This window comes from Anabrus simplex, chromosome 2 (genome assembly GCF_040414725.1).
Source record: "Anabrus simplex isolate iqAnaSimp1 chromosome 2, ASM4041472v1, whole genome shotgun sequence".
Taxonomy (NCBI): Eukaryota; Metazoa; Arthropoda; class Insecta; order Orthoptera; family Tettigoniidae; genus Anabrus; species Anabrus simplex.
This window is the reverse complement of record NC_090266.1, coordinates 776357132-776429220: the sequence shown is the minus strand read 5'-3', so window position 1 is coordinate 776429220 and position 72089 is coordinate 776357132.

The window sequence follows — 72089 nt, the reverse complement described above, 5'->3', positions numbered from 1 at the left end:
TTACCTCCCAAACAACCTCATTATTCTAGAAAATTGTAATGTACCGGTATGTTTTGTCTTCTGCACAAAGACTGGTGGGAACCTCATCAACTTTGTCATCAATTGTCATAGATGGCCTAGGCATCAATGAAATGTACAAGGAAGAAGAGGAGTGAGGTTGTTTCCCGTTGCTTTGCTCACCATGCCAGAAGGTGCTATTAATCCATCTACCATGTCCACTGAATTGCTCGCACCAACAGACGCGACGAAATATATTTTTATACCATTCATAACAAGTACTGGCTTTATAAGGAACAGCATTTCTAGCATCGCTCATACCTCACCAACATTCACATCGTCAAACCGGGTAATGCCGGGGCTGTACCTTAATTAAGGCCACGGCCGCTTCCTTCCAATTCCTAGGCCTTCCCTACCCCCATCGTCGCCATGAGACATATCTGTGTCGGTGCGACGTAAAGCAAATAACACCAAGAGTGAGACTTGAAACAAGTCAGTGATAGTAATGCATTTTTTCTAGCCCATAGCAGAAGACAGTCCACTCTAAACACAAAGTCCCGCCAGCAATGGCATAAAATTTTATTAAGATACGGATCGACAAGGAAAAATCACGCACTAAGGAATTGCCGTTTTGCTGTAAATCTCGGCATGCAGATAGTCAAATGATTAGCGTAGCGACGTGATTAGTTGAACGGTATTTCCACCATCAGCCGAGAGCTTACTGTCACCTGTGACGTACGTAAAGGCTCGCAAAAGTTACTCCTACGTATTGGAACGTTGCTTCCGGCCGTGAAAACCTGTCGACCACTAATAGATGGCTCTATGGTACAATCGAAAGGTTTCGGTGAGTTATCGGAATTGAATTTAAATTCTCGAGGGTCAATGGTCGTAACGAAGAATTACCCATCACCTAGGCCATTCTGACCAGACTATTCGGGTATGTAGGGACCAGTCGACGCGTTAGGGCATGCCAGGATGCCCTCGAATCGGATCGTCTGATCTTTCAAAGAGCAAGAGCAAAACCAACTGTTACGGTGTCCACCGTCTAGGCACTTGTAGCCTGTCTGAACCATTTCCGGGAGCTCGGATTAAGAAAATCTACAACCACGGCACCCATTACGTGTGTTGTCATTGACACCCTCCACCTGTCGTGTATGTTTGCAGTGGAGTCGAGAACGACAAACCTGGGCTGCTGTGGACTGGAACCGGGATGTCCTTACTGACAAATTCGCTTTGTACTCTAAGGACGTCCTGTTCGTGTCTGTGATGAGCCCTACAATACTACCTATGCTATGGCGTGACACACCACCCCCACTGCTTTTGCGGTGGTCTGATGTTTGGGGGAGTCATGTTACACGACAGTGGGTCATCCTTAATAATGATACGAGAGACATTGACTGCACAACGATATGTGCAGGACATCGTGCAGCCGCAAGTGTTGCTCTTGATGGCAGGGCTTCCGAGAAGTATCTTCAATCAGGATAATGCTTGGCTAACAAAGCAGTGGTATCACAGGTGTATCAGAGGTGTGCCACGCAAAATTCGCACATTTCCATGACCTATACAATCACCAGATTTATCATCCATCAAATATGTCCGGGCCTCCCTGATGTGCCATCTTCAGTAGTATAGGAGGTCACACGATCTAGATGACCAGTTTCAGCAAATATAGCCAGATATACCGCAGGATATCACACGAAACCTGTATACCCCCATGCTCGCTCGTACCATATCTTGTATCGTAACTGTATCAGCGTACCAGAGTCCCCCATGTCCGACTCGTTGGCTGAATGGTCAGCGTACTGGCCTTCGGTTCAGAGTCCCGGGTTCGATTCCCGGCCGGGTCGGGGAATTTAACCTACATTGGTTAATTCCAGTGACCCGGGGACTGGGTGTTTATGCTGTCCCCAACATCCCTGCAACCCACACACCACACATAACACTTTCCTCCACCACAATAACACGCAGTTACCTACACATGGCAGATGCCGCCCACCCTCATCGGAGGGTCTGCCTTACAAGGGCTGCATTCGGCTAGAAATAGCCACACGACATTATTATAGAGTCCCGCTTCAAGTGTTAAGTTTTGTAATAAGCTACGGTTTTGGTCTGATATTGTAATCACTTCAACGTTACAATCAGCCATATCAAGTTTCATACGGTCCCAACAACTGCTTATTGGTGCGTGATTTCTTTCTTTTACAATGAATCCATGTCATTTTGTGTAAATCACTTGCTAACATAAGTTCCAAATATTTAATTTGATAAAAGCTGCCTCTTCGGATGTTCAGTGGCAGAGTGTCGGTCTCTGGATCCCAAGACAGCGGTTTCAAACCCGGCAGAGGCAGTAGGCTTTTGGAAGGGCTGAAGGAAGTCCATTCGAAACTCCATATCGTACGATGTCGGTATGTAAAAGAACTCAGGAGACATATTTGGTATTAACAAAACACAATTAATAAAAGACACAGGCATAAGCGGACAGTTTACTCTGTCATCAAGTAGGCTTAGAGAAAAACAGAATGTCGAAATCGACTAGCATGCAGCTAATTGGCGTCAAATTAAAATGCCTGCAAATGGTAGCTGAGGTCTCTCAATGATGTCGATGATTACTATTTTATTATTATTAATTTTAAAATGAGAGCCCAGTGGATATTATTTCATAAATAAATAACAAAATCTTGATTTCGTTGGAAAGTTCTGACCTTTGTACGATATGTGCACTTAAGCGTTCCGAAACTAGTAATTTTAAGGCATGTTTTAATAATTTCTTGGGTGACATTTTACAAAGTTTGTTCGTAACGTTCGGATGTATTAGAAGACCCTATGTATTCTCAGAGAGTTTTAAATAAAATTGAGAAATGTGTCATTCCTCTGCACACAGTGGGAGCACAAACGCTGCAGATGTAAAAAAGATCATTTTTGAATCTAGATATAGAATATTTATGGTAATGAAACGGTTAAATCTTTGGCACGTTTGGTTTATTCAAGCAAGGAAGGTTGTGTTTTGTGTTTCATAGAATTTCAAACGTATTCATTTCTACTAGCTACTCGGATTCATGATATTATTTATTAAGATTTGCGTTGCAGTCAGTTTGAGAAATTACATTAAAACGGTCAAGACATGAGACAGAACAAGCAAAGAGAAATGTTAACGTGATCCGCCAAGAGAATACTAGGCGTTACGTGGTTTCGATCACCCGCAGAAAGTAGTACGGTGCATCACACTTTCCGACTTACGTTTCTTCCGGTTTTAGCAGAATTCCTTGTATAGATAATAATTTGTTGATTTGAACGCTGTCAGGAAGCATCTCGATGGTATCTTCAACATCATTCCAGTCCAGTCTTACGTGAATAGAATTTTAAAGTTTACAGAATAATGCCTCTTATACAAACAAGTGCCTTATCCAAACCTGGAAATTTGTGACATAGCCAGACATGCCTATGATCAGGCATCCTGAGCCGAAGTTTACTTACTCCTGTAGCCAACAGCATGACTGTGGCTACCCATTCACGTGCTGAATAAACCCAATGTTGCTTAACTTCGGAGATGGCACGGGAACCAGTGCCTCCTGTATAAGAATGAATCGATGCTTACGTTAGTGATCCCAAGCTAGCGGGTTCGAACCCGGCAGAGGTAGTCGGATTTTTGAAGGGCGGAAAAAAGTCCATTCGACACTTCATGTCGTACGATGTCGGCATGTAAAAGATCTCTGGTGATACATTTGGTATTTACCCGACAAAATTAATTCAATCTCAGCCATAGCCGCCCAAGAGAGCTCCGGTTTACTCTAGGTCCGCTAGATGGCAGAGTAAACCGGAACGTCGAAATTGACGAGCAGACAGCCAGATGGCGTCAAATCGAAATGTCTGCAAAACGGTAGCTGAGGCCGTACGATTATTATTATTATTATTATTATTATTATTATTATTATTATTATTTACGTTAGTGATTAATGTTTTCTTCTTAAACTTAAAAAAAATGTGTTTAATTTCTCGATTAGAAAATCGCCCATAACGTTTACATAACCTAATATATCGATGACATTTACGATTCTTCCACAACCTATTACGAACACTGTACCGTTTAAAGATCACCAAGATATGATGGAATTATTCGAGGTAACTCTTTTAGAAAGATAATAAGGTGTTTGCTAAGAAGAAAGCCGTACTTTCCAGTGCCGACTCGGTTAATGTAAAGCTTTTCAGTGTGTCGAAAACACTAAACACTATAACATACCTGTAAAAATATAATAGGAATAATATGATGTAATTTTCAGGCTAAAATGTAATTTACAACTTAGGGAGAAGCTGCCGCCCGTCATTCTCCGCGTGCTAATGTGTACGATCTTATCATCATAAAATACAAGTTTACTAAGAAGGAAATCAGTCTAGCAACTTAGACTAACAAATGGCCTATAAATCTACTCGAGAACTCCCTCCCACTTCAAACCATAATTTTATTCTTTCCGGCTCCTCGAGTTCATTTGAGCGAGCCTCCATTTTTCAAGCACTCGCTTCTACTATATTAGCGGGCAGTCAATGAAATCGATATTGTTTTTTTTGCAAGGAACGTAGAGAGGTCATTATTCTGAGTCCTTCGGATTTAATGACATCATTTGTTCTCTCCCGTTATCTCCTCTTCCTGGACCATCCTCTCGAAATTCGAATCTGAGTTGAAAAGCAGAACCGATTCCCCGCTCCATAAAGTAACATGACTATTGCGTAAAAGGTTAGGGTGTGCCAGATACACATCATGAAGCATTTGGACCAGATTATCACAACCGCGTATCCTCACCGCCCCATTGATAGGTGGATAAACTGATAGTTGTTTCATTGTTCCATTTGGCTGGAGAACGTAGACTATCCGTCTGTACCGATAAAGAACCAATGATGAAATATGGCAACTCAGATTTTGTTCAAAGGGACGATCGATAAATATTATATATAGAGAGCTGAAACTTGAAAAGCTGCTTTCCAATCTTCGTCTAGCTCTCAAAAATAACTTATGATTTTATGTTCCCCTTCTCAATTCCATTAAGAAGGAAAAAATCATTAAAATGGCAACGGGGGGGGGGGGAATGGGCGGAGCGGAGAAGATGGACGCTAAATCTTTAGGTGCTCGGGTAAAGTTTTTAAGAGTTTTGTTTGTTATGGAAAGAGTAAAATTCTATTTCCATGCAATCTGATTAGAAAGTTGCGTCTCGCATCTTTGCATTATTAGTGAAGAGGTTCTCGTCTAAGGAACATCGCTTCAAGTACAACAGTCGCGTAACTCCCCGGAAAATGACATCTTGACAAGTTGAATTTCCTGTGTCAATCACGACCTTTAAATTAGCGAAGAATGAGAAAAGGTTATATCGGAAGATATTTAAATTTATTTTAGTGGACTTAATATAGGTGAAGTTTTATCCTATTTGCTATAGAGGAAATATACAATAGAATAACGTCACATCCTGAAGCTAAGGAGTACCGAGTAAAATGTGTTTGATTGAGAAGAAGATTTCTTATGGTGCGCAGTATATAGACAGATGCACTGAATAATCGATCCAAAAATTGTGATTTTAATTATTATCAAAGTATAATTAACCTCTCATATCGATACAATCTATGTGAATACACACAACAAACATTATATCTATACGTTCAGTTGTTTCTGAAAAAAAGTGTACCTGTGAAGAACTTACACAATACCGTGCGCTCATTCCTATTTGAGCCACTGTACCTTCTGCATTAAAGCCTTGTTTCTATCTTTCAAATATATAATCAGTCACCTAAAAGCGGGTGATGGACTTAGGAGGTTATGTGCTCAAACCTATTGCAACCATTTAGCTCTTTTAGCAGGTCAGGGATTTTTCTCTCGACCTGGGGGCTGGTTCGAGGTCCACTCAGCCTGCGTGATTAGAATTAAGGAACTGTCTGACGGTGAGATGGCGGCCCTGGTTTCGAAAGCCCAGAATAACGGCCGAGAGGATGCGTCGTGCTGACCACACGGCCCCTCGTAATCTGCAGGCCTTCGGGCTGAGCAGCGGTCGCTGGGCAGGCCAAAGCCCTTTTAAGGGCGTTAAGTGCCGTGGGGTTTTGGTTTTAGTATAACTAGTACGCAGTTGAACTGATTCACACATTACAGTAATCTCCAACTAAAGGGTCGCTGTGGATTAGTCCAGGATCCACTCATCACCATCGTAAGAGAACTCTACTTCACAGGGATTCCTACGTCCTTCTAGCTTCGTAACTTCTGTCATAATCTATCCCTTTATTTACACTAATTTTCTTTGTTCTTTACAAGACCCGATGCATCTAACTGTTTCACCTACGGTAGTGACCGTGATAAATGTTAAACGCCAAAAAAAAAAAAAAAAAAAAAAGAATTCATCCAAGTTAACAAAATTCAAAATCGAAAAAGAAGTGACATGCATTGCAACTATAATTACATTGGAAATATTTCAGGTTATCAGTGAATGAATATGTGATTGCGTTGTAACTATTGTGTTACGTTACGTGCAGCTCTGTAAACCGTGTCTGAAATCCTGTGCGTGCTGCACAGTAGGCCTCGTTGCCATGTTGCACTGATCCGGACAAATTCCTGTGGGATTGTTGAAATAATACTTACATCCTTGCGGTTCTAACACTATAGAGGTTTTATAGCTATGACTACGATGTCCACTGTCACGTGAAGCAACTTTGACTTTAATTCGTACTGCTTGTGAGGGATTATTTTAAGTTATACTCTGAAAATTACAACTGCTGGGCTGAGTGGCTCAGACGGTTAAGGCCCTGGCCTTCTGACCCCAACTTAGCAAGTTCGATCCCGGCTCAGTCCGACGGTATTTGAAGATACACAAATACGTCAGCCTCGTGTCGGTAGATTTACTGGCACGTAAAAGAACTCCTGTGGGAGTAAAATTCCGGCACCTCGGCGTCTCCGAAAATCGTAAAAGTGGTTAGTGGGGCGTAGAGCAATGGTATTATTACTTATTATTGATATTAAAAGTGTCTCTTGACTGGAAATTTATAACTGCATATACCAAAATATATGCAATGAATCTCCCTTTGAACAGAATCATGAAAATGACACCAAAGTGATCAAAATGTTCAGTAGCTTGATTTAAGCCTGATTTTCGTACCATCCCTCCCCCCTCCCTCTTGATAATCTCGTTGTTTTCAAGTTATTGAAAAATATATTCAACATACGTAACTGCAACTATTGTTCTAATATACCGCATCAATGATCTCGCACCCATTAGTAAGAGCGTAAAAGAACGTTTAATAAATTTCATATTGTTTTCTGTACTCATGGTGAACGGAGAACAGGTCGATGTATCTCAACGCAGATTTGAACAACTGACTTTTTCACGAAATGAAAGGAAAGTACGAGACTGAAACCCAATAAAGTAATGATGATCTTCAGGAAGGGCGACGAACGTGCTCAACAAGACATAATTGAGAGCGAACGCACTCAACGGCTCCTTAGGCAGTACGAATTAATTAACACCCCTCTCCACTTGCTTTCAAAGTGACCAGTTACAAATCGTGCATTATAAGGAATATAAAGCACCGACGCTATGTTAAGTCAGAATGTACTTACATGAAACACTAAAATAGGCTATCACCGAGTTCGATAGCTGCAGTCGCGTATGTGCGGCCAGTATCCAGTATTCGGGAGATAGTGGGTTCGAATCCCACTGTCGGCACCCCTGAAGATGGTTTCCCGTGGTTTCCCATTTTCACACCAGGAAAATTCTGGGGCTGTACCTTAATAAAGCCACGGACACTTCCTTCCCACTCCTAGCCCTCTCCTGTAACATCGTCGCCATAAGACCTATCTGTGTCGGTGCGACGTAAAGCCACTAGCAAAAAAAGTCTATGTGTGGCTGGGAGGCGTGACCAGTCCTGCTATTTCTTATATAACTTCATTTTCCTTCTTGTTCTTTCCTCTTTCTTCTCCTGTATTTACTGTAAATGTATTTTTCTTAGTTAATGTAATTATTTATATAAATATGTATTATATAGGATTGAACAGCTTTTTTTATATATTTGTGTCCTTTATAAATATGTATATATCTTTCATTTTAGATTAGTATCTATTGTACATAGCCCTGATCATTGTAATTCGGCTTTATGCTGTTGCTGATCCTGGATAAATAAATACATATATTTTTGTTTACAAGTTGCTTTACGTCGCACCGACACAGATAGGTCTTATGGCGAAGATGGGACAGGAAAGGGCTAGGAGTGGGAAGGAAGCGGCCGTGGCCTTAACTGAGATACAGCCCCAGCATTTGCCTGGTGTGAAAATGGGATACCACAGAAAACCATCTTCATGGCTGCCGACAGTGAGGTTCGAACCCACGATCTCCCGAATACTGGACACTGTTCGCACTTAATCGACTGAAGCTATCGAGCTCGGTAAATAAACATCGGAAGAGGATTGTACGATACGAGGTATTGCTCGCGCACTGTCGATATGTTTGTATATAACACTCCTTACTGTATCTCCTAAGCTATTGTCTTTGGACACAGACGAGCCCTTTAATCTTGTCCAGAATCTCTGTTTCCAGGGTTTATAATATCCATTCTGATTCTTTTTATAACGTCCAGTTTCCCAACGCTGGCCGTAACAAAGTCTTGTAAAGTTTGAGTTTTGTTTCCCAGGAGGACATTTTAGATTTGGACTGCCAAAATCAGCTAGGCTATATTTGTTATCATCAGTCTAGATTTTATGTACAATATGTATTATCATATCATTCTTTTGGGTAACAGTAGATCCTTTACTTGGCGTCAGAACTTCGTGCGGATCCAGCCCAGTTTTACGACCAGATGCCTTTCCTGATGCCAGCCCTACGTATAGGGATTAATTCGCTATTTCGTGTTTCTTGGTGGTTTATGATTGTTGGCAGTGTGATGTGTTGTGTGTGAACAACGAAATGTGTATTATAACGAACAAAACACTCAGTCCTCAAGTTAGAAGAATGAAATCCGACCCGGCTAAAAATCAGGCCTGGCCAGGAATTGAACCCGTGTCCCTCTGAAATGACGGCTGAAAATCGGACCTTTCAGACAAGGAAACGGACTTAATAAATCTACAGAGCAGACGATCTAGATACAATAATGGAAGTTCACTCCAAGCCATGACTAATGCCTTTCAAGTTCTTGTAAAGGCGAGCTGAAAGATTGGTTTGGAAGTTAGAGAACCCAAAACAAAATAACTTATATCCTAAAGTTATCCAGTTGGAATGGGAACAGGTCATGAAAAATGAAAATGAAGGAGAGGAAAAACTAGAGATTTATTAAGGAAGAACTAAGATATAAAGATAAAGATATAAACTTAGATATTCATGTACATAGATAACTGCGCATGTATGATATATATTAATGTTTAAATATTATGTATCTCTACATGATACACATTAGTGACTAACATGAAATATCGTATCGTTAAAAAGCCTCTCCATTTTGCTGTACATAAAACAAAGGATATAGCTTAAATATCACAATTACCAATCCATATGTACTGTGTATGTTTTCTCTTTAGGATATGTCTTTGAACAAAGACTCTCTCTCTAGTCGACGCAACACAATTTGTCGAGTTCCTTTGTTATAACAAATATTTAAAATTGATGAAATATTACTTTGTGTTAATTATTGGATTTCCTTCCTGCCTACTAACGGTGTAGCCTAGGTATCGACTTCAGAACACGGCTTACAAACGTAATAATGTCACTGCTCTCTTTGTGAAATACAGTTGATACCTAAATATAATACGAAATCATTGATTGCGTTGAAATGAAAGGTAAAAGTCTAACAATATGGTTTATAATTTCAAATTTAAAATATTTAAATTGTATTGTCAGTGGATATTTCTACGACCCCACGTTCAGTCCTAGTTTCATTACATCCTGGAATTAAGAAAAAATATCGTATGTTCTGCATTCTCGCACCGGCGAAAACTAACTCGCTTACCCAATGAAATACTCAACTCTAGCTCCATTGTTTTTGGGTAAAATATCGTACTGATCTTCTGAATGGAAACGCGTTGATAGGTAAGAAAAACGAAGTCCATTCTTGCATCCCTACCACTCGAAAGATATGCAATTAATTGTGGTGTGTGTCTTGACAGGAGGAAGCCTATGAAATGTGACGCTGCGGATGGAATAATGAAAATTATATTGATAAAACGTACCACGAATGAAGGTGTATTGAATCAAATTGTGAGAAGAGTGAATTTTGAAAGTAGTTGTACTTGTTCCTGCTACTTCTCCATTAAAGGTGGATGGATCATTTCATCATAAATCTTTGTGTGCCTAAGAAATACGTCTTAGAACCTCTGGGGTATGGTATCTGTACTGGTGAGTGCATCTGAAATTAATTCGGTGTCAGGATTCGGAAGTGTCCGTGATTTACAGTATGTGTTCTGTGACCCCTACATTCACCTGGTTGCTTATATCAATGACATTGTCATTTAGTCATTGTCTTTCTGCTCCTTAACCAGCGGGTCTGATCCCGAGTCAGGTGGATGACATTTAAGGCTGTCTAAATCCGACACCTCCCTGATGTTTGCTTCCAGCATGTTAACTCTGCAAGACATAATTCCTTCAACCCTGCGTTTTGAAAATATATAGCAATTCAAGCGATATAAACTACTTTATTATTATTATTATTATTATTATTATTATTATTATTATTATTATTAGTATTATTATTATTCAATCTACCTAAATGTAAAATATGCAACAAAGAAGAAGTATTAAGTGATCATAGCCAGGAGACGTACGTTTTACCTGAAATGCGAATTATAGGGTCATGATATATTCAAGGTGTACAACTTTGCTTCCGCCGTTTGCCGATGGATGGCGACAAAGGTACGTAGCGGTCGAACGAAACAGATCGCAGACGTAAGGCAGTTATCTTGGACCTCGGTCAACATAACCCCATTCAAACTTAGTCGATGTGTGTCTGCATCATAAAGGTGTTCTCGGTTGAGCATGGCAGTGTACGAGCCAAATTTTCGGCATTTGCGGGAGGTGTTACTGTTTTGTTTCAATATGAAGAAAACAGCGACCGAGTCTCATCGAATGCTCTCACGTACGTATGGTGAGGACGCTGTTAGTGGAAGAACGTGTCGTGAGTGGTTTCAACGCTTCAAGAACGGTGATTTTAACGGCGAAGACCGGCATAGTGATGGGAGAGAGAAAGTTTTCGAAGATGTAGAATTGGAGACATTGCTGAGTGAAGATTCGCGTCAAACTCAAGAATTGGCACGATCAGTGGGAGTGACACAGCAAGCCATTTCAAAACGTCTCAAGACCATGGGCATGATTCAGAAAGAAGGAAATTGGGTCCCGTATGAGTTGAAACCAAGAGACGTTGAACGGGGACGAAAAATGGATTCATTACGATAACCCTAAACGCAAAAATTCTTGGGGATATCCCGGCCATGCTTCAACGTCGACGGCAAAACCGAATGTTCACGGCTCCAAGATCATGCTATGCATTTGGTGGGACCAGCTCGGCGTCGTGTACTATGAGGTGTTAAAACCCGGTGAAACAATCACAGGCGCTCGTTATCGAATGCAATTAATGCGTTTGAGCAGGGAATGAAAGACAAACGGCCGCAATACAACGAGAGGCACGATAAAGTTATTTTGCAACACGACAACGCTCGACCCCACGTTGCAAAAGAGGTCAAAACATACCTGGGAATGTTCAAATGGGACGTCCTACCCAACGCGCTGTATCCTCCAGACATTGCTCCCTCTGATCATCACCTGTTTCGATCAATGGCGTATGGCCTGGCTGAACGACACTTCCGATCTCATGAAGAAGTCACAAATTGGATCGATTCGTGGATCGCTTCAAAATATGGACAATTTTTTCGACACGGGTTTCAAATACTGCCCGAAAGATGGGAGAAAGTCGTGGCCAGCGATGGACACTACTTTGAATAATACATGTGTAAGTAATCTGTTTCATTGAAGCATCCAATGTTGGGGACAAAACGGCGGAAGCAAAGTTGTACACCTTGTAGTTTCTATAAATACATACATATCGAACAGGATTCAAGCCGCAGCCACTTTGATGAGAAGTCAGTGATGATATACTGTAATTTAAACATCTCGTCCGTCATAGTGAAGTGACCGGGCAAGTTAGGTGCGTGGTTTAGGTAGCGTAGCTGTGAAGTTGCATTCGGGATGTTGTGGGTTTGAATCTCACCGTTGGCAGTCCTAAATGTGATTTTCCATGTATTCCTACTTTCAAACCAGGAAAATGCTGGGGCTGAACCTTAAATAGACTATTATTCGAATCCTTGCGACGCTGAATAACCTTCAGTGTGCTAGCAACGACAATAACGACGGTAATAAATACGATGCTGAGTTCACCCCGCTGTAGAGCTTCAAACCAATATTAAATTCATTGCTGATGCCGAGATTCGAACTTGGATGAGCGAGGTGGAAAAAACTACCCTACAGTGCTAACTCCTAGACAAGGCCATTCCAAGTTGCCAGCCCTCGTTCTTGGCCCAGGGCCTACTCAAAATGTACAGAAAAGGCGTCATTGAGTCGTTTAATTCAGGTGACTTTCCTTCGATATGCCTAAACCAGTGTCGAATTGTTTGGGCTTCTCAGTAACTATCAGTGTTACAATCGGACAAGTCACATGGTTTTTAACATGGGAAATCTTCAAAATCTTTCTCCTGTAATTGTTTTACCAACAATGACAATGTCAGCTCATAAGAACAAATTCTCTCCCACATAACACCAATTAACACATTTTTGCAAGGAAACATTTAATGCAATTAAATGTTTTGTAATGTCAGCATATAAAACAAAAACATGGTAAGCAACCTAGCAGATGCGTCCTTACATCACCACAGCCACAGCAGCAGAGAGAAGTGAAGATCAGCCCTGGGCGTCAGGGCTCCCTGTGCTGGAATGGCTTGTCCTAGACCAGGGCCTCTCAGGGTGCATGCGCGTGGTGCATGCACTGTGCACGGTGCAAAAGACGACTTCGCTTGGTTGACCAGAGTGCAGACCCCCCACTCCTCTCTCCCTACACCTGTCTCTCCGTTCGGCCTGTCTCCGCGTTCCTCACCTTCACTGCAGTTTCTCCCCCACTGCGAAATGTTTACGTGTGGTGAGCGGAACGCACAGTTGTATGGGACAAGGTTACCAGTGTTATTAAAAAATTAAAAAAGTGAATTAGAAATACACATACATGTTTGAGAGGAATGTAAACAGAACCCGTAACCAAAATGAAAATGCTACAGTACTGGAACAAAACTCATTTGTGGATATAGAATGCTCTTCTTCAAGCTGTTTCAACTTCCTTAATTCTTTCTCTCTGACGTCTCCTATGATTTCACAATAATTTTCCGAATGTAGTCTGTTGTAGTGTCTTTCAATAGGTGATTTTCCTACGCACGTAATTATCGTCCCACAGATTAAGCATTTGGCGTTATCGTCACGACAAACAAACAAAAAAAATACGAAAGTTCCCAGTTCGATTGAAATGGACTTTCGGAAGTCTTTGCTTTCTTCGAAACAGGTTGTTCCATTATTATGTTGTTGTCGTGCGTTTGTCTATTTCACTGATAAACACGTCGTCTACCACCAAACTCTTCGTCGCTCTCAGCACACTACACCATCCGAGTCAAGCCGAGTTGAGGCGAAGCGTACCGATGCACAGTGCACAGAGCCTGTGCACCTCGCTCTGCACGCGTGAGAGTTTGGGCGTTTGAGAGGCCCTGTCCTAGACTGTGACGCTGACGTGGTGAGAGGCGGGTGGGCTAATCTGTACGCGAACCCGAGGAACGAATATTACATGTCAATGAGTGTTGCGTTATTGATACTATATGTACAGAATGACACAACCAAAACGTTCCCGTCAACTTGAAGACTATTAAAGATATCGAACACATGTATCCACTATCAGTAATATTACCAAGAGGCTGGGTAGTGATTCGTTCGTAAATAGCGGCCCACGGCTGACGAACGAAACACGTTTAAAGACATTTCATTTTCTCGAAAAGTCAAATATTCATACCATTGATTCTCAAAAGTTTATTACTTCAGAAGTAGGGGTAGAAAACATTATTAATCCATTAAAAATCAAACTCGATACCGTTATCTTAACAGATACTGACACCCTGGAAAAATACTGCAGGTTCGATTATGAGCCTCTTGGAAACATTAGGCCTACTAAAAGTGAAAGTGGAATTTAAATATTTTTAAGGATTTACAAGTTACTTGTGTTGAACATTTTAAAATTTCTTTTTTGTGATATTGTGTAACATCTCGCTGTCATATAAAAGATTTTCGGCTACGCAATGATAGGAAGACAGCTGTCGTAATCCTAATTAAGACACAACATTTGACTGATGTGAAAACTGGAAACCACAGAATATCATTTTCAGGACTGCCAATGGTGGGATTCGAAACGACCGTCTTCCAAAAGTAAGCTTATAGTTAAGCGACTCAAACCGCGCAACCAGCTCACTCGCTTGACATTTTAGCTGACTCACTGGTATCACACTGGAAGCTTTAGCGGAGAATATAATGTGGATTTATGGCCAAAGTTCTTTACACGTCAAGGAAATAATGATCCTACTTGGTAAAGGTTTATGTCGCTGACCAGTGTGCAGTGAAAGAACATGTTAAAAGTTGGAATTCAAGAGAAAAAATTGGGGCAAATATTCATTTATAGGACGAGAATTAAGGGATTGAATAATTCGTCGCTCTTCGGGCAAAAGGTGATATCTCACAATGCTCTTCCTATTCATTACAGTATTCTCCTTAAGACTGGTCACGCCTGCCAGCCACACATGGATATGCAGTACATCACAACAATTTTCGTCGAGTTCATTTTCGTATGTTAACGTGTAAGGAAAATGAACCTTAAGTACATTTTACTATAGGAGTGCGTAAATAAGTCATTCAAACATACATTCCTAGAGTTCGGTACGGTAAGGTTCATTTTCCTTTACAACGAAGCATAGGAAAATGAACGCAACGGATGTGGTTCTGGTGGACTAAATATCCATATGTGGCTGGGAGGCGTGACCAGTCTTAAGGAAAATAATGGATAGGAAAACTATTGTGAGATATGACCTTTGCCCGAACAGTGACGAATTTATCAAGGGAAACGTTCGATAAATTTCTAGGTAAACAGTTGGTAGATAATCTGCCACTTGGGCGACAGTCCTGAATGCATATTGGTTGATTGATTGAGTGAGTAAGTGATGTTCGTTAAAATCTGCCTGCTTTAGAAACGGTAAACACGTTGACATCTATTTCGAAAGAGTCATATGCATCGTCATTGTTGGTTGACCTACCCACTTACTCTTCACTTCAAAGAGAATCACTTGCTCGAGCGACTCTCCTTGTGGAAAGTGAATAAATTTAACAGTTGAATGGGCTTGCTGGTCATGTTTATGTATGCGATCTGCAAGTGGGAATGAAATGCATGCTCCCCACCGCATCTGTTGCATCGCGTGCGCTGTTCCCACACTGGATTGGAGAGCGAAATGCAGAAATTCCAGTTAGAGATACCGTACACTCCCCTGTCATCACCACGTGTCCAGACAGTTTGACTGCATTTGGTTCATTGCAGAAATGTATTCCCCAAACGCGTGGGTCAGAACGCAATTGAAATGTGGCCAGCTTCAGTGGCGTAGTCGGTTACTCATGATCTTTTAATTAACGAAATAAGGGTTTGATCTCGGCTGAGGTCGGTGGCATTTGAGGGATTTTCTATGCAATAACTCCTTGTCGTTAATTTTCGGAGCGTTAAAACATCCTGCAATTTAAGGACCGTTTAATAATAATATTGCCAACGGCCGTAGCCGTGTTGAAACACCGGATCGCATGAGATCTCCAAAGTTAAGCAATATTGTGCGTGGTCAATATTTGGATGGGTTGCCAGTCACTATTGGTGGGGGGGTAAGGGAATGGAGGAGCGGAAAGGAACTGGCCACCCCACCGTACGTAAACTCCGCCTCAGGCACACCTCTGCGGAGGTTCTGACCTGCCTTCGGGCAGAATACACCCGTACCTTACTTTAGCAATAATAATAATGCGATTTAGTCCGGCTCCTTGACTGAATTGTCATCGTAGTCACCTTCAGTTCGTGGGCTCAGGGTTCGACTCCCGACCGCGTCGGTAATGTTAACTTCGTTTAATTCCTGTAGCTCAGGGTCTGTTGTTCGTCTTTATCTTCTTTACCTGTTTAACCTCCAGGGTCGATTTTTCCCTCGGACTCAGCGAGGGATCCCACCTATACCCCCTCAAGTGCAGTGTCCTGGAGCTTCAGACTCTGGGTCGGGGGATACAACTGGGGAGGGTGGCCAGTACCCCGCCCAGGTGGCCTCACCTGCTGTGTTGAACAGGGGCCTTGCGGGGGGATGGGAGGATTGGAAGGGAGAGACAAGGAAGAGGGGAGGAAGCGGCCGTGGCCTTAAGTTAGGTACCATCCCGGCATTTGCCTGGAGGAGAAGTGGGAAACCACGGAAGACCACTTCCAGGATGGCTGAGGTAGAAATCAAACCTACCTCTACTCAGTTGACCTCCAGAGGCAGAGTGGACCCCGTTCCAGCCCTCGTACCGCTTTTGAAATTTCGTGGCGGAGCGGGGAATCGAACCCGGGTCTCTAGGAGTGGCACCTAATCACACTAACCACTACACCACAGAGACGGACTGTTCGTCTTAATACCCGTCTTAATTTACATACAACACATCATACTACAAACACCAGAGAAACGTGCAATTATGAACCTATCCTTTCACGTAGTGTTGGCGTCGGGAAAGGTATCACGTCGCAAAACTGGGCTAACTCCATACAAAGTGTCGACCCCAGGTAATTTAGCAAATGGCCAGGAAGGAGGAAAAGAAAACGAAGAAGGAGGAGGTTTTCATCCCTCTGGACCATTTTACGATATTCGGTGAAGCTGAGAATGTTAGTTTCATTTTTGGCTTAGATCTTTGACCTCTGGCGTGATAGCCGAACTGCATAGTCGCTGGTCTCTTACCAAGGCGGCCGTGGTCCAATTTCGACTATTGAATGTGCGATTTTTGAAATAAAAATTCACGTCCCCGTGATTCAGCTTCCACTTGAAACTGAAGTCCCAGGGGCTATAATACGATATACAAAGGTCACTAAGAAAGTTTGGCAATGTGAGTGAACGCTTTAGACTTTTTCAAAATAATTTCCACCACACTCAATACACTTCTCCATATGTCGAAACCAGTCACTAAACCAACTCTGCCACTTTTCTTCGGCTACATTTTCACACTCTTGATCCCTTGCTGCCAGAAGCTCCTCCACGGATGCAAAACGCCGCTCTTTAAGCTTCATCTTCACTTCTGGGAAGAGTGCGAAGTCACATGGAGCAAGATCAGGACAGTATGGAGGGTGATCAAGCACAGTCAACACTGATCTGGCAAGAAAATCCGTTGTTACATTAGCACGATGTGCTCGAGCATTGTTGTGATGCCAGAGCCAAGTGTTGAGCCGTGACCTTGGATAAAGATGCTTGAGAGCCTGGATGACCTGAGGCAGACAAGTCTCACTGTACCACTTCGCAGTAATTGTCCTTTGTGTTTCTAGTTCAACCCGAGTCAGAATGCCCCGTTTAGTGAAGAATACTGCAATCATCCTCTTATTCACTGACCTTGACTTTCGCACAGTCACAGGAGTACCTTCATCTTCAAACAGTCACACCTTGTTCTGGGATTTTGTTGGGACATCGTAATAATAAAGCCAAGTTTCGTCACCTGTAACGATGCTATTGAAGTTACGTGAAGTCCCATTTTCAAAAGGTTTTAGCATTTCTCGGCACCATTTCACTCGATGTGCCCTTTGTTCCTCTGAAAGTGAATGGGGCACCAAAGGGAGCAAACCTTTCTAACATGGAGATGGTCGTGTAGAATTGAATGAATAGCTGGTGCAGGGATGTGGAGGGTCTCTTCTACCTGCCGATATGTCAACCGTCTCTCTTGCTGCAACATGTTCCTCACAGCTTCAATGTTTTCCTCAGTCACTGATTCAGACGGTCGCCCAGAACGAGGATCGTCTTCAACCCCAAAATTTCCCCTCTGGAACTCTTTGTACCAGCGAAAAATTGTTGTCCGATTTGGACAGTCTTTCCCCAGCACAGGAGTTATTTCCTGTAGGCACTGGTCAACAGTTAATCCACGAGCAAAATTGTAGCGAATAATTGCGCGATGTTCACTTTTAGACCACACTGACATCTTAACTGGCTTTCAATCCCACTGCTTGGTAACAACTGGTGTGAAGGTCGAGCCTTGCTGTCCTCTAGACCAGTTTTCATCCCTCACCATAACAGCGGTGTCCAGCGAACCGTTTTTACATATTGCGAAACTTTCCTAGTGCCCTTTTTATATAGTCACGCGGACATACAAGTTTCTTTCAGGGCCGATGACCTTACATGTTAGGCCACTTAAAACAACAAGCAAGCAGTTTCCTTCACAATTGAAAATGTTTCCTTCATCGAAATACCGTTGTCGAAGTGTCTTATACTTTATCTACCACTGGGGCCAAATATTCCTGTGATGACAAGTATTTCCTTACCTGGTCGCGTAAAAGCACATTTCACGTTAGGTTTAGGGATCTAACGTCGAGTGACGACGATGGGTATTCTAAATGAAATTTCCCTACTGTTTATCAAACTCCTTTCAAGAAAAAAAAAATGCTCTATATTGCTATAATTCTAATCCCGAGGCACATATGCCGATAGTAGTCTCATATCTTCCAATTGTAAGAGAGACTACAGATGGCCCAATTATACACATTCTACAAACTGTATGTACATCTACAGGGATAATAATAATAATAATAATAATAATAATAATAATAATAATAATAATAATAATAATAATAATTATAATAATAATGTTGCCATTGATGCTTTCACGGCCCGTACTTATAGACATGATACTGTATATGCTTTTGGGCTTATACCGTGTCAAGAAAATAAGTTAAAATTCTTTACGTTTCGCAGAGAACTGTCCCTTCACTATTGTAATTTCGTCTCGGTGTTTTCCAAATTCGCACGTTCCTCGTCGCCAGATGTTTCACTCCAGGCTTGTGTCAATGTCGTACACCTATCAATGTCATATGTTACGTACATATGTTATGTGACCCTCTTAGACAGATTCTGATGGTTCGGTCAGCTTCCGCTTCGAACGCTAGCGCTGTGCCACGTCCGGGAGCCATCTGGTGACGAATGAACGTACCATTTCCACTTCTATTATAACGTCTGAATTTGAAAAAGTCATTGTTTAAGAAGCCTTTCTCGTTGACAGTCGAGATTCCTTCAGATGACGCAGAGCACAGTTCTCTGCGAAACGTAAAGAATTTCACCTTATTTTCATGCCACGGCATAAGCCCAAAAGCTTATACTGTATCATGTCAATAATAATAATAATAATAAACATAATGTCAGTAACATCAATCGTTATGCAGCCGTTCCCTGTTAAGAACTGTGTGAAAATGTAGCTCATAGGGTCGGTTGGTGCGTTCATTTCAGTGGATATGACATGCGACTTCTGGCTCGATGAGGAAAACAACGGGAAACCATCTCACTTCTTATTTCTCTAGTATTCCTCTTCAGTGATGCGTAGGAAATCTATAGCAGCTGATGGGGGACCTGTTGAGAATCAAACCAGCCTTCAGGCTGAATACCCAACATACCTAGTCATATGTCGTTAGTAGTAACAAACATGAAATTAACTAGAATCTTCGCAACTATAAAATATTGCAGATTTAATTTTTGGTCAACATTCGGGCACTCCGGCATCTCTTATCTGTAGTTGTTAAGAGGATGTTAATAATATATAGCATGTATGATTAACATGAACTATTGCAAGGGGGACAGGCTATTTGAGACTTTACTGCGAATACAGTACTGAAGACGTGAACAGTGAGAAAATATTAGGCCTACCCCATTGCTTGCAGTTCGTCTGTGCAGAGTACAACCGCTTGGTGCGCAAAGCTCGGGCTGTCCACCTTTTTTTTTTTTTTTTTTTTTTTTTTTTTCAGAATTAGGGATTTTCCAACAGGACGAACCGATAAAACGAGCAATTGTGGCCATGTAATCTGGCATGATAATTCATTATCAAAGGTAAATTCTATAAGCCATCAGTAACACAGCAACGTGAACATCCAAAACCTTTTTAGCCCATCACGATCACAACCACAACTTATCGACTTCGGCATTACGTGTGCGATGGATGATCGATTTGAAACAGTCTCTATCGGCTCACTGTCCTCACAGGAACATGATTCGTACCTTGTAACTCATGGTTACGACACACGCTATCACTTTAGTGATAATTATACTGTATATGTTCTGCGTCTAAATAATATTATTATTGGTTTTACTTGCCACTGACTATTTTAGGTCGAATTCAGGCCAATGCACGATGTTTTGTTATTCCTCAGTGATGCTACTCCACATACTGTTAAGGCAGGAGCTCGATTAAAAGTTGCTTACCTCAAATTATTTCGCCTGACGTGCCTTGCTCATAGTTAATATCGTGTCGCTCAAAGTGGTAGGAGCCAGTATACAGACGTGAATATTCTTGTCTTCAGCGTGAAGAAGGTGTTAAGTCACCGAATAGGATAAAATGAATGTTTGCTTTCTTGCTAGTTGCTTTACATCGCACCGACACAGATAGATATTATGGCGACGATGGGACAGGGAAGGGCTAGGAGTGGGAAGAAAGCGGCTGTGGCCTTAATTAAGGTACAGCCCCAGTATTTGCCGGGTGTGAAAATGGGAAACCACGGAAAACCATTTTCAGGGCTGCCGACAGTGGGGTTCGAACCTACTGTCTCCCGAATACTGGATACTGGCCGCACTTAAGCGATTGCAGCTATCGAGCTCGGTGTTTCAAAAATTTCGTGAACTTTCTCTTCATCTACTCAGTCAGTTTTAACTCGATGGAGTTCGTGGTTAGAGGTAGTGTCATACTGCGCGAAACATTTCACAGAAGTGAAAACAGTTTTGTATTCCTTGAAATTACCTGTTATTGTAACACAATTGGAGCTCGAAAATTCCTTTCAACGTTCACCTTCTCTGATAGGTGGAATTTTAGTAACATTGTCTTCAGAAGCTCACGGTGTTGCTAAAACTGCGTCCGCAAGCTGTTTTAGGTAATACTGAAAAATCACGATTGCAAAATACTAAGTCAAATTTCTAAAAACTTTTCTGGTGAAGAAAGGGATATTGAAGAGGAATACATCGAAGAGGGACTGAGGGGCATTATACATGCGCCTGTGACGTCATGCGACGTCGAAAGAACTTCTTTACAGTACAAATCAAACTTCACTGACAGACTCAGGAACGTGAAAAAATCTCAGGATGATCTTCCTTACGTACTGTAACAGTCATGGACAAGGTAAGAGTTCTACAAAGTAATCATAGTGTATTTGTATCTGCTTATTTTGCTGCTTACTGTTCCATTTTTCACGCATATTTGCTTGCTTATTTCATTGCTTGATTATTCTTATAGCCGCCTCTGTGGTGTAGTGCTTAGCGTGATTAGCTGCCACCCCCGGAGGTCCGGGTTCGATTCCCGGCTCTGCCACGAAATTTGAAAAGTGGTACGAGGGCTGGAACGGGGTCCACTCAGCCTCGGGAGGTCAACTGAGTAGAGGTGGGTTCAATTCCCACCTCAGCCATCCTCGAAGTGGTTTTCCGTGGTTTCCCACTTCACCTCCAGGCGAATGCCGGGATGGTACCTAACTTAAGGCCACGGCCGCTTCCTTCCCTCATCCTTGCCTATCCCTTCCAATCTTCCCATCCCCCTACAAGGCCCCTGTTCACCATAGCAGGTGAGGCCGCCTGGGCGAGGTACTGGTCATACTCCCCAGTTGTACCCCCGACCAAGCGTCTGAAGCTCCAGGACACTGCCCTTGTGGCGGTAGAGGTGGGATCCCTCGCTGAGTCCGAGGGAAAAGCCGAACCTGGAGGGTAAACAGATGATGATGATGATGATGATGATGATTATTCTTATAAACCCAGGGTTCAAGGATAACGCCGTATGATTTAAAATATTCAATATTTTTGCTGATAACAGGTAAAAGAAACACGAATAGGCCTATGCGACAACTTCTAAGGGGCAGTATTCTTATCCTGATATGTAATGTTATCCGTTGTCCCCCTTCAGCCTTTTTTGTTATGTTATGTTATGTTATGTTATGTTATGTTATGTTATGTTATGTTATGTTATGTTATGTTATGTTATGTTATGTTACTTCGGCCCCGCGGTGTAGGAGGCAACGCGTCCGCCTGTCACCCGGCGGCCCGGGTTCGATTCCCGGCCGGGTCAGAGGTTTTTAATTGTAATAGTTAATATCCCTGGCCTGAGGACCGAGTGTTTGTGTCGTCCTTAACGTTCCTTTCCTCACATTCAACACTCTACACTTCCGCAATTACACTTACACGCAGGTTCCTTTCATATGGTGAAAGTAGTGGCAAAAGATCTGAAGAAGTCGACGCCTCGAACAAATGTTAAAAAAAAGGTTATTTTATGTTATGTTATTACCGAATAAATGCAACTGTGGTTTAATTTTAAACATTCAGTGATACTGGTTACATGTTACGTTTTAAATCATACAGTGCTATCATAGTGTACTGACGAATTGGCGAATACCCTGTCAAAAGAGGGTGCGAGAACTCAGTGTACAACAGACAATGATCCAAACGTAGCGTATGCCTCGGTCACCTGGTTAGTGGTTCATTCGCGAAAGATAGCCAGCCCACAGTTGACTAATGAAGTATGTTTGAAAGCATTCCGTTTTCTCGAGAACTACTTATCGGATTTTGAAAATAATCACACCTCTGGTTTTAAAATGTCCTTTAACACAATGCTAGGTGTAGAATGTAGCATAGTTCAATTTGAAGAAGGAAACGAATTTAGTGTGATTATCTCAGCAGAAAAGTAAGCTGGCTAAGTTCTGTGTGTTCAATTACGCACCTCTTCGTAACATTACTAAAAGTGACAACAGATTTTCATTTTTAACGGTTTGAGTTATTTTAGGTGAACATCTTAGCTGATTTAGCCCTATATATTATCCTATGTACTTCACTTAATTCATGTAACATTCCTTCTCTTCACAAAATAGCTTCAATAGTGCGATCAAATTCCAGACTTCCGGTCAATATATAATGTCTATAGAAATGTATTAATGCAAGTATTCGTATATTTACGTTTATACACCGGGCGAGTTGGCCGTGCGTTTAGGGGCGCGCAGCTGTGAGCTTTTATTAGGGAGATAGTGAGTTCTAACCCCACTGTCCGCAACCCTGAAGATGGTTTTCCGTGGTTTCCGATTTTCACAACAGGCAAATGCTGGGGCTGTACCGTAATTAAGGCCAGGGTCGCTTCTTTTCCACTCCTAGCCCTTTCCTATCCCATCGTCGCCATAAGACACCTCTGTGTTGGTACGACGTAAATCAAATTCAAAAAAGTTTATATCGCATGTTTATAGTGTTTATAGAAATATGTATGAGAGATATAGATCAGTCATATAAGTATTAATTCTTTAACGTGTATATTCATATGTTTTGGAATAAAGCTAGGAAAGGATTGGCACATGAACTGTAATATTCCTTTCGTCTTTTGAAGACTCTGAAATAATGCCTGTCTCAACTACTACTCCAGAAATAGAAATAGCACCTCAAAATAGGCTATATTTTGTTCTCTGAAGATGTAAGAGCAAAGACAACAGTGATTCCACTCTGGTCTTCCCTAAACAAGGCTTTCTGGTGAGAGAGGCACTAATAGTGCAGCCTCCTTTGTAAGGCGACAGGACGCGGGAAGATTTGTTCTTGCAATTAACACGAAACATTCCTCTTCCGACCCCTGTCCCCTCTCTCCTATGTTGATGCTTTCGTTTCCACTCCGAAGCGCAAAGCGTTAAAAAGCAATGTAAATGGATTGAAGTTGTACGCCCCTTGTCTCCCTGTCTTGTCAGTACCATAAAGTAGCAGCTGCATTTGCTCTTTCCATTTCCATCTCACAAGCCAAGCCTTGCTTCATACATGATTCACCAGCGTCTCCTTGACAGCTATCACTTGTCATCATGGAAACGTGTCAAATTTTTAATATTTGTTGATTTTATTGCTTCATGTGCGAACCGGTCAACAGCCGCGCTTTCTTTGTGACTGTAGTGTCTGTCATGTATGTATGTATGTATGTATGTATGTATGTATGTATGTATGTATGTATGTATGTATGTATGTATGTATGTATGTATGTATGTATGTATGTATGTATGTATGTATGTATGTATGTATGTATGTATGTATGTATGTATGTATGTATGTATGTATGTATGTATGTATGTATGTATGTATGTATGTATGTATGTATGTATGTATGTATGTATGTATGTATGTATGTATGTATGTATGTATGTATGTATGTATGTATGTATGTATGTATGTATGTATGTATTATCTTGCTACTTCTTTTACGATGCACTAACATACAGATTTTCGACGGCAGTAGGCTGGTAAAGGGCTATAAATGGAAAGGAAGAAATGAAAATGAAAGGAAAATCCACAGCCTTTTTCCAGTCATTCGACCGGGTCAGGAATGGAATGAATGAAGCCCCCATCTAGCGGCGAGGATAGGAATTGTGCTGGCTACCGAAGCCTGTCGCACTCCTCTGGGGCAATGATTAATGACTGACAGATGAAATGAAATGGTATTGGAGAGTGTTGCTGGAATGATATATGACAGGGAAAACCGGAGTACCCGGAGAAAAACCTGTCCCACCTCCGCTTTGAAATGGAAAGGAAGCCTTAGTTAAAATACAGCCCCGACATCTGCCAGGTGTGAAAATGAGAAACCATGCGAAGGAAATTACTTTATGACTGCCGACGGTGGAGTTCGAACCCACCTTCTTTAGAATGCAAGCTTACATCTACAAGAGTTGTACTAGGTGAAGTTGTAATTGGGGCTGGGAAAGAAAATGGAGCGACCTTAACCTGTATGTTGTCCGATTCGTCGACTGAATAGTCAGCGTACTGGCCTTCGGTTCAGAGGGTCCCGGAATCGATTCGATTCGGGGAATTTAACCTTCATTGGTTAATTCCAATGGCCCGGGGGCTGGGTGTTTGTGCTGTCCCCAACATTCCTGCAACTCACACACCACACACAACACTATCCTCCACCACAATAACACGCATTTCCCTACACATGGCAGATGCCGCTCACCCTCATCGGAGGGTCTGCATTACAAGGGCTGCACTCGGCTAGAAATAGCCACACGAAATTAAAAAAACCTGCATGTTAAGCACACTCCCGATATTCAACAGCAGGTGAACTGGGAAACCATGGAAAATCACTTTTCGAGTGAGGAAAAGTGGGATATGACCAACTTTTTTTTACCTGAAGCTAAGTACTTTAAACTCCAGACACTTACACCAGTCTTAACCTTCTCAGACCTATTTGCTCCATAGTTTCAAATGAAATTTGCCTTCAGGAAAGTACACGAAACTAGCACCATCCTTTAAGAAGGTACCAGCCCCGTAGTGTAGGGGTAACGTGCTTGCCACTTATCCGGAGGCCCTTGGTTCGATTCCTCGGCAGCCCAGAGATTATTTAGGACCGAGGGCTGGGACGGACTTCACTCATCTTCATGAAAACGAAGGAGCTCCCTGATATGAGAGACAGCGAATGCTAAACAATCCTATTACTGAAGGAGTAATTGCGCAGACCACATGGCATGCCGATATCTCAGACCATTTGCTTGGACAGCAATAGTCCAGACAAACCAAGGCCCAAAATGAGCTGCATAATGCACTATGCTGTATTTTACCTTCTCTGACATTTATGACAAGTTTATGCCCACGTAAATGTTGGATTTAAAGGTGTCCTTGCCTATGCTTAATCACTTACGTTATTCGTTGTTCGAAGGGTAAAATCGTATCTATGATAGTTATTTGTTCCATAATATTACATAGCGTTAATTACGTTCATTTCACTGGTATGTTTTCATTCATCCCGCTTTAATCCATTAGTGAACAAACTAAGTTTTCAATTTTATTATACTTCCTAAAACCATCTGTTTACCTGGCAGTCAAATAACGCGTGAATGTTGTTTCAGTGCAGGACAGAGCGCTCTATCACGCTGCTGTGGAGCCAAGCTCTGCGTTAGGGAGACAAGTCTGCTGTCCTGAGAATGGTTTCATGTGGTTTCCCATTTCCACTTCCAGGCAAATGCCAGGACAGTACCTATTCATAGAATACAGCCGATTTCTGTCACCTGCTTACCAAATGCCATTCGCCTTCATTCATTTCTTTATTAGCACCTCACTGAGGTTGGCGTCGGAAACGGCATCCGGCCGTAAAATCATGCCTTAAATTTCACCCCCCCCCCCTTACCCTCGACCCCGTATCAAGAAGCGGGACTAAAGGGTGGACATACATACACATTGTTTTAGTGCAGGAAAATTTAGATATAAATCTAGATCTATAAGTGTGTAGTAGCTGTTCCCTTTATAGAAGACCTACTTTAGTAATTTGTGGAGTAATTTAGACAAAAATAGCTGAAGTACTCGTCATTGACGGGATAAATACTTAGCATGTGTATGATAAAAAAGTTGTCCACCCCTCATAATGTTCCCCAGATTCTGAGGCGCATTAGTGACCATGCCTCTCGCTGTCAGCGGCTTGTCGTGACGTACTCGCTTCCTTGTTTTCTGTGGCCATTTGCAGTTTCATATTGTTTCGTATTATTGTTGATCTTGATTTGATCACTTCCTTCCGTTATAAAAGAAAGCCAAGTATCGAGTTCAGATACTGTAGGCCTTCACATCCAGTTTTCTTTTGACTGTGATTTTAGGGCATCCAATGTAAAGGGAGTCCTTCATTACATTTCTTCACGACTTCTTCTCATTTCGATAGCCATCTTTACCCGTCGTTGACAGGACGATCACATAGGATGTGCAAACTTGTCTAACTCCTGAGCTACTTTCTTTTCATCCAGAGTAAATAAAATGATTTATAGCCTAGAATATAGTGCGTTATTCTCTGAATTTACATACCAATTTTAATTAAATTCTGTATATCCATTTTCTTGTGATGCGGCGTTGATTATGGACTTAGCAACAACATTCGAAATTCATGAATATATCTGGTATATCCGGTACGGTAAAAATGAATAAGACAAACGATAGGAAATTTAATTATATATAACTTCAGTTACGTAGGCCTCCTATTTATCGATAGGAACACTCATAACATAGAAATTTGAGAATTAAATTTTAGGCCTTTCCCTAAACTACCATTTCACTCAGCGTGAATAAAGCGAATACAATTATTTATAGCCTATATTGTACAGCTTCATTCCGCGATTTTACACATCGATTTTTATTAAATTATCTTTAGCCATTTTCTGGCGATGCACCTACAGACAGACAGACAGACAGACAGACAGACAGACAGAGATGACGGAAAATTAAAAAGTGCATTTCCTTGTTACTGTGGACACGACCGATGGAAAAGTATCATTCCTTTTCAATTCTGAGCGATTTACAGACAAAACTCTTATTATATACCGAGACTGTATATAAATGTGCTAACATTTAGTTCTTGTTCCCTAGGATACTGGCTTACAAAGAATGTTTCCGAAACGTCTGGCAGATATAAGTTCTTTGTCTTCTTCTCTTCCTATTCTTATTCCTCTTCCTTTCATTTATTAATTACTTGAAATCAGTTCTTCATATAGATTGGGCCCGGTGTTACGACCAGATGCCTTCCCTAATGCCAACCTTTCTGTATGTGGAGGGAAGTTCTGTGGTGGTTGGTAGTATGACGTGATGTATGTGCATGAGGATGTGCATTATGACGAATACGAACTCCCAGTCCCTGATCAAGATAGTACGTACACGCATAGCGTATAGAAGAGATTATATGCTCACTTCACCTCCTACTGTACAGTGGTTCTGCCGCAGAGCGGCACTAGCTACGTCTCCGGACAGTCTTGCTCTCTGCAATGTGAGATGCTACCACGAAGATGTTCGCGAGCAATTTTTGTACAAACACGCTACCTTTCTTATGAAGCAACCTAGGTAATTTCCTTACCAATATAATATATACATAAATACATTTACAAATGTTAAATTCAATGCTAGACACAGATAATAAAAATACAACGTACATACTAATATATCTGCAACGAGGGGAGGCCTGCCGACAGGCGCAAGGTACACAGTGTGAAACCGTTTTTATAAAACGATGACCTAGAGCTTTAATGAGCTTAAAATGCTCTTTTAAGTCTAAATTACCTTTCAATAAAGAACAAAGCGAAAATATTTTAGGGACATTTCCGAGATATTCACTTCACTGCTTCTGCTCCAGTCCCACTCCTACAACCATCGCACAATAACATGATTGTATACACACTCTATTATTGTAAATTCATTCTCAGTACCCACCCTCACCAGAAGCTAGTCGTTGAATATTATCCTTTTCCTCATCCTTATGGACCATGGCAGCTATCTCAATCGCGGAAGTTCCCTCTCTTTGCAGTTAATCACTAATTTATTAGCCTTAATAATTTACTTGTCATAAAAATGAATATCACTCACAAACTCTGTAGTGATATTTCTATCCTTCCGCGAATAGCATTTGTTCACTTCGAAAACATGTCGCTCTTTTTTGAGTGGTATAAATAAATATCGTGCCCCATTAATTTCCTTGTTACCCGGCGTACAACCCGTTCTGAGTTTCTGAGCAACTTCAGATAGGCTACTACCGGACTGAGCTAGGATCGAACCCATTAATTTGGACCGGATCTCCACCGCTTGAGTCACTCAGTCCGGTGAACGTCTCTTGTAAGTAGAACAGCAAAAACGATAGATACATTATTAACATATTATACTGTACTAGAACAATAAATACGCCTCTCTGGTCTATACTTGCATGTAATGAAGTCGCCCACTGTTCAATAGCGAATTTGAATTGAATTGTGTAAGGTGTTAGGCAGTTGTATCAATATAATATCTTAATAGCAGATATTCTGATAACTGTAGAAGTTAAAAATTCTCTTCGGCTCATTTGAACATTCCATTATTCGAATATTAGACTAAGAGAAGCCAGTTGTAATGAAGTGAGGTTCTGGTGCCTGCTAACCGAGTGGCCTAGTGGCGTTAGTCTCTCTTTCTCTATCTAACAGTGTGTTCTATAGACATACATTCAACATCAAAGAGTTTAAATGTAATTTCTCGTTCTTAGACATCTTTTCCAACTCCGGTAGGAAATCGCAGTTCATCTCTTCTCATTTCCTTGTATCGATTTTATCTACCATCGCAGCCTATTTACTTTGACTCTGAACGTCTGCTTCACGTATCACTGTTACAGGTGGTGAAGCTGACTGCCAACCGCTTGGTATAGATGCCTAGGCGCATGTCTACGCTGCCCAAAGTATAGTAAGGACTCAGAACAATCGCGTGCAATTTAATGGTTCGTAAATGCCAGAAGCACTTACAGATATTTACTGGAGCATTGAATTACCCTTTGCAGGACAGCATCCTGGGACTCATGCTTCACTTAAGATGACTAGAAGTACAACGCGCATTTCGCTATTACATGTAATGTGTTTTCGGTAGTTCCTTCTGAACCTGTCAACAATTTCAAATGCGTCTTAAATGTAGTTTCATTTCGGATATTGTTGAAAGTGGCACTTTCCCAGTTTATCATAAATTTATCAAGATGGGGTTTATGGTTCCTTCTTGTAGCAAGCAATGAGAAAAGATACGTCACAATACATTGGATAAAGATGCTTTCCGATGGAACTGTTTGTTGTCAAATGTAGATATTTTGACAAATATATTGTTTCAAGACGCAGACATTTCTACGAACCTCTTTTTTCTTTGTTTCTATACACTAAATAATTCAAAGAGAAAAAATTAATAAATTCTTGAATAACTCGATGCAATTCTCTCGTTATCTGTTCATGCACTTCAGATGGTGTCTCGCATTTAGACATTCAGTCAATTGCTGAAACTCTGTGCCATTAGTTTCACATTCTAATTGAGTTCGTGATTCGGTATTAATTTTACAGTCGTATTTCAAATTCATCTTTGATCTTGTCCGGTATTGGCTTCACTGTAATATTTCTACTTATTGTCACACCGCATTGGTATTATCAAGCACTTAAAATTACCCCCCACTCGCCCTCCTTTAAGATTTTTTAGCTGTACCACTCGAAGATACAAGTTTGAAATCTCGGTACAGATAGCAGCCATTTTATTCGTTGTTTTTTTGGTATGGTTTTACTTTACTCTAGGAACATACTAAACTAGTATCTTACTCAAGCCGCCTGTCCCTCTAAGAAGATGTGTTGTAGCCGGTAGCACGAACGGATACCGGATGCGACTATTCAGCAGGCTAGAGTCTCGTTCGTTATCGGAAATAACCAGACAAATCGCTCCACCAACTAAGAACGGCCATGCACCACCACCCACCGAATCAAGAAAGAGCTCTCAATCTGTCAATCCTTCCGGTGTCCGAGTCTGGTGAGGTTTCCCGTGTTGAGTCAAATTAAGCCGTCGGCTCCACTCCTGGTGTGCCCTTCCGTCAATTCCTTTAAATTTCAGCTTTGCAACCAAACGTCCCCCAGAACCCAAAAGCTTTGGTTTCCCGGGAGCTGCCCGGCGAGTCATCGGAGGAACTTCGGCGGATCGCCAGCTGGCATCTTTCATGGTTAAAACTAGGGCGGTATCTGATCGCCTTCGAACCTCTAACTTTCGTTCTTGATTAATGAAAACATACTTGGCAAATGCTTTCGCTTCGGTCCGTCTTGCGACGATCCAAGAATTTCACCTCTAACGTCGCAATAAGAATGCCCCCGCACTCAACCCACGTCCAAATTAGTGACACTCATTTCCACACACCCTATATTACACAGGCTGTCTGACGTGTTCTGCGCACGCGAGTACACGGGATTTAAAATGAACCAGGGACAACCTTAATAGTTAAGGAGGTTAAGATCAAATTAATATCAGTGTTAGATAGAGATGCCACGTAAAGAAGCATTCATATCTCTTCTCCCCTGAATATGTATATTTTTGGATATTGATATCTGTTCAGTTACGGCATATCTCCTTTCTTCAATGGTTTTAGAGATCTTTGACTAGCACTCTGTCATTTTCATAATCAGCCTCGGAATCAGCGTTCAGAATAAATGACAGATTTTTCGCTCCCATTCCAAATGGGTAAGCCTACCTTTGGTTGGTAGATGCGCAATATGCGGTCCATCCAACTCTTAGTCGTAACCTGAACGATTTCTTTTCCTCTGTGTGTCTGTAACTTTCGAAGACAGCGACACCTCTTCAAAGGTTGACTTGTCCCTATGGAATTCGACCCCTGTGATATTATTATTATTATTATTATTATTATTATTATTATTATTATTATCGTCGTAAACGATGTAGTATCAGTGACTGTATCAGCAAGTTTTCTTCACTGTATTATAATAATTCTGTGTTTGGTGTTGAGTGGGGATTTGTTCTTCTGCTTTGCTAGTGGTTTAACGTTGCTGTAAGACAGGCTTTCTTGAAAGAGACGGGATAGGGAAGGTGCGGTCACTGCATTTGTCTGGTGTGTAAATGGGGAACCGCGGAAAACCATAACATCGCCCCAATATACTGTAGGTAGGGTTCTGTGATGCTTGTTTGGAAAGGGAATATAGCAACCGTGGCTTTAATCAGTGTGAGAGTGTCATCATGGAAAATAGTCCAACTAAATGGCTAAATGGTTAGCGTGCTGGCCTTTGGTCCATAGTGTGCCACGTTTGATTCCCGGTCGGGTCGGGGATTAAGTCAGTTCCGATGACTCGGGGGCTGGGTTTTTGTGTGCCGCATTCATCATTAGAATTCATGAAAGGTAGGGCCCTATCCTCGTAGACGCGCAGGTCGCCAATACGGCGTCAACTCGAAAGACCTGCACCAAGTCTCTTCAGAGGCCGCACGACCTTAATTTATTTTCATTAGATATTAGCTGAGGGTTACGAATTCGAGCGTTTCGAATTGAGGATTGTCATCATAAATTATTATCAGCTAAATGCAGGGCGAATGATATCGGGTGTGAATCAATGGTTCCCTTTCCTGCAAGGCCTAGTGTCATTCGTAGTGATTGTGAAAGAGTATTTCTGCGGGTGTATTCTTTAACAGACAGTATAATTGCTGCTCAACAATCAAGAAAACCACCGGGCTGAGAGGCTCAGGTGCTAGAGCGCTGGGCCTCCACTGGTTCAATTCTGTGGTATACGGAGGTATTCAAATACACCAGCGGGAAGAACTCATGAGGTACAAAATCCCGGCAGTTCGGCGTCTCCGAAAACTGCAAAAGTAATTAATAGGATGAAAAGCTACTAACTTCTTCTTCTCCTTCTTCTTCTTCTGCCGCTCTTCTCACACCATTGTGGAGTCGAGAGTGCGAACTATGTCGCACATCTGGAGTTGGCCCTGTTTTGCTGCGAATGCCTTTCCTGTCGCCAACCCTTTGAGTTGGGATATATTCACTATTATGTGTTTCTGTGGTAGTTGGTATTGTAGTGTGGTGTTTGTATATGGAGAGGTAAGTACTGAGGCAAACCCAAACACCTTGTCTCCGGCTCAGGGGAATTAATCAGACTTTATTAAAATATCCGAACACGTCGCGAATCGATCCCGTGACTTTCTGAATCGGAGAGCATGACTCTGACCATTCAGCCAAGGAGCCAGACTATTTGAAACCAATAACATTATTATTAATTAAGGAAACACTCTTCTTTTTGAGACTTGTAAAAATATTTTATAGTACTCTCGGTCTTTCGTTTTTGTAATGTACAAGAAGAAAGTTAGCCATATTTGAGTCACTTTACATGTGAAGCAGATTTCAGTGATTTATGGTGATCTATACGCAAGTCGTATAGAATACATTGTTTGATAATTGTCGCTAATGCAGACTGGCGAAAACATGTAAGCGGTAAATAATATCTGCAGTATATTTGCGGTAATTTAATTTTATCTAAAGACATATTGCAAGGAATGTTTTTAAAACACATGCCCTCCATGGTACCTACTGCCTGCATGCAGGGATCTTGTGTTTCACCTTGCACTTGGTTAGGCAATGAGAGTTTGGAATACCCTGCTGAAAAAATGTCAGTGCATCAACAGTTGATCCCGTGATCCGATACTATGTAGGCATCACCTTGAATAGATCTTAACAACAGTTTGTGAGTAGGGATATTCTGATGTGTTATTTCATCAACATTCCAGGTTTCATTGCAATCGGTGCCTTCGAAACAACACGTTCTACTAAAAATAAAGCAATACGGTAGAATGACTATTACCATTAATAGATATGATATATGATACCTTTTGGTTTTTTGTGCGGGTGTGCGAAAAAAATAAAAAAGTAAACTATAGAAAAGAAGACTTCGCGACATGTAAAAAATTCCTACGGTACTTCTTTCAAAGGAAAGGAACCCAAAAGTCATCATGTCTATTAGAACGGGTCGTGAAAGCATCAATCTAAATACGATGTCAGATCAGAAAATAAGTTGCACTTCCCAGTTATGGCCATTTATTACACCACATATACAACAGCAACACGACTATAACGACATGCACTGTAACGTCACTTTTCCACATCGTTTCCAGGAGACTCCAAACATTTCTGCGAACGCACAACAAATTTGTCGATGCCGGATGCACAGAAATTTCCTCCAGTGTTCTGCGTCCACTCGGAGACAGCGGCCTTCACCTCCTCATCGGTCTGGAAACGTCGACCACCGAGCTCCGTTTTGAGCTTACCGAACAGATGAAAGTCACATGGCGCTAGGTCGGGACTGTAGGGTGGATGTTGCCAGACCTTCCACTTGGAACGCTGCAGCAGTTCTTTCGTTTGGCGGGCCTTGTCAGGTGTTGCGTTATCGTGCAATAAAATCACACTGGCGTTCTATTTCCTCCGGCGCTTCTCTTTAATCGTTTTACGCAACCGGTGCAACGTTTGACAATACGACGCCGCGTTGATCGTCGTTCCTTTCGGCATGAATTCCACGTGCAGCAAACCCTCCATGTCAATGAACACTGTCGCCATAACCTTACCGGCTGAAGGTTGAACCTTGGCCTACTTTCGTTGTGGTGATGAGGGGTGTACCCATTCCATTATGTTCGCTTCGTTTCGGGGGTGAAATTGTGGACCCACGTTTCGTCGCCTGTGACGATCCGCCGCAGAAACCCGTTGCCGTCTGCGGCATAGCGTTGCAAAAATGCCAGGGAGGATTGGAAACGTTGTCTCTTGTGCTCATCGGTGAGAAGACCGTGGGACGCATCTTTGAAACACCTTACGATATTCAAGGTCCTCGTGAACAATGGCGAACACACCGCCATACGACATGTTCAGCTGCGTCGCGATTTCTCTCAGTTTAATGCGCCGATTCTGTCCAATGATCCCATTCACACTGTTGACCTTTGCACGGGTCCTGGACGTTGCGGACCTGCCTTCGCGATGGTTGTCCGTGATATCCGTGCGTCCGGCTTCGAATTGCTGACACCACTTTGCGATACCATGCCGGAAAATGGCCCGCTCCCCATACACAGCACTAATTTCACTATGAATGTCCGTGCAATTCTTCCTTTTGGCCCATAGGAATCGGATTGTCGCACGCACCTCATACTTGGGGTGAACGTCCAGTTGACGCGCCGTTGCATTTGGCCGCTATTCACACAATACTAGACGAGACACCACAGCGACCTGCCTAACAGACGTGTGGGCAGTGTCTGTCCCTTTCTCCACTGTGCCCACGTTTGCGTCACACAGCGCGCTGCTGCGGCGCATTAGTGCAACTAACCTTATGATCCACCTACGTATTAACTTTCAATTTTAAATTGATCATCCTACCAAGTATCATTGAAGTAGGTCTGGTACAACACAAACAGTTCCCTTGTGATGGTAATGAGCCTTTCATGTCTCATCTACGTTCAATATAATATGTAATGATTTCAAAGCAAAGTGAAAGAAAAATGTAAAAATAAACAAACTTAATACAAAATAATATTATATTAAACAATTTTGCAAAATATAAATATGAGGGTGGGAATGAATATCTTGAACCTAATAAACAGGATCTAAACGACAGGAAAAGACAGTTTAGGGCAGGTTAATCTCATTTATTACAATGTTCTAATATTTTATTTGGATCATCAATTAGGTTAACTAGTTTGTAATAAATATGCATGTTGATGATAAGGTAATGTGATGATGATGATGATGATGAAGAAAAAGAGGAATTGGCTTAAGTTTCTGTACAACTTGAGAAATTACGGATATTACTGACTATTTTTTGAACAAAAAAAGATATTACGGATTCTATTTTGAATAAATTACGCAGATTTCTTAAATTTGCTGTTGTTAAAGCGATATTCTAATGAACGCAACGTACAAAGTCTGTACAAAAATGCTTTAATTATTAATGCAATTGCCCGGAAGTAATTTAGGGTACTCAGTTTATGCATATATATTATTTTGATAAAAGTAGAAATAAAATTATTAAGTATATTTTATGCCTTTGCTGGCGGGACCTAGTGTTTACACTGCACTAAGTCTTCTGGTATGGGCTAGAGTAATTTTGTTACTTTCATTGATCTGTCTCTGTCTTATCCTTGGCTTTGACAAAATGAAAGTGACTGAGGTATGAGCGATGCTAGTAATGTCATTCCTTACGCAGCCAGTCCCTGCTATGAATGGTGTGAAACTGTTGCTCATAGGGTCGGTTGGTGCATGCATTTCAGTGGGCTTGGCAGACTGATATGTAACAGCAACTTCTGGCCCGGTGAGAAAAGCAACGGGAAACGACCTCACTCCTCATTTCCCTAGTACGCCTCTTCTTCAAGTATATTTTAAAGAACACTATGAAATAATTCATAAATTGATAAAGATCGAATGTATTAGCCGTATGCCGAGCAGAGGATATAAGATTTTGATGGCCCATATTTTGAAATAATAATGGATTGGTTTGATGCAACAGTTTAAGAAGCCTGCTTGGAATGTCACACTTTATGGTTTCAAAATCTCGCTGGGACTTCAGATTGCGCCTCTCAATTTTTTAAATTTCTTGTTACATGATATGTGACTTCTGATTATGGAGCTCATTGAGAGTAAGTTTCCTTGGTGAAAAAATCACTTATTAGAAATCGTATGCACTTTTTAGTTCCCCTTACAAACTCATCGTTTATACGCCGAACCAGTCTCCCTTCTCTACAAGAATTGTCTTTAATGTCTGCACAGAAGGAAAAGGAACTTACATCGAATGAGAGACAAGGGCTTTGTATACTTCTGAAGTCTGGAGAATTGCTGCAGCTGGACGAAATAAATCACCCGCGAAATGAGGTTTCCTAAAACAAAATCTCCATTCATCACAAGGAGACCCTCACAGTATGCGAGGAGAGAACGTAATGGAAGCAGTTCCTACTTCAGCTCACTAGTGCTTTATCAGCCGCAAGTTATGTTCCCTCTTCATTCATCCCATACATCTCTGTATTGTTCTATTTCACACATATTTTAATTAAAAATATATTCCACAAAGAACTAAGTGAATATATTATTTCTCATCGAGTGGAATAGTGAGGATTGTCGGCAATATCCTAGAAATTGAACAATACCGAAAACATTATTATTATTATTATTATTATTATTATTATTATTATTATTATTATTATTATTATTATTATTATTATTATTATTTGCCTTTATTAATGGTGGCGAAGTTAGGACTTATGGCCCTCTCGTACTCTTAACCGGAATTCTAGCATTGTACATAGGAGAGAAATACTTAAGCTTATAAGTATTTCTCTCTTATGTTACAAACTACAAGTATCATGATACAAATAAAATAAGCAAAATAAGTAGTCTTAATCTTATCTTAGAAACTACCATTACAAACTAGATACATGAGGGAATGGACGTAATATAAGCACAATAAATATTCTTAATTTTAGAAACTACATAAGCACGGCAAATGTACATTCACACACACACACACATTCACACATTCACACCACAAGATTCATTCAATATGGCGACACACATCACGGAGATATTCACGGCACGACGACTTAAAGTGATTTAAAATTTTACGGCTCTAATGTTACAGGGGAGATAGTTCCATATTCAAGCTCATTTTGCAACTGCTGACCTGCTGAGAGGGATAGCAAGTGTGCTGCCGGAGCGTGTGTTATGCTGGTGGAAGGAGGAAAGGAAATTCAGTTCTGAAGATAAGTAGTATGAGAAATTCTCGTTTAATACCCGAAATATTAATACTGCCACGTGGAGGTTTGTATACTCTTCAAATTTTAGAAGGGAAAGTTGACAAAAATAAGGCCCTACATGAACATAATAGCGTACGGAAAAAATAAATCGAATACAAGAATTCATAGCACGTTGTAATCGGTTTAGTTGTTCTCTCGCGGCATCAATTAGTACTACGTCACAGTAGGAAAATATAGGGGGGATAAGGGTATTAATGAGCTTAATTGTCATGTTTCGTTACAGCATACATTGATGATATTTTAGTGGGTGAAGAGAGGCGTACACTTTTCTACAAACATTGATAATGTGCTCTCCCCGTTTGAGACTCTCATTTATATCACCTAGATTTCTTACCGAGTTTTCGTATGGAATAATTTTATGAGATAAAGGTAGTGTAGGAAAGTTTCTGCTTTTTAGCACACTGATTTGTTTCATCTGCCCAGCAATAACAACTCTAGATTTTGACGGATTAATTAAAATATAGTTGTCATGAGCGTATGTACAGATATTATTTAAGTCAGAATTCATATAACCTATTGCTTTATTAATGTCAGAAATTTTGGAGTGATAATAGATTTGTAGATCGTCAGCATACATGTGGTATTTACAGTATCTCAGCCGTGTCGATATATCATTAATATAGATAACAAAGAGTAATGATCAAAGTACTAAGCCCTGTGGCAGTTTTGAATATTTCGTACCGGGCGAGTTGGCCGTGCGCGTAGAGGCGCGCGGCTGTGAGCTTGCATCCGGGAGATAGTAGGTTCGAATCCCACTATCGGCAGCCCTGAAAATGGTTTTCCGTGGTTTCCCATTTTCTGAAGGATTCACCCGATCGAATGTCTTAGGCAACTGCTGGGGCTGTACCTTAATTAAGGCCACGGCCGCTTCCTTCCAACTCCTAGGCCTTTCCTATCCCATCGTCGCCATAAGACCTATCTGTGTCGGTGAGACGTAAAGCCCCTAGCAAAAAAAAATCGTTACCCATTCAGATGACCTATTCTGAAGAATTACGCATTGTTTTCGTTCAGTAAGATATGAGTGGAAGAATTCTAGAGCTGCCTGTCGAGTATTTCTATATATTTTACTGTGTCAAAGGCGTTGCTAAAATCAAGAAGTACAAGTGACGTCACCTGCCGTTCGTCCATCGCATGTCTCATGTCTGTAACCTTCAATAGGGCAGTGGCCGTATTGTGTCCCTTTTTGAAACCCGATTGTAAAGGGTCAAATAGTTTGTATTTATTTAAAAAGTCAGTTAATTGCACTTGTGCTGCTAATACTTGAGTAAAATTCAGTAGCTGTGCGCAACAACTCACCGCGGAGGATCTTGGTATCCAAAAGGGAAAGTTTCGTATCTGAACCGAAGTGAATTATGGCTTGAAGTATATTTTGAGGTTTGATTTTCTAAAGTTATCCTGTATTTATACCTTAAAATTGAGGGACTAGTGCCTAATTCTAACACATTTACAAATGCTCACAGTAACACAGTTGTAAACACAATATATACTATCAGGCAAGACTCACGTGTCTACCAAGATCTTCTTTCTTCTGTATGGTGATTAAACATGTAAATACTATATTAAATACTAATTCGAAATCTTTTAATGATGTGTTGTAACGGGATTTTAAAGGTTACATGGATGTGTAAAAATGAACATTTTCTTTCCGATGATTATATAGAAGCGTTTACGGAGAAGGTAACTGTTTTAAAGTTTTCATATACAGTACAACCCTCCGATATCCGGCCTGATTTCCGGAGATTTTTTAAAAATATGCATTCAACAAGTTAAAAATTTTGGGCCGGCGTACATTATTGACAATGAGTTGAACTGTAGCATCAGAAGGAATGCAAGCAGGAAGTGCACACTGGGACTGCGAGGGATGGGAAGGTCGTTGAATAACGCACTCTGCAATTTCGTGCACCTACCGCATTGCCTTAGTCTGCGTTAATCGTAAGCGTTACAATGCAGTTTTTTTTTTTTTTTTTTTTTTTTGCTAGTTGCTTTACGTCGCGCCGACACAGATAGGTCTTATGGCGGCGATGGGACAGGAAAGGCCTAGGAATGGGAACGAAGTGGCCGTGACCTTAATTAAGGTACAGCCCCAGCATTTGCCTGGTGCGAAAATGGGAATCCACGGGAAACCATCTTCAGGGCTGCCGACAGTGGGGTTCGAAGTATTTATTTTTGTTGTGGTAGTGATTTTCTGGCTAAAGTGAAGTTACACATTTTACGAGTAGTTAACTTAGTGTTACAATCGAAGTATGGACGAAAAAATGAAATAGACAGCTGCAAAAAAGGAAACTGTGTAAAAGAAACATGAACTTAAATTTTTATTTGTCGTGTTTTAGTTTTCATTTTATATTTTACTCATGTGTCATTCTGTATTTATATGCAGTGTTGTGTTTGTTATTAATACATAGTATGTAGTGTTATTATAGACCTAATTATTTTAAAATAAAGCTTTGTAGAGTCTTTCTGTGAATTTGACTGTATTTTAATGATACACTCTGATATCCGGATTTTGTGTTATCCGCACCACTGGGCGCAATTTTAATCAGGATATCAGAGATTTTACTGTATGCCATAATATGGAATAAATATCCTAGTTTTTTCAGAATTGGCTTAAAGTCACACCGACACAGATAGGTCTTATGGTGACGATGGGATAGAAAAGGCGTAGGAGTGAGAAGGAAGTGGCTGTGGCCTTAATTAAGGTACAGCCCCAGCAGTTGCCTAAGACATTCGATCGGGTGAATCCTTCAGAAACGTCGAAGTCCTACGATAATCCACTGACTACACTACGTAGACAATAGTCTGTACCCTCCGCCTTCTATACTGAGGAAAAAGAATACATACATGCAAAAGTATTGTGTTGATGACTAGAGAGTGACTCTTATCCACAATATATTACAGGGATAAAAAGCAAAATTAAACTCCATCCAAAAGCAGGAGGGAGTATTTACGTAATGCAAACATACATTCCTACAGTGCGGTACAGTAATGATCATTTTCCTTTTCACACGCACCTAGGAAAATGAACTCAACGAAATTTGTTCCGATGGACTGTACATCAAAATGTGGCTGGGAGACGTGACCAGTCTCAAGGGTCAAAAGGGATAGGAAGAGCATTGTCACATTCGTGGTTTTGACACAGGGGCAGCAATATCTCAGATCTGGTGCTCCGGGCCACACCGGGCGATGGTCACTGAGTGGAGGAGGGTCTACTCTACTTACCACAGCATGTTTGTATATTTTAACTGTATATTTGTTTGGTTCATTACTAACAACACGGGGTCAAAGTTGGAGGCAACCTCTGTATAGACCCATTGGAAATAAATAAATAAACAAATAAATAAATAAACAAATAAATGAATAAATAAATAAATAAATACAAATATCAAACAGCAACTTAAATTACTTCTTTCTAAACGTAACTAAAATTTTATAATTTTGCAGTGTATTTCAATCTGCTCAGAAAATATGTCTGTATAAACATATGGGAGAAGAACAAAAATAGAGGAATACTTAAAATATTTTTACTATTTAACAAAACACATTTTAAACCATATGAAAGTATAACGCTATTTGCAGGTCGGTGCAAATTTAACGGAAACACATCCGTCATCGTTAAAAGGCATGCTTTCACTAGCGCTATCCGTCTTTACTAATATAGCCTAAGCATGGTAGTGACGTAATAAATTACGTTCCCCACGCTCCAAAAGAGAAAATGGCGTCGTCAGACTTACCTTTCATTATGGGTTGCGGTATATACTCCCTTATCTAAATACCAATAACAGGCGTATCTTGCTAACACACAATTCAACACACACGTAAAATATATACGGCGTTGAATTTTAAATAACTGTTGAGGTTATTAGGTAAATGGCGTATTATTATTATTATTATTATTATTATTATTATTATTATTATTATTATTAAGCTAGTCCTTTTGCTCACTGTCCCTCTCATAATTAGGACATAAAAACTTTGCAGTTTGCCAAACACAAAAAATTTCAATAAAAATGATAACACTATAAACATATCTTACTTGTAAAAAATACACACTATTACACAAAGAATGACATGCTTCGTTCTACAAGAATATCCTCAGATTCTATCAAATCACTTAAACCATGCGTAAATATGTACATATTTCTTTACGTTGCGTAAACTTGTCAATGATAGCGAGTTAAGTGATAATATGAACAAGTACTACCAAATGATGATTTTATAAATACTCGACCAACACCGTATTAACATAATGAAAAATAAAATTCTGTACTTATCTGGATTGCCGAAGCTTAGTCCGCTGTCACCAAACACTATTTCGCGTTTGTGGTCAAGGAAAAGCTAGTGGAAGATTTTGGGCAAAGCATGTTGTTCCGCGGTGTGGGGAGGGGCTACTGGAACGTTGTGAATCCTTCCTATTGGATAGTGGAGAGCAAGTCAGCACTTTCCCCATGTTATAATCTAGCATACTGTGCCGCAGCACATCACCGCCAGCCAAGCGACCGGCCACACGCCGAGCCCTGCCAGCCTGCCTCCTAGGGTTACCCACAAGGAAAAGCAAATTTGTCTGGAACTCAGCGCGTACCTGCTCGTGTCTTGTCCCGGCGTGATCCGTTAAAACTAAACCTGACACGACTGGTACACCCTGAGTGCACCCTACCCTTGGTACTCTACGGAGTTTGACCAACTAGTGCTAGCTCCTGTTCTCCCGCCAAGCCCCTTACCGCCCCCCCCTCACTATTATTTATCTTCAATCCCTTCTATTTCTCCTCCGCTCTTCTCCCGGAATATGGATAACCTCTGCGGATTGAGTAGCTGGGACCAATATACCGACTTCAATCTCCCGTTTACCATCAAGTTCAATTTTACCCCTCCCCAACCTAATGACAATTATCTGGTCACCCCCCCCCCCCCCCCAGAAGACAACTCACCTGCCAGCTTGAAAATCTACCGCCAACAAATAGCCTCTGCCCTCTTCACTTCAACCGAGTTTATCTACCTCGTCGAGGAAGGTGAAGATTCCCACAGCATTTTCATTCTCCCAACAGCTCCGGAAACGAATATTATCCTCGCCAAACTTCTTGCTGAGAAAGGTATCCTGTCCGCCCCGCCAGCGCACTCGAACAGCTTCTTGATGGAGAGGAAGAGGACGACAGCGAAGAAGAGTCAGCAGAAGAAGAAAACTCGGTGACCGCCGAAGCCCAACAAGAACACCCCTTCGAGCATCCCTTCCACTACTCCTACAAGAACACCACTTTCCTTATTGCCCCCAAAAGCAGCTTCATCATCATCCCCCTCACAAACCCCGGACCAATCCCACTCATCAGAAATGTAGTCATAGAAGCAATAGAACCAATCATCAGCAAGCATATTGCAGTAACTGAAGAAACACATAATAATCACTTCCTTATCACTCCCTTCAGAGAAAAATATATCTCCATCATTCCAAGCAGACTACAACACCTTGACATATCCCCTCACATTCAAATTAACCCCCTTCAAAATTCATGCAGAAGAGCCATTCCCAACAGCAGCACCCAAGCGCCAATCACCGACACTAAGCCAATCCAAACCGACACTATCCTCAGCAGTACCCAAGAAGCCCAAACGGAACCCACCCCCCACCCCCACCAATGCCCTCACCACCGCCTACCCAAATTACTCACCCTCCGACGCCAGACCCAAGACCCAACCAAAACAAACCACTATCCAACCCTACCACCAGCTCTACACAGACACGAAGCAAACGCCGGAGACCTACACCGAAGCCATCTTCACGCCCCAAACCAGCCACCGCGCTTCAATCGCTACCCAGCCCCCAATCCTCTCTGGTCATCCAATGCTACAACTGTCTGAAGCTGAACAATACAGCTGCGTCTTGTACCGAACCTACCAGATGCAATAGGTGTGGCACACCATCACACAGATTGTAAGGAGCCTCGAGACCAGGCGATGTGTGCAAACTGCGGGGGCAACCATGCTGCCTCCTTCCCCGGGTGCCCATTCCTCAAGCGAACAATCAGGTCACACTACAGGCACGCCGGGCATCTTAACCATCCAAACCATCCCCCACCTATTCTAAACCACTTCACTCCTCCACCGCTCTTACCATCCGTCCATTAAACCAGCCACGACACTTCCACCCTCCTCCATCTTCTTACTTTTCTCTCCGCACACCTTTCAACCCAAGTCCCAACCATGCCAAGCAGACAACTGATCGTCCAATAAATCACCCAAGTCTCTATCCCGCCAAGCCTCACTGCCCTGACAATCTTCCCTTCCTCAATATACTGCATTCTTCTTCTCCTTAAACCAGCAAACTAACATCAATGAGATCCAACCATCCTAGCACTGGTTAATTAGAATACTATTAGTGAAGCGAAGAGGGGGGTTTCCATCTCTGATGTGGCGAACCTGTCTTCTCCACGACAGATTGCTTTCTCCCCCACTAGTGTACTGCGCGATGGAGATGTTTTCGATTTTTTGGGGACTTTGCAGATACCGACGAGTAGAGAGGCCTAGTGTTCGCCTCGGGACTCTCGAGCAATAGATATCAACAACAACAAAAAAGTACTGTACCGTGGAGAGGGGATGGGGAAGTAGGGGCCGCGTGATGTGAGCGTAGTGGAACTCTCCTTCATCTTCTGTGTACGGGGGTTGGGAGCGGGGCTAAAGGCTATTAACCTTTTTCATGTAATAATGTATTTATATATTATGGATAAATGCAAGCTAATGATTTATGAAGTGCGGAATTGAAATGTAGAGTATCTGTCAGACGTTACTTTTACGATAGACTATACTAAAAAGTCCGTTAAACGCTAATTTAAACAGTAAGTGTTGACAAGATGTTATGTAAGAAGAGCGAAGAGTGGGGAATTCTGTACATGTGTATGGTCATTTAGGTTGGTTTCGTTAGCCATTTTTGCGACGTAAATTTCGATTACTTCCTTGATATTCAAAGATTTACTTTTATTTTCGATGTGTAAAATTTTTAGGTCTGTGTTAATATCAGTGAAATGGTGCGAACTGTTGTATATGTGCTCTCCGATGGCTGAATGCCGATTATACCTTATTAGCCTTTTGTGTTCTTTGCATCTTGTGTGGAAATTACGTTTTGTCTTATATATGTGTCATTGCAGTTAGATCTTGGCACTTGAGTTCATACACTCCTGACTTGGAGAAGGGGTCTGTTTTGTTTCGGTTGCACTTGCTCACGTGTCTCTGCATTGTGTTGTTCGTTCTAAAGGCTACTTCTAGACCTTGTTTTTCGAAAATATTAGCTACTTTGTATGTGTTCTTGTTAACGTACTTGACAACCATGTATTTTTCCTGTTATGTATGGTGGTTCCCCGGGATTTCTTCTTATGTTGATTTTAAAGTTCATCAACTGTGCCGGGAGGGTGGTTGTTTCCTGTTCGCAATTTGTTTAATGATTTGTATTGTACCAGGAAAGCCTAGGTCCTGGCCCATATCAATCGAAGGAAACGTTATTCCAGCATAAAAAGATCCGACCGACGTACGAACATCTAAGTAAAGAATGTTCCAGTATGTGCCAGACTTCACGAGTGCAGTAGGCGGAGTCAAGTGACGTCACCTGTCGTTCGAAGCTCACCTCCCCTAGAGATATTTCTCGAAAAGAATTTTATTTTGCCAGCTTTTCAACGCCTTAACCAATTTCAACGGGACAAACGCTGAATCGTAGCGGACGTCATAAAAGTTAATCCCTGTGAATTTCGAATTAATTCATCCCAAGGTTGTTGAGTTATAATAATTTAAAGTCTAAAAGAAATTACACTCACGGTCACATGGCCAAGAGATACTTCCCCCTCCCAGCGCTGGTATATATGTCAAGGCTAACCAGCAGAGCGGTAGTACAAGGACGAGTACACAGATGTGTGTGTGTGAGCGAGACAGTCGTACAGTATGTCCGCGCAGTCACGGTGAAAGTACTTGCCGTCGCATTTCCGGAAAACGAAATTATATCGCCGACAAATTTATAAAAGACGTCGCACTGTCTTTAGTATCTCACGTCGCGACTACGGTCTAATTCTAAAGACATTTGAGAATGTAATACGAGTGAATTTATTGAAGTGCAAATACCAAATATTTAACGTTCACAGAACATATCATTACGTGTAGACTTAGCTTACTTCACATGATATTGAACTTCTACCATGAACAGAACCTAACGTGTAGAAATACCAGGCCTGTGTATTACTGTGAGGTCGAACTGCTGAATGAAAAGAGCCCATCGGGAAACTCTTTCATTCGTCATGTCAGATGACAGTATGAATGTCAGAGCTTTATGGTCTGTGTAAATCGTAATGGGATAGCCGTAGATGATTTTCTTCCAATACTGGAGAGAAAAAACAACAGCCAGAGCTTCAAGTTCAGTTATGGTATAGGACTTTTCGTGAGGTCGTAGTTTTCTACTTAGAAACGAGATGTAAAGTCTGTAATCGGGATCTTCAGGTCTCACTTGATACAGCACTGCGCCTATTCCTCCAGAGCTGGCATCACACTCTATGAAGAATGGAAGAGAAAAATCCGGATAAACTAGTTTAACAGAGTTTTTCAACATGTCCTTGGTGGCAAGGAAAGCTCGTTCACATTCCTCAGTCCACTTCCATCTATTATTCTTAAGTAGTAGTTGCTGAAGAGGAGCTACCGTTTCAGTGTAATCTGGACAGTGTTCAGAAAAGAACTGACAAAGTCCTAGGAATTGTCCCACGTTTCTAATGCGCTGAGGTCTAGGAAAGTCAATGATACTCTTAACCTTGGCAGGGTTAGGTTGAATTCCATCACCACTAATTACATGTCCTAGAATATGACCGTCCTCCATTACTTAAGGATATCATCAGTCATTCGAAAAAAAAGAATTAATTCTACACGTTAGGTTCTGTTCATGGTAGAAGTTCAATATCATGTGAAGTAAGCTAAGTCTACACGTAATGATATGTTCTGTGAACGTTAAATATTTGGTATTTGCACTTCAATAAATTCACTCGTATTACATTCTCAAATGTCTTTAGAATTAGACCGTAGTCGCGACGTGAGATACTAAAGACAGTGCGACGTCTTTTATAATTTTGTCGGCGATATAACTTCGTGTTCCGGAAATGCGACGGCAAGTACTTTCACCGTGACTGCGCGGACATACTGTACGACTGTCTCGCTCACACACACACATCTGTGTACTCGTCCTTGTACTACCGCTCTGCTGGTTAGCCTTGACATATACAGGGTGTTAGGTGTATACGTGCAGATATTAAGCTAGTCGGCTAAGAAAAATACATCTCATAATATATGCTATGTACTTTTTACCTTGTCCTATTAGTTTGCCCATAACTGAGCCAAATATTTCAGGACCTAATGTGTTTTGAACGGCCGTAGCAGGATACGCCGGTGATGTCATTCTGTCCACGCGTAGCGGAAGTACAGTAGCCGAGTATAGGGCTTGTTGAACATGTTTCTTATCGCAGGCCAACACATGTTGTTGTGCACTTCCCCTAAAGGCTTGGCAAGTAGAAGAGGATGACTCACGTGCCAGGTCACTTGCTGTACTCGAAAACCGGTGTAGGGTACTCTGTGTGAAAAATACACAGAATCCTTACAGTGACGTCGAAGATCCGTACAAACACATACGTGCGAATCAAGTGTTGTGTATTTGTGTGCGATTTTTAAGACGTCAATGGCATTACTCAGTGATCCAAGCTGACAAAATGAAAGGAAATGGTTAATAAGTAAATGAAATATGGGCGCAACATTTCTGTGCTGTTATTGCGACAGTCTACGATGAATTTCTGACAATAGACAATGCGGGTTGTCTATGCTTATTCATTAACTTTTTAGGTCATTGAAAGGACGGTGGACACTGAAAGAAAAGGCTATAAGTATTCAGTGAAATTGTTATTAATGAGACAAATTTCAAAAACCGTAGTTGCATCCATCCTGAACATTGCTCGAAGGAAAAAGACCTACTGTGGAATTGCCGCCGGGCATTTCTAATAGAAGGCTTATTCTTCTTTTTCCTAATCTGTTTACCCTCCAGGGTTGGTTTTTCATGGAACTCAGCAAGGGATCCCACCTCTACCGCCTCAAGGGTAGTGTCCTGGAGCGTGAGACATTGGATCGGGGATACAACTGGGGAGAATGACCAGTACCTCACCCAGGCGGCCTCACCTGCTATGCTGAACAGGGGCATTGCGGGGGTATGGGAAGATTGGAAAGGATAGACAAGGAAGAGGGAATGAAGCGGCCGTGGCCTTAAGTTAGGTACCATCCCGGCATTTGCCTGGAGAAGGGGGGAACTACGGGAAACAACTTTCAGGATGGCTGAGGTGGGAATCGGACCACCTCTACTCATTTGACCTCCCGGGGCTAAGTGGACCCCGTTCCAGCCCTCGTACCACTTTTCAAATTTCTTGTCAGAGCTGGAAATCGAACCCGAGCTTCGGGGGTGGCAGCTAATCACACTAACCACTGCACCACAGAGGCGGACGGAAGGCTTATTACTGAACAGTAAGTACCGTTGGTAAAATTATGACTGTAATGGACCCGTTTAATTAGAACTTCCGTAAAAATATTACTACTACTACTACTACTACTACTAATAATAATAATAGTAATAATAATAATAATAATAATAATAATAATAATAATAATAATAATATCTTTACGTTCCACTAACTAATTTTCACGGTTTTCGGAGACGCTGAAATGCCAGAATTTTTTTATCGCAGTATTTTTTAATGAAAATAAATCTACAGACACGAGACTGACGTATTTGAGCACCTTCAAATACCACCGGACTGAGCCAAGACCAAGCCTCCCAAGTTGGGTTCAGAAGGCCAGCACTTTACGCTGTGCTGCACCAATCATCTTGCCGGGCTGAGTGGCTCAGACGGTTGAGGCACTGGCCTTCTGAGTCCAGTCTTGACAAGGTGCTCAAACACGTCAGCCTTGTGTCAGTAGATTTACTGGTACGTGAAGAACTCCTATGGTACTAAATTCCTGCAAATCCGCGTCTCCGAAAACCGTGAAAAGTAGTTAGTGGGACGTAAAGCCAATGACATTATCATCATCATCTTACCTGCACAGTTCATAGGGGTATCTTACCTGGAGTTCCTCATAGGTACGTTATTAGAGCTTTCAGAGGACGCTCCGTTTCGACTACGCCGAAACATGTGGTTTTTACACGATGGTCCACCACCTGATATAAGCCGCTTAGTGCGTGATCATTTGGATCAGTCCTTTGGTCCATGGCGAATAGGACGACATGGACCCATCAAATGGCCCGCCAGATCTCCAATGGATATTACGGAAGACTGGATTCGGAGAAGTGATTTTCTTTTGTTAGTTGCTTTACGTCGCACCAACACAGAGAGGTCTTATGGCGACAATCGGACAAGAAAGGCCTATGAATGGTAAGAAAGTGGTCGTGGCCTTAATGAAGGTTCAACCCCCGCAATGCCTGGTGTGAACTTGGGAAACCACGGAATACCATCTTCAGGGCTGCCGACATTGGGGTTCGAAGCCCCAATCTCCCGGATGCGAGCTCACAGCTGTGCGCTCCTAACCGCATGGCCAACTCGCCGGGTACGGAGAAGTGAAGCCTGCAGAGTAGTCCAGGGAGATCACTTGAACAATTCCTACGTGTTTCACATTGGTATGTCAGATGTTACACCATTTCTGCAGCGTATTGAGTTGGGAGTTCAGTTCTCAATCGATGTAGTATTTTGAGTCTCGATAGTTCGATATTCTCATAAATCCGAGCAGAAAAATTGAAGTACCGGTAACAAAAATTATAAATCTAGAGTTTCAGTTCGCGATTGCCTTGTACGTGGCGCAAGCTGAACACACCACACGGAAGACGTGCTTGTTAAAACGCTAGATATTGACCTTGAACACAGCATGGCAGTTCTTCATTCTACACTGTACTGGTTTGGGTACATTGCGTGTGTGTGTCTGTTGATGTGCATGTTTGATGTTTATACACAAAACCTGTTTGTCACACTTTGTCCTCTAGTGCTAACCACAATACGAAGATACACCTGACTCATCGCAAAGAGACCTGGTTCTGGTCTTACGCATACTATCCTGTAGTAAACTACTGCGAGCGATGTAGGCACGGGTGAAGTACATTTCATCTTGTTTCCTCCTACACCACGCATATTTTACTATTTTCTTCCCTGCTTTTCAGCTCCTAATGACCTGATAATAATAATACCGGTAATGTTATTTGCTTTACGTCCCACTAACTACTCTTACTGTTTCTGGAGGCGCTGAGGTGCTGTAATTTAGTCTCGCAGGAGTTCTTTTTACGCGCCAGTAAATCTACCGACACGAGGCTGACTTATTTGAGCATCTTCGAATACCATCGGACTGAGCCAAGATCGAGTCTGCCAAGTTGGGGTCAGAAGGCCAGCGCCTCAACCGTCTGAGCCACTCTGCCCGGCAGCAAAAAATATTATTATTATTATTATTATTACCGGGCGAGTTGGCCGTGCGGTTAGAGACGCATGGCTGAGAGCTTGCATCCCGGAGATAATGGGTTCGAATCCCACTGTCGGCAGCCCAGAAGAAGGTTTTCCGTGGTTTTTCATGTTCACACCAGGCAAATGCTAGGGCTGTACCTTAATTAAGGCCACGGCCGCCTCCTTCCAACTCCTAGGCCTTTGCTATCCCATCGTCCTATAAGACCTATCTGCGTCGCACCGACACAGATAGGTTTTATGGCGACAGATATAACTAAGGACTAGGATCGGGAAGGAAGCAACCGTGGTCTTAATTAAGGTACAGCCCTAGCATTTGCCTGGTGTGAACATGAAAAACCACGAAAAATCATCTTTAAAGCTGCCGGCAGAGGGATTCGAAGCCAGTACATCCCGAATATTGGATACTGTTCGAACTTTAGCGACTGCTACTATCAAGCTCGGTGATGATTTAAGAGTGGATTTCTGCCGCTGGTTAATTGATCAAGCACTCAATCCAGAATTTCTGTCAAGTGTATTAGTGACACATGAGGCAATTTTTATAGAAGGAGTGTTTAATATTTAGTATACCAAGGCAACCTCTAGCACCGGCTCTCAATTAATATCTGGATGGATGCAGTGGGAAGTCTGTCTCTTTGACCAATCGTCTTTTTATTAGCGTTATTTTGCTTTACGTCCCACATACTATTGATACCGTTTTCTGAGACGCTGAGGTGACGAAATTTCATATCGCAGAAGTTCATTTACGTGCCAGTATTTCTACGACACGAGACTGACGTATGTGTGCCCCATCAAATATCATCAGACTGAGCCAAGATTGAACCTGCCAAGTTGGAGGTCGGAAGATAAGGACCTCAACGGTCTCAGACACTCAGACCGGTACCAATCACCTTACTTGCATAAATTTGATCGGTGTAGCTTTCCTTATGGTGACGATGGGACGGGAAAGGGCTAGTATCGGAAAGGAAGCGATCGTGGCATTCATGACGTTACAGCCCCAGCATTTGCCTGGTGTGAACATGGAAAACCACGGTAAACCACCTTTAGGGCTGCCGGCAGAGGGGTTGGAACCCACTATATCCCACTCATGAGCTGTGGAATATCCCCATTCAATAGGACAAGGCAGTTTCCAGAACCGGTTCTAATTAATATCAGGATGGGTGTAGTTGGAGGTCGGTTACATCTTTTTATTAATGTTATCTTGCTCCTGTACAGTAGATACAGTACGTTACTGGAGCTTTCAGAGGACGTGTCGCTTCGACTACGCCGAACCACGTGGATTTTACACGATGGTGCAGACATTTCCTCAACGGTAGACAGGACGATGTGGAACTATCAATTGGCCAGCCCTTATTCCAGTGGATTGTTATGCCTGGGGGGACATGAGAAACAAAGTATATCGAACTGAGGTAACCACTTCGGATGACCTCCGTGAACGTATGTTTAAGCACCAGAGGATATTCTGAACCACAGTGGTGTCTTGGCTCGAATGACAAGTTGCCTTACGTCACACCGACACAGATAGGTATTATAGCGATGACGGGGCAGGTAAGGGTTAGGAGTGGGAAGGAAGCAACCATGGCCTTAATTAAGGTACAGCCCCAGCATTTGCCTCGTGTGAAAATGGGAAACCACGGAAAACCATCTTCAGGGCTACCGACAGTGCGGTACGAACCCACTATCTCCCGAATACTGGATACTGGTAGCACTTAAGCGACTGCAGCTATCGAGCTCGGTGTACCAGTAAATCTACCGACACGAGGCTGACGTATTTGAGCACCTTCAAATACCACTGCACGGGGCCAGGTTCGAACATGCGAAGCTGGAGTCAAAAGGCTGGCACCCCAACCGTTTTAGCCACTCAACCAGGCAGGAAGCACGAAATGTAGGTACGTTTAATTTACTTAGTTGTATAATATGTCCATTTTTCGTTTGAAACAAAACGTTCGATGTGCTTCGATAATTCAATTCTGATTCTACTCATATGGATATCCTATGCCATGCATTTGTTCGTTGGCGCAAGGAACTGTCTTCCTTCTTCTACCTTTACGCAATGCACAACGGGGATCGTACCGCATTTCACGTCCCGGCGTGCGTATCCCAACCAATAATTATATCACACGCTCGTACAGGTCGCGCACCGACACAGATTTTCAGGTCATTTCCATACTCACTAGACCACAGAGCTGACGACCACAGATATCCCTATCCCCTAAAGGACGTAACAGCAAATGAATCAGTATTAACGCTGAGAATTCAATACATCTCCAGGGTCCGAAACCGATAACTAGTGTTGTCTGAAACCCCTAAGAAGGAAACTAAATACTAACAACATCAAACCAGTCTGGCGATAATGTAAGGTAACATGTTGTAGACTGGTAGCCTTCAGCTGTTACCGTAGGTCAGTTGCTCGTAAACATAAAACCAGTTTGGCAAGTATATTACATAACATCTCGTGGCATTGAATAGGGAGCGCTCAGGTGTCACAGTAGTCCATTTGCTCTTAAACATAAACAGAACAGAAACCAGTTTGGCAGGGATGGCGCGTGACTTGCCTGTTATCAAAGGAAAGCTATTCATTCACAAGAACAAGGCATACTACCTATTCTAAAAACATCCTACCCCTTTGCTCTCGAAAATAACTTCCGAGGATTACTAAAAGTTTGATATATAGTGGTTCGTCACATCGTTCTCTATTGCTACAATAAATATCTGCACGTATACACCTAACACCCTGTATACCAGCGCTGGGAGGGGTAGCATCTCTTGGCCATGTGACCGTGAGTGTAATGAAATGAAATGTCGTATGGCTTTTAGTGCCGGGATATCCCAGTACGGGTTCGGCTCGCCAGGTGCAGGTATTTCTATTTGACTCCCGTAGGCGACCTGCGCGTCGTAATGAGGATGAAATGATGATGAAGGCAACACATACACCCAGCCCCCGTGCCATTGGAATTAACCAATTAAGGTTAAAATCCCCGACCCTGCCGGGAATCGAACCCGGGACCCTCTGAACCGAAGGCCAGTACGCTGACCGGTCAGCCAACGAGTCGGACACCGTGAGTGTAATTTCTTTTAGATTTTAAATTAATATAACTCAACAACCATGGGATGAATTAATTCGAAATTCACAGGGATTAACTTTTATGACGTCCGCTACGATTCAGCGTTTGTCCCGTTGAAATTGGTTAAGGCATTGAAAAGCTGGCAAAAGAAAATTATTTTCGAGAAAATATCTCTAGGGGAGGTGAGCTTCGAACGACAGGTGACGTCACTTGACTCCGCCTAGTGCACTCGTGGAGTCTGGCACATACTGGAACATTCTTTACTTAGATGTTCGTACGTCGGTCGGATATTTTTATGCTGGAATAACGTTTCCTTCGATTGATATGGGCCAGGACCAAGGCTTTCCTCGTACAGTATCTCTGCAATGAAATCCGTTGTGCTCATTGGTATAGAAATAGCTCCTTGTATCATTGTATTCACTCCAGCTATTTTGTCTGTGTATAGGTGGTTCGACTCGTCAATAGTGTGTGACGTCTGAGTAGGCTTTCTGTATACTTTGTAATAGAGGTTTTCATTATTCCTACTGATTGTGATGTCGAAATAGTTTATTTTCTTGTTAGTTTCTGGTTCCATTGTGAACTTGATAGAACTAAGGATGTTCTTGTAGAAAGAAACATGTCATTATTTGTGCAATAGTGTGTATTTTTTACAGGTATATTTGTAGTCTTATAACTTTCATTGAAATTTTGGATGTTTGACAGACTGGAAAGTTTTTTTGTCCTATTTGACTAAGTCTACACTGGAAATTATGGTTTCCTTCATATCAAAAACAAAAAAAGGAAACTCTCAGAATTTGCTCGCATTTAATACCTTCTGGCTTAATCAGGTCTATCGACCATGTTCACTTTGCTGACTTTAGTAATAATAAGTGTTATTGGCTTTACGTCCCACTAACTACTTTTACGGTTTTAGGACACGCTGAGATGCTTGAATTTAGTCCCTTGGGAGTTGTTTTACGTGCCAGAAAATCTACCGACACAGGGCTGACGTATTTGAGCACAATCAAATACCACTGGATTGAGCCAGGATCGAACCTGGCAAGTTGAGGTCAGAAGGCCAGCGCCTCAAACGTCTGAGCTACTCAGCTGCACACTGCGAGCTTTAGTATCAATATGGCCGTGACGATATACAGTTCGTATTTATAGCAGGCCGATTGACGTCACATCCATGGTTTGCAGCTGGAAACGGAGAATTGCGGAGTGTGGCTGATTCTATAGTAGGGCCTACCTGTAGCAGACAATTTTGATATGTTGATTAAGGAATCACAATAATATTATTCTAAGCAAAAAAAGATGAAATTTTTTTAATACTGAAGTTGGAATTGTAAAAGTGAGCTGCTTCTTTCAAAGCCTTCATTTTCAGCACGTCTGTTTGCAGTAATTAGAAACTGTCAAATGAAAAGTAATAATGGGTTTTTGGCCATTTTTAACAGATGTTTTTGAAATAAAAATTGACTTTTACTAATTTGGATAATATCTTACCCTCCAGAATAACATTAAATCTATGTGATCACTGAGACCTGAAGTCCATGTTAGTGTTATAGATCATCTATGTCGATTGTTACCGGTAAAGAGAGAAACACACCTCTGTCTTAATTTTTTTCTTGTCATTTGTTTTACATCGCACTGAGACAGACAATTGTTTTGGCGGCGATGGGATATGGCAGGATATAGGATTGGAAAGGAACCAACCGTTGAATTAAGGTATAACCCCAGCATTGCTCTGGTATGTTGGTAAATATCCGAATATCCACTTCCGATCTAAGACCAGGAGAAATGAAACAAACATTGAAAAATATTGTTGCGTTATCAAACGACCGTCAGTACTGTCCTAGCTCCATTCGATATTTCCTAGAAGGAACTAGTGAGCCAACTGGGAGCTCCCAGCCTGAGGGCATCTATCGTTCTCTTCGTCTGGTTTCCACCTGCACCTTCTGAAACACGAAACGAGAATGTTCCGTCTCTAGCCGAGCCCAGAATATTCTAGTACTCCACTCCATCATCGAGATATAAATACAAGGCCGCTGTAAACAAGGAGTTGTCGTGTTGGAGTGTCGAGTGTGTGTTCCACCAGTTAGTGCCTGATTATCATCGTGTTGGAGTACGGAGTACCTTGGTGTCTGTGTGCGGAACAGTTAAGGTGTGTGTAATTCGAGCACTTTTACAGGTCTTTGTTGTGAGGAGTATTGTACTGTTGGGTTGGCACTCTTGAGCTGTTGCTGTATATAGTTTGTTATCGTTGTATATCTCAATGTAATCGACTGTGTGAATTACCGGCTCAGCTGATTGCAGTCTACCACTCCCGCGGGGATGTCCAGCCGCTTTATATCGCTTGTGTGACATCAAGGATTCCAACTTTGATTTTGAAATGTAGCAATGGAAAATAGCAGCTCAACTTTTGGCTATGGTTTTCTTACATCATGCGGAATCAACCACGAATAAGAGACTTGTGTTTGGACACGATAATTTTCGATACTTCCCTCATAATGGCCTAAGATATTCGAATTTTCAGTAGCAGCATTTGAAAGTATAGACTATTCCTATCACATGGCCGTTGTGACAGGTGTTACCCACATTATGTGTACCCCAATATTTGTATTGAATTACAATATTGTTGGGTATATTATGAATGCCCCTATTTGCACCGTGTGATATGAACCTGCGTGTAATTGGAATGGAGGAAGTGTATAGTGTTGAATGTGAGGAAAGGCACGTTAAGGACGACACAAACACCCAGTCCCCAGGCCAGGGATATTAAGCATTTACAATTAAACACCTCTGACCCAGCCGGGAATCGAACCCTGCACCGTTGCCTCCTAACCGCGGGGCCGGAAATGGAAATCATTAGTATTGAATGCAGTCGTCAAGTAGGAAGGTGCGAAATTTTTATTTTGAAGAACGCAAAAGCTTAAAAGCACTAAAATACAAACTGGTACGAAAGCAGTATGGCCTTGCTCTTGCGTTATAGATTTCATGAACTCAGAGGTTCACAAATACATCGCCATGGCCACAATTCACTTTACATAAACATCTTCTAATCGAGTAATTAAGAATGGATACACACATTTGTATACTTTTGGTCTGGAGAAGATATTAAACTACTGAAATCCCTGGTGGTTAGGGCGGTGTGGTTACTAAGACCTTCACAGCTATCTAATACCTTCCTGACACGCTATGCATGGTTATTCCCCATTAAACAACAACAGACTCTGTTAGCAGCAAATGAACAGCATTTAACTTTAAATCACGTTTTCAATCCGGTAACAGTTTCTTCTGTTTACATTTGATGAAGGAATGTCAACAGAATGCTAGTTATGTCGAGAAAAACGACACCCGCTTGTCTACATTTTCTCACAATGGGCTCTTGTATCGATCTAATTAGACTCCCAACAGCTGTTTCCTTGTCCGATTTTATCCAACTCGACCTAAGGCATTAAAGGAAAGAATGGGACTGTTAAATGAAAATTTGTGCGTAAAATTAAAAATAACAATGAAATATTGCCAGAGAAGCCTCCCAAACTTTCCTCGCCCATTCGATTAGATAATCAGTTATTTCAGAGAGTTATCGTTCACAATGCTGGATATGATGCGGAAAGGAATTACTGTAAGTTTAGTTTGAGTGTCAACATTTGGTTAATAATAAACGCCAATTAGATACCTAGAGTTTTATCATGATCGCGAATTGTACAGAAAAAAACGAGCTAGGATGCGGACAAGGCGATCACTGTCCATTGGCAGTCAACATGTCATTCTTTAAGTAGTGAGGGTTTGGTGTTGAGTTTGTTGATGATGATGATAATTATAATTATTATAATAATAAGAAGAAGAAGAAGAAAAGAAGAAGAATTCCTGACTATCGAGCGAGTTGGTCGTGTGGTTAGAGGCGTGCAGCTGTGAGCTTGCACTCAGAAGACAGTGGGTTCAAACCCCACTGTCGGCAGTCCTGAATATGATTTTCCGTGGTTTCCCATTTTCACACCAGGCAAATGCCTGGGCTGCACTTTGATCAGGGCAACGGCCGCTTTCTTTTCACTTCTAGCCCATTCTTGTCCCATCGCTGCCATAAGATCTGTGTGTCACGGTGCGACGTGAAGCCCATTGTAAAAATGAAAATTATCCTGACGCTCTTCACAATTTATTGGTCTGCGCGTGGTGCAATTTGACCCATTTTTATCGGTTGGCCTTCATGACGTCCTCCAGTCTAGTGTGAGGTATGTATTCACTATTGCGTGTTTCTGTGGTAGTTGGTAGTGTTATTTTTTATATTAGATGAAATGTGTATTAGGACGAACACGAACACCCAGTCCCCGAGGTAGAAGAATTAATCATGCGTAATTAAACTTCCTGGTCCGATCGTGAGTGGCACCTGGGGCCCTCTGAACCGAATTTTAGTACGCTGACCATTCTGACAAGGATCTGGACAAATAATAATAATAATAATAATAATAATAATAATAATAATAATAATCGTACGGATTCAGCTGTCATGTTGTTGATGACCGTACGTGTATAATACGAATAGAGATATTCAGTTTGTCGACAAAGTATTCAATTTATCCCAAAACAATTAACGTTTCAAATAGTAACAGCTGAAACGGAAAAGAAGTGCTTAGTCTCTCCCGAGGGATGCGGATTCGATTCTCCATAATGAATTTGAGAATTTGTAATACTTCTGGAGATGTCCAATCCGAACGAGTGTTACTTACTGTCAAGGTAACAAACAGTGGAAGCCCTCACCTTGTACTCCTTCATGGCGTGTACGAAGATGGCTACTTTTGGTATTAATAAGACACTACTCCGCTTGGTGCTATTCCTTGTAGTATTTTTTTAATCTGTTGACACAGGTCATAGATAATTGTAGCTTCCACTGAAGTCGTGGTCTTAATTATAGCTGTGTCAGTATGGAAACTGATGATGTTTGAGTAATGCTGCGTAATGGCACTCGAAGAACGACTAGTGTGTGCCCGGAATGTTCGAAATGTGCTGCTCGCAGGGTCAGATAAGCTGCACGTTCTTCGCGTTCTTATGATATGATATTTAGAAAACTTTCAATAGCACAATCCACGATTATTATTATTATTATTATTATTATTATTATTATTATTATTATTATTATTATTATTATGATTATTATTATCACAACATGCAGTATACGTACACACCGAGCTCGATAGCTGCAGTCGCTTAAGTGCGGCCAGTATCCAGTATTCGGGAGATAGTAGGTTCGAACCCCACTGTCGGCAGCCCTGAAAATGGTTGTCCGTGGTTTCCCATTTTCACACCAGGCAAATGCTGGGGCTGTACCTTAATTAAGGCCACGGCCGCTTCCTTCCCACTCCTAGCTCCTTCCTGTCCCATCGTCGCCATATGACCTATCTGTGTCGGTGCGACGTAAAGCAACTAACAAAAAAAGTATACGTACACTATGCATGCTATTGCTTCTGGTAAAAGGAAGCACTGGTAAATTGCTTGGACTTAATCGAATTTTCTCTATATCACGATGATATCCAATATGGTGGTTCACTTCCTTAACGCAGAGAGGAGAACATTAAATTAGGTGTAGATAAATATCGTATGCACATCTAAAGTTAAGCTTAGGAGTTTTACGTGACTATGATGATAAGTCGCGGAACCTACACTCGAACACGGAATCCAAATCAGTGTGTCGTAGCCGCGGGACCTTTCTTTACGTGATTTCTGGACCAGATGAACGTGTTATTTCCTTCAAAATTACCTCGTGGTACGGCCGGGCTCCGAAAAACGAGTAACGATCAAACTCGGCTATCACACCCCATGACAATTTGCGCTTCGAAATATATTTTACAGAGGGCTCATTTTTCTATGGGGAATTGAATAGTTGCAAGGATTAAAGCTATCGTCACATCCTAAACCACCCAAGATATATATAACATTCCCGAGATGTATTTCAATTTCAAATTCAGAGGATGCTAGAATATTACCTTTAACATGGGCCACCATCTGTTCGTTTCCAATGCTGTGTCAAAAATTTACTTCCCTCCACAGATTTTTGAAGAGGATATGTACGACCTAGTAGGTTTGGAGACAGCCTAGATTAAAGTTCAACGACTTAAATGTGATTTAACTCTTAAAATAACAAACAAGCTTATTATTAATGGTCGTAGCCACCACAGCGTTGTATGGTGCTATTTTAATGACTGGCTTGAATGAAGCTGGATCACAGCCAGATGTGTAGTTATATATCGGACCTAAACTTTGCTATGCTTTGCAGTTTCCGCACACAGCACTCAACAGATATTGCAACTGATACCGATAATCGATTCAAGAAACTGATTACGCTGTGTTTTACTAGTAATTACTCTCGAACAGCAGTCGCAGATACGATCTTGACATTCTGAATACCTTAATATAATTTCTTGAAGAAACATTTTTTCTCGTGAACAGAAGTTGTGAGTTATTTCGCGATTTCCTTTCCATTTATCAAAATCCTCGTTTCATGCGAATATAATATAATATAATATAATATAATATAATATAATATAATATAATATAATATAATATAATATAAGTGAATGTTATGCTCTGTTAATTTAAGCCCGTAGGTCTACCAAGAAGACAACTGCCTAGCCTAAAAGTAACGTTAACTGAGGAGACAAGGAACACATGATTACCTATGGTCAAGAACTACTGGGCAAATAAAAGTAATTAAGAGGCCTATTTACGCAACGCATATTTTAAACCTGTATTCCATTTTTCCCCAATTTTACATAAAATTTCTCCTTTTTTCACGTGAACATACTCCTATTTTTAAACGGTAGTATTTGACAGTAATAACTCCAGTTGACGGTATATATTAGTGTGAAATATGGTCCCACATTTGCTACCCCTGAGATGGCACAGTTCCATAAATTATACGCACAGATTTCAGTTGACCCACAACTGGTAAGTTAAGATTTCGTAAATCACAAGAACATTCTCAGGGTGAAATACATCGCCCGGCTGAGGGGCTCAGGTGGAAGAAGCACTAGCGTTCTGAGCCAAAATTAGTGGGTGATATTCCGGTGATATTTGAAGTTCTCCAATATCCCAGTCTCGTATCGGTAGATTCATTGGCATGTAAAGGAAATTACTGGTAACAAAATTCCGGCACGTCAACGTCTCCGAAAACCATAAAATTAGTTAGTGTGACGTAAAAGTAAAACAATTACTGCCTTACAGCGTTCAGTCCGTAAGCCTCTTTTAATTTACTAAACGCTGGCACAAAACCCAATTTATAACTAGTTCTGTGACTTCGTTTAGTTCTATGACTCTTACCTTTAAATCATTAGAAATTGAATCTAACCATCCACGTCTTGACCTCCCTCAACTTCTCTTACACTCCATGACCGAGTCCATTATTCTCCTAGGTAAATTATCCTCCTCCATTCGCCTCACGTTACCCCAGCACCGAAGCCGGTTTATGCGTACAGCTCCATCAATCGAGTTCATTCCTGAATTAGCCTTCACCTCCTCATTCCGAGTACCCTCCTGCCATTGTTCCCACATGGTTGTGCCAGCGTTCATTTTCGCTACTTTCATGTCTGTTACTTCTAACTTATGAATAAAATATTCTGAGTCCACCCAGATTTCACTCCCGTAAATCAAAATTGGCTTGAAAAACGATAGGTGTAAAGATAGTTTCGTCCGAGAACTGATTTCCTTCTTACAGAATCCTGTTGATCGCAATTGCGAACGCACTGTGTTAGCTTTGCTGCAACTTGTAACTCAATTATCTTAGGTTTATTCGCGACTGACATAATTTTAGTCTTGGAAAGGGTCATTTTCATATCATATCATTCTCATTGCACCTATTTTCAAGTTCCAAAATATTAGATGGCAGGCTTTCAGCACAGTCTGCCACTGACACCAAGCCGTCGTCATAGGCTAAACTGCTTACTACATTTCCGCCTAACTGCATTCCTCCCTCCCACTTGATACATTTCAGTAGATGATTCGTGTAAATTATGAACAACAGAGGTGAAATATACTTTGTCCAAGCGCTGAAAGTACCTTGAACCAAGAACTCACTCTATCATTAATTCTCACCGCAGCCTAATTGTCAACATAAATGCATTGATTGCTTGTAATAATCTGCTTTAATCCCACAGTCTCTCAGTACGATGAACACCTCTGCCATGTGCTCTCTCTAGATCTATGAAACACAAACCTACCCGTCTGTTCCTCTCGCAAAATTTTTTAGTTACCTTGCGCATACTGAAAATCAAATCCTGACAGCACCTCTGTGGTCTGAAGCCACACTGGTTTTCATCCAACTTGCTCTCAACCACTGACCGCACCATCCCTCCCAAAATACTTTGCCTGGTACATTGATCAATGAAATACCTCCATAGTTGTTGCAATCCTCCCTTTTCCCTTGTTTATACATAGGTGCAATTACTGTTCTTGTTTCGTCCTATCAGAAGGTGTCTTACAAACATTTCATCCTAAACATTATTCTGTAAAGCCAATTTTATCCCTGTTGTTCACCATTTCAGGTCTAATTTCATCTATTCCTGCTGCCTTATGAGAATGATGCTTATTTACCATGGTTTCCACTTCCTCAAACGAAATTTCAACAAAACCATTGTCCTCCTCCCCATAAGTTCTGTTGTTCACGATGTCACCTAGATGATTTCCTTTTACACTGAGAATTTCAAAATATTCTTTCTACCTGTCTAGTGATTCCTTGGTATCTATTATGAGTTCACCTGATTAGACCACCCCTGTCCTATTCATTTCCTTTTCCCTCCCTTTCTAAGATTATTTTATAAATTCACCTCCTGCCAGAGAGACGGCGTCACCACCTAAGTGGACCACCCCACCCCCTCAGGGTGGGGAATAAAAACATTTGTCAGTCAATTCACCTGCGATCCTTCGCCATCCAACGACCTTATACATTGTTACGTCAGTCGCGCCGGGTATTCCATACTAAAAAGGGTGCCGATCAGATTGACTGAAGAAAATCCGTGAGGCTTCACCTTGGTACAAACCCATCACCGACGACTTCCACATTTCTGGCAGACCGAATCTTCAATAAACGTCAGGACATTCGTTACCATGTTTCGATACCCATTTTATAGCCCGGTCACTATCACTACGACGACTAACACCACCACCACCACCACGAGCACCATCACCGAATTCAGCTAGCAAACGAAGTTGCCTACCACTCGGCTGTGATGTCCAACTACGCTGCCCCTAACTATCAAGCCAGGAATATTCCTGCGACACCAGCTCCAACTTTGGATAATATTCAAGACTGCATTTTCATTTTACATGGTTGGCTCCAAGATCCAGTCCAGAACAAGATCAAGTCACACAGCACCTTGAAGTGGCCTCGGAACCAGCACCTCTACCAGCCACGTCACGTGACCCGCTGTTACACATGGAAGTCAACACTACCACCACGACCACTTCTACCCAGCTCTACTTCTTCCGGCACCAGACGCCCTATTGGCCACTCTCGTTTTCTTTAACCAACTCCGTCAGGTACGAATTTCCTTTTTATTTTGCGACACCTATCCTGATTTCCAATCATCTGACGCCATATTTGCCACTCTGCTGCTTCAACGTGCACCGGGAGGATATCGCAGACGTCCGGAGAACTACAGCTGGAGTTATCATTCAGGTCAATGGAGACGCTGCTGCCAACCTGCTCACAACTAAAATAGGATATCATTATCTCGGTTGAAGCACACCCGTTCAACTCGGCCCACCCCACCCGCTGAAGCTTCCCCTCCTACTACACGCTATCGACTCCTCAATTGCGTAATGCTAGATTATTACTGAAGATGACATCTACGCCGAACTCATCGCAGAAGGCATCCCAGCAAGAAAGGCGTTCAGGATAAAGAACTCAACAGAACCCACCTACATGGTTCGGATTCTACTGCCGACACTTGAAAATGTGCACCGAGTTTTCGCCAGCGGAGTTTCCATCTACAGACACCATCCAAAGAGGAATCATCCCGATCCCCCACCACTATAGCCAACAGCACTCTACTTCCAGTTGCCTCAGCACCCGACAACCTCCCCTATGTCACACCTGTAAAGGCAATCGTCCAGCATTTTCACGGAGGTGCAAACGCTGCCCTGCATCTCTCAAGAACTACCTGAGCTCATAGCCCCTACTCGAATTATCAACATGCCCACACCACCCAAACGTTTCCTTTTAGCAACACCTAAATTTGAAGATCTCCTTTGCGTCTTAACCATCGCCCTACTGAATATTCACTCCTACCACATATCGTTAGTCCTCAATCATGTACAGTACAGGCTGCGGCAAACCAAACCTTCCACCTCCATTTTCAACCACTCACTTGGGCCTGAACTCATATTTAAGTTTCGTACCTCTTGAAACACTCGTCCAAAGTCACTCATTCTCTTATTCCAGAAAATTAGTTCCATCCTTCATTAATTTCTATACTCTTCAATATAACCATTCAAATTATGATACTAGATGGTTTGTCAGTATGCTAGAAAAACAAACATATTTTACGTATTTTAAATTAAATTTTCTATTTTTATACGTGTACTTCTAGGCGTAAGAAGTAATAGAAAATTCCATATATATAGATAATTTTTTAAAACTGTAGACTGTATGCACCTTATACTTTTGTTAAAATTGTTGTTGTATATATGTTCGAAAAACAATAAAATTATTTTCAACCTTGTATATCACGATGAAATAAATATAATATTGCAAAATTGTAAAACCTTTAGCCAAGAAGCTCTCTTGGCCAGGGAGAGGGTGCAACCATCCAGGTTGTCCGCCCCACCTCTTCAGGGTGGGAAATGAAAACTTTTGTATATATGCCACCTGCGTATACCCCAGAGACAGAGGGTAGGGCGTGACACATCCCACTCTGGTGAGTGTAATGTCAGGCCTAAGACGAAACGTTGGTTTGTGGAGCAAACACCTAAAGAGCCTTACATGTAATAATCCCATACTAGCACACGCCTCCCATTCCTATTAGCTTCCATATCATCCCCAAATTTACCCATCACCATCCTTCAGGTCTACTTCAAACTCTCGCACTGAAATCGCCTATTAGCACTTCCCTATCTTTGCTGTTGACCCTGACTATGGTGTTACTCAGTGCTTCATAACACTTGTCAAGTTCCTCCTCATCTGCACCCTCACATGGTCAATAGACTGAGACAATTCCCGACCTAATTCCTCCAACTGCCAAATCTACCCACATCATTCGCTCACTTACTTGCCCAACAGCCCAACAGGTACTATGTAGCGTACAACAGTATTCCTGATGAACAGTCCAGTCCCACACAGCCCCTTGCCTGTTTTCACCCGTCCAGAACACTTTGTAATCTCCTATATCTTCCTCGTTATATCCCCTTACCCGATTATTGTTAACTCCTAACACATCCAGGCACATCCCTTTTTTTGACTCAGCCAGTTCTACTTTCCTTCTTCCATAAGCTCCATTAATGTTTATAACTCCAATCGAATTCCATTCCTTTCGCCAAGTTGTTTCGAAGGAGTTCCTCGCTTGTCAAATGGATGTGGGACTCCATTACTCCCATAGGTCTGAGGCTTGCTTAAAATGTTCTGATCTCGGTATATTTTGTGCAGTTAGATGCTACCCTACAGACGCACAGCACCAGTTAGGATCTCTCCTCTAACGGGTTAGGGACCACGGTGAATTGCATATGTAAGTAGTCCTAGCTGTCTGAGCACAAGGAGGACCGTGACTCAGAATACGCCCGAAATGTACACTTCCATTCCACAGAAATTGGTATCCCGACTCTCAGGACCACTTACTAGGCCACTAAGCCGGTGTCCATGGTTCACGAACTAGGAAGTGAGTGACTACTGTAACCTACATCATGAACCATTATTATTATTATTATTATTATTATTATTATTATTTGTTATCTATTTTTACTACTTAAAATGCATTACCTTCTGTCGTTGGTTCTTACTATTTATACCAGGCGGCTCGCGAACGCCGTACTTTCTACTTATAAATGTCCCGCACGCAGTAATGATGTATGGGATATCTACTAACTGATTTTCACAGGGCACTGTCCGACACGTTGCCTGAATGATCAGCGTACTGGCCTCCGGTCCAGAGGGTCCGGGGTTTGATTCCCGGCCGGGTCGGGGATTTTAACCTTCATTGGTTACTTCCAGTGGCCCGGGGGCTGGGTGTTTGTTCTGTCCTCAACATCCCTGCAACTCACACACAACACATAACACTATCCTCCACCACAACAACATGCAGTTACCTACACATGGCAGATGACGCCCACACTCTTTGGAAGGTCTGCCTTACATGGGCTGCACTCGGCTAGAAATAGACACACGAAATTATATACAGGGTCACTACTACCAGCAGGGATGTTACGTCAGAATATGAAGGATAACAACCGGACGGTCGCTCGCAGTATGTTCCTCAGCGCTACCCGTCTAATGCAACTCCTTGCATTAGTAAATCTATTTTTCGACCGCATAGTACCAGGCTGGTGTGTTGTACAGCAGCACTACGTTTCCTGTCTGCATATCGGCAATGGCTAGTGTGTTCAGCGACGACGAATACACAGACATTTTAATCTGTGGAGAATCTGGTCGGAATGCAGCCAAAGCTCGCAGGCGCTATACATAGAACATTCCAAACAGACGTCTGCTTTCTACACACGTATTTTGCCGAACACAATTCGTTTTTCTTACATACAAACAAATCTTTTATAGAGTGGAATACCTACACGTGTATAAATTAATGAGTTTTTAAGCTTCCTTTCCTGCATCTTTGGCGTCTTTACAAATACATCCTCTTGTGGAAGTAAAAGGACTGCTATAGTGTCACAACATCCGAAATACAGCACGCTGTAGCGCTCCTCCGAAATCAAGTGATTAGGCATCCCATGCATCACTAGTGCATGAGGGACATTTGTAAGTAGAAAGTACGGCGTTCGCGGGCCGCCTGGTATTGTCTACGCTCCTGCCTTTGGACCTCTGCACAATGCTGTACTGTCTGTCTGTTAAAAAGTGCAAAAGTTAAAATGCTTTTCCGCCAATGCATTTGGGATGTTTGAAACAAAAATTAATGTGCCTGTGGTTCGTATTTCACGTAAAACTGGAGGTTCCATGACTATGATCGTCACGTAAAACTGCAAGGTTAGTTTGGCTTTTAAATTTAACTTTTCAGAATTTATGGTCTGCAATTTGGACAAAATCTGAGTGATTGTGTTTCACTTTTAGTGCGACCTTATTTATTTTTGTACGGTATGACAAATAAGCAGACTGACCCGAAAAGATAATCTTAATTACTTAATATTTTCGTTTTGTGGCTCTCACAAAGTCTCTCTCTGTTCCCCACGTCAAAATATATCGCCTAGAAGTACATGTTGAGAATTACTCTCTGGTGCTCCCTTAAACCTACAAATAGCCTAAAATCGATATCTGGCTACCAATATAAGAGATAGCTGTGGCTCTGCACAATGACCAATGAAATACGTGAACATCTTTCCATGGGCGCATCATATAAACACAGCTTTACTGGTGTACCAAGGGATGGTGTAGTATTTGAATATAGTTCATTCATCGAGTTATTTATTTTTATTTACAGCAACACTGAAATCACGTTACGAACACTATCCATTCACCGACTTGCGAATATTCAGAGAGTTTAAAGTTTTGATGTTATGAAAATTCTACTAAATACATTGTGCGAGAGTCTGAGGTAAGGTCATCTAGCTCTGAAATCAAATTAACTCCGATGTGGCCGGCTACGTGGAGTAGTTGATTAAGCACTCACCATTTACACTTAAGATTGCAGAGTCGAATTCCAGAGCAGTTGCATTAGATTTACTGGCACGTGAAGGAAGTACTATTCAGGGCAAAATCAGGCTCTGTGACGTCTCTTAAACTTAATAGCGATTGATGGACGCCGAACTAGTAGTAGTAGTAGTAGTAGTAGTAGTAGGTTTGTAAAGGAATCGTCCTCTAAGTTTCGTAGGTGGGAGAGTGCTCGTTTGTCAAGAGTCTAGCAGCAAACATTGTAGTTTACTACTAATGGTATCTAGCTTCAGTTTGCGCCCTGTAACTTTGAAAGAGGCTTGCTGTAAGTTTGCCTGGCCAAATGGAATTAGAAAAAATCATGTAGGAATGATAACAGTTCCTATGCCTCTACGATTTGTGTGTCTGTCTACTAATTGGGCGTAGTAGCCGAGTTATATAATCAATGATTCCTTACAAAAGCGGCGATGGTTAGAAACTCAGTCGATATATGTGGTGATTCCGAACTGAAAAAAATACGTCCATGTGATTCAGATTCCTCATAAAAATGAATTTCTCGGGTCTCTGTTCGCAATATCACCAGTCATGTAAAACTACAAACTTAACTGCTTGATCTTGACGCTAATTAAACAAATACTGGGATATTGGCTTATCAAATGTCCGAAGCTCCGAGCTTTCGTGACTTTTAACATTAACACTTTTATTTGAATCACAACCACATGGAGACGAGCTTTCCATACCTTAATGGTTTCTCACGCCATAGTGCCTTTAAGGCATAATAATGTTACGGGTATCACATCCCGCTAAATACTTTTAAGTTTTCCGGAGACACAGAGGGGTCGCAATTTTGTACCGCAGGAGTTATTTTACTGTACTTGCCAGTAAATCTATCAGAACGAGTCTGACATATATGAACACCATCAAATACCACCGGACAAAGTCAGGATCGAAACTGCCAAGTTGGGCTCAGAATGGCAGAACTCTACCGTCCGAGCTACAAAGTTCGGCCCTTTCAAGACAAAACTGGTGCACAATAACATTGACGTAACTATGAGCAAGTATATGGCTACCTGCACAGGACAGCTAGAATTATAAACACTAGAAATAGTGATCAGGCTAACTAGATGACATGGCTATTTTTGACTGTTTCATGTTAAGGGATATTGTATCGTGATCATCAGACTGGTGTACTTACTACATGCGTGACTTAATATGGTGTATACTATGCAGCTTTTCTGTCCATCTCCGTGGCTGAATGGTCAGTGTCGCGACCTCCTGCTGAGAGGGACCAGCCTACAGTTCCCGCCCAGGCCGGGGATTATAATTCATTTTGCGCGGGGACTAGTTATTTTTGCTCTTCCTAATTTCCACCTTCAATTTCTCACAACATAACCAGCATATAAACACTCAAGGGTGAATATACCCCTCCACGTAGGGTTGGTGTCTGGAAGAACATCCGGCCGTAAAACGTGGTTTAATCCGCATTACTTCCGACAACTGATAACTGGAAAACGGCCGGAAAAGAAAAATAAGATGCATTATTCGTAATTATTTCTAGGCTAGATTGTGCACTTGATAGGAGTCTTTCCTCGGAGCCATTTCAACGATGGAATTCGAACCCATATGTCCCTTGCGTCCATGAATACTTATAACGATGACTAGAGCTTTAGTGTGCTAAGCAACGCTGATCACTAGAAGTTCTTTTGATTACCGCGAAGCAAAACGAGTGTGCTTGTGGTGCTCATATTACACGTGGAAGATTCGCCAAATCAATATTATCGAAGCTGGTGGGCAAAGCTGGTACCGTACGTATATGAGTTTCAAGTTTCATTCCATAACAGGGTTCACCCTTCAGACTATGAGATATCCCTACAGGCCGTGTGGTTATCAAACTTGCAACTTTGTTCAACGTTACGGAATTCAGTTTTAAGTTGTTAATTAAAATACAAGTTTTGAGAACTTCATAAGAGAGAAGAGCATTCTATTCTCATCTCCAATTAGGGAATGCCACGCTGCCGCATTCCACTGTAGCCATTTTCAGACCATGAATTGCCTTACGTGCACAAAATTGCTGCAAATATTGATCTTCTCATAGCCACTATGCAAACAACCCGCCAACGAATATTCATTGCTGCTCTCAAGGATAACTCACACTGTACATGTATTTAACTCAGACGTTAATTGTATAGCTGCTTCACTACAGATTAGTATTCAGCTCAGTCTATGAAGAACAGAGAAACTATTTTTTGCTTAAAACATTAAATCACTTCAGGTAGCCACGGTACGTGAACTTTGGTTACCCTCCTATAATATATCTAAAATAATGTTGGAAATAACTATTAGTACTGTTATTGCTTCAGTTATGATTTAAGATCATCATCCTTACCCTGGCGTCATAGCTAAATTGTTAACGTTCTCGCCTTTGGTGTAGGGGATCTCGAGATCAATTCCCGGCCGGAACGAGGATTTTAACCTTAGTTGGTTAATTCGTCTACCTCGGGGGTTGGGTGTGTGCATCATATTCATCCTTAGAAATCATCTTAAGTAGGGCTCCATCCTTACAGATATGCAGGTCGCCTATAGGCAATCTACTAGGAAAAGACCTGCAGCAGGCCTCTCCGGAGTCTTTCGCAATGAAATTATATGTGTTAAATTTCCTGACATAACGGGTGATTATAAGACAGGCTTCAGAGTCGTACATGTGCGGACATAAAAGAAAAGCTTTTAATGCTTTTATTACTTTTACGACCCACTATGTACTATTACGGTTTTCGGAGATAGAATAGTTTCTTCAGCTTATCCAAGTTGTTTCCGGGAGTCTTCGGAGCCAATGAGCTATTTGGGGTTTTGGCGTAGACTATAAGGTCTGACCCTTCCCGATGCTCCGTGTTTTTTCTTTTTTTTTTAAATTTCAAGTGAAAGGGTTGTTGGAAAGGAGTTATATTGTTCATCTTTTACATTTCACAACCGATTCTATGGATGAGATATCTCATTTACGTTGTACGTACGAAAAATAACTGAGAATCCATACGGGTTAAATGTGCCTCCAACAACATACATTGCCTGACAAAAAATTGAAGCACCCAGAAGGAAAGAGTAAACGAAATGGAATTTCACATGTTGAGGGAGTATGTGATGTTATTTCAGAGATTACAAAATCCAGTCAAATTTACAAATAACTTGCCAGTACGAGCCCACTTATCAGTATGACGTTACGTCCGCCCTGGCCTGGATGTATGCACTAATTCGGTTGGGAAGGGTGTCGTAAAGCCCTTGTATCCTCTCCTGAGACAACGTGACCCACAAATTTTGCAACTGGTCCTTGATATCCAGGATACTGGCACTAGTACGGAGCTTATGTCCGAGCTGGACTCATACACGTTCCATCGCGGCAGATCTTCCTGGCTACGGGAGTTCCTCAAGGTCGCGCAGACAGTTCATGGAGACACGTGCCGTGTGTGGACAAGCACAGTCGTGTTAAAAACTGACACCACGATACTGTCTCATGAGGAGTAGTATATAAGGACTCAGGATGTTCGTGACGTACCGTTGTTCCGTCAGAGTTCCCTCAATCGCTACCAGCGGTAACCTGAAGACATACCCGATGGCTCCTCACACCATGACGCCAGGAGTAACACCACTGTGCCTCTCCAAAACATTAGAAGAATGGGACCTCTACCCAGGTCGCCGCCATACTCGCAGACGGTGATCATCCTGGGTAGTGTAGAAACACGATCCATCGCTGAACACAATGTAACGCCATTCAGCAGCAGTCCATGCTTCCCGGTCACGGCACCACTCCAAACACAGCCGTTTGTGTTGTGGTGTTAAGGGTAAGTCCATAGTCCGGCTGCTGCTAGTTTCCGACCTGTGGTGCGGGATGACATATAATGTAGCAGGGGGCCCATTTCATGTTCACGGATAGCAGGCATGGATGTGAAGGGGTTATGATGTGCTTGCTGCACAATACGGTGGCCCTCCCTGGTGGTGGTCAGATGTGATCGACCGGAACCTTGACGACGAGTATGCCTGCCCTCACGTTCCCATGCAGTCCACACTGTCACATCCGAAAGCCCCACAAATCTGGATTTTGTACGATTCGAACAGCCGACCAAATAAAGACCACAATGAGGCCATTTTCAAATTCTGTCGGGTACCAATGACGCTCTCTCACATGAGTAGGCGGCATATCCGTATCCTTCACAGTGATAACTCAAGATCTGACGCTGTTCACACCCCTTATATACCGTACCAGTCCTGGTAACAGCACGAAACAACACTAATGCAGACTGGTGGCCGTTCTACCTGTCAAAGGGAATTGCAACTCGAATCATTTACATACCCACGGATGGTGTGTCCCTTCGGGGCTGTAGCGCCATGGAGTTTCGTTCTTTAATGTAGTATGATCATCTTTCAAATATACCTCCCAGTACATAACTAGTAGGTAGGTAAAACCTCAAATATATGACCGGAAATTCTGAAATGAGATGAGAATTTGGAGGCCACAATTATGGAGCTGTAAGAGTTAGTGATGAGTTGACCCATTTATGAGTCATGTAACTGGTATAAAACGTTTGTCTCCTCAATATGCGACTCGAGTAATATGACTCCGAGCGTTATCCAATTACGCACTTTTGGTCCTTATACTTGGGTTTCCACAATATGAGACTCGAGATACAGAAGTCTTGAGAGTTAACCGGTAAGGCATAATGGTCCTTATACTTGGTACCAAACTTGGGTCTCCACTATGTGAACTTTGACGGATCGTATTCTGGGAGTTAACCGACGAGGCTCGTATGGCCTTGTCACCAAACTTGAGTCTCCGCTATATGAGGCTCCAGTCCAAAACCACGCGAGTTAATCACTGAGACACCAATGGTCCTTGTACTTGTTACCAAACTTGGATCTCCACTATGTAGGACTCGAGTGACAGAACTCTGGGCGCTAATGATGGGATACCTCGGCTCTGATATTACGTGTACAATAATAAGAGAGAACCTATCGATAGGTGTAATTGTGTTAGAGAACAGATTCTCAGAGGAAAATAATGACATCCGGTCGTCTCTTAAATCAGATATATTTGAAATTCCACATACATTTATTATTATTATTATTATTATTATTATTATTATTATTATTATTATTATTATTATTATTATTATTATTATTTAAAAAGTGAATTCCCCTGGAGTCATACGACACTGCTTGTTCTGCCAGCCGTGCGAGCATGACATTAGATTCCTCAAAAGTCCTTCCAATACCAAAGCTATATAAACTTTACTGGGTTGGCAGCCATGCATATCTGCATAAATCATGCTTCCAGATATTGAGGAGTACGGTTATGTGATGGTTATCGTGACGGGTTTTATTCCTCTTGGGAAGCCATTCCACTACTAAACGAAGTTCAAATGCCCAGTAAA